The sequence below is a fragment of the Lepus europaeus genome, chromosome 15 (genome assembly GCF_033115175.1).
Source record: "Lepus europaeus isolate LE1 chromosome 15, mLepTim1.pri, whole genome shotgun sequence".
NCBI classification, from domain to species: domain Eukaryota; kingdom Metazoa; phylum Chordata; class Mammalia; order Lagomorpha; family Leporidae; genus Lepus; species Lepus europaeus.
The window spans coordinates 38,768,056-38,840,144 of record NC_084841.1 but is presented as its reverse complement, the minus strand read 5'-3'; the positions used below and the strand labels follow the sequence as shown (position 1 = coordinate 38,840,144).

The 72,089-nt window shown below is 40.9% G+C and overlaps 1 protein-coding gene across 1 annotated transcript; it reads right to left on the bottom strand.

Moving 5' to 3' along the window:
- Positions 1 to 24,709: 24,709 nt before the first annotated feature.
- ISL1 (ISL LIM homeobox 1) lies at positions 24,710 to 35,186 on the bottom strand. The gene is made up of 6 exons (XM_062212067.1): positions 35,064 to 35,186; positions 34,077 to 34,266; positions 31,174 to 31,433; positions 29,046 to 29,332; positions 27,595 to 27,762; positions 24,710 to 25,593 (listed from the first exon to the last, which is right to left on the bottom strand). Exons 1-6 carry the CDS (start codon positions 35,089 to 35,091, stop codon positions 25,477 to 25,479), a joined length of 1,050 nt encoding a protein of 349 aa, XP_062068051.1. The 5' UTR covers positions 35,092 to 35,186; the 3' UTR covers positions 24,710 to 25,476.
- Between the last annotated feature and the right edge of the window lie 36,903 nt (positions 35,187 to 72,089).

Below are 72,089 nucleotides of genomic sequence, written 5' to 3'. Positions count from 1 at the left end.
ACCTTAATGTGTAATCAATTGCTTTTATAATCAGACAGAGGAACTACTATCCAAAGCAACTTTTAAATAGAGCAAATTGATGTCAGCATTTAGTGTAGTGATGAAGACACTGCTTGGTACACCCAAATCCCGTATTGGAATGCCTGGGTTCAAGCCCTAGCTCCCTGCAAATGTGTACAATGGGAGTCAATAAATTGTAGGTCAAGTTACTGGCTTCCTGCCACCCACATGGGAGACCTGGATTGAGTTCTGGGCTCTTCATTTCAGCCCAGCCCAGTCCTGGCTGTTGTAAACATTTGGTAAGTAAACCAGAGTGCAGAAATTCTGTGTGTGTGTCTTCCTTTAAAAAAAAATAGAATAGAACAAATTGAAAATACATCGCTAGTGGTATATGCACTTAGAGCAAAAGGAATTTTAAAAATACATCTTAATAGTAACATTGTTAGAGGGGTTGCCATTGTGGTGCAGTGGGTTAAGTTGCAGCTCGTAACAGTGGCAGCCATATCAGAATGATTCATGTACTGGCTGCTCTGTTTCCAATCCAGCTTCCTGCTAATATGCCTTGGAAGGCAGCAAAAGCTGACCCAAGTATTTAGGCCCTGTCACCCATGTGGGAGACCAGAATGGACTTTCTGGCACCTGGCTTTGACCTGGCCCAAGCCTTGCTGTTTTGACCATTTGGGAAGTGAATCTATAGATAAAAGATCTCTTTCTCTTTTTTTCCTCTCCCTCTCTCTTTCTCTCCTCTATCTCTGTCTTTCAATGCTTCAATTTAGTAAGTAAATAAATCTTTTAAAAGGGGTGTCAAGGGCTGGCATTGTAGTATAGCAGGTTAAGCTGCATCTGGGACACTGACATCCCTATTCAAATCAGAACTGCTCCACTCCAATTCAGCTCCTTGCTATTCTGCCTGGGAAGGCAATAGAAGATGGCCCAAATACTTGGACCCCTGCCACCCATGTGGAAGACCTGGATGGAGTTCTAGGCTCTTGGTTTTAACATAGCCCAGCTCTAGTCATTTAGAGAGTGAACCTCCATATGGAAGTTCTCTCTCTCTCTCTCTATGGAAGTTCTCTCTCTCTCTCTATCTCTCTATTTCTCTCTCTCTCCCTCTCCTCTTCCCCAACCCCGTGCCTTTCAAATAAAGAAATAAAACCTTTTTAAAAAGAGCTGTGTACCAGTATTGCTAATATGAAACATCTGTACTACAATATGAAGCATATTGTACTACAAAAATAATGGTTCTTTATGATTATTCTCATTCTAACATTCCCAGTATTATTGAAAACTGAGATTTTGGGGGAAATTGGGAAATAGAACATACCAATATAAAATATATCTGCAGTCCTCAATTTGAATCAAGGATATCAGTGTAAATTCTTGCTCCCTCAAGAACAAGAATTTGCTGTGATGTTGTCTTAAAAAATAAGAAATTCTCTAACTTTTCCACAGAAAAGTCTCAGAAACATTGCCTAGTAGTACCAGAATCACTAGAAACCAGAATTTAGTCTTAAAAAAATGGTTCCTACAAAGAGATACCAGAGTTTTGATTGCAAGCTTGAGAGAGGAAGTATACACAATAATCCTGGAACATCCTGTCATAACAGAAAGTAACGTTTCTAACACTATTAGGGTTATGTCAAAAGAATTCAAGAACCAGATTGAAAAGGTTCTGAAAGCAAACAAGAACAATTTGAGCATCAATAACAGTGGCATTGCAATAAACAGTTATATTCCAAATATGCTTGCACTCATGAATTCAAATTAATACTAAATAAGTTAATTAACTGATATCATGATGCTAATGAGCAAATTCATAATTTCAAAAATTAGTCAGTAAGGGAATGAATCAAGCATGATGTCCTTCCTCTTTAAATTGTACCATCATTTAAGCAAGTAATGAATGAGAGGAAATATTTCTTACAGAATTATAGCAACAAATAAATGAAGAGAAGAGAATGTAGAATATCACCATGTGTCATTTCTATTAAATTGATGGATCTAAGCATGCTCACCTGTGGTTGCTAATATTTAAATAAGAAGACGACTAAGTATATGATCCTCCTAGTGCAAGAATACACCATGCAATCTAGTAAATGATCTTCCTCAAAATAAATAAATCAGGGGGCCGGCGCTGTGGCACAGCAGGTTAACACCCTGGCCTGAAGTGCCGGCATCCCATATGGGCACCGGTTCTAGTCCCAGCTGCTCCTCTTCCGATCCAGCTCTGTGCTATGGCCTCGGATAGCAGAAGAAGATGGCCCAAGTCCCTGGGTCCCTGCACCCCATGGGAGACCCGGAGGAAGCTCCTGGCTCCTGACTTCAGATCAGTGCAGCTCCAACTGATGTGGCCAGTTGGGGAGTGAACCATCGGATGGAAGACCTCTCTCTCTGTGTGTGTAATTCTGACTTTCAAATAAATAAATAAATCTTTAAAATAAATAAATAAATCAGAATGGAATTTAAATTTTATTAAACCTCTAGACCCAGTTATCTATAGATGATTAGAAAATATGTTGAGGGGCCAGTGCTGTGGCATAGTGGGCTAAGCCTCCACCTGCAATGCTCGCATCCCATTTGGGCACTGGTTCTATTCCTGGCTGCTTCTCTTCTGATCCAGCTCTCTGCTTTTGCCTGGGAAAGCAGTAGAAGATGGCCCAAATACTTGGGCCCCTGCACTTACTTGGGAGACCCAGAAGAGGCTCCTGTCTCCTGGCTTCCCAGGTTTGTTGTTGTGGCCATTTGAGGAGTGAACCAATGGATGGAAAACCTTTCTCTCTGTCTGTAACTCTACCTCTCAAATAAATAAAATCTTTTAAAAAAAAGAAAATACATTGAATGACACCATGGGGATACACAGCAGCAAAACACAAAGACAGGGAAACTGTAGGACAACTTGCTTTCTTGAACAAATCCTTAGAGGAGTGAGAGAAAACACACAGATTGAGAGAGTCAACCAACATAATGTGTATGTACCTTGTCAAATCCTGATTTAGTATGCAAAAATTGAACACACACATACTTATAAAACTGTAAAAAATCAGAACACTAGCAATTTGATGATACTAAGAAATCAGTTTTTTTTTTCTTTAGGGTGATGTAATGTTATTGTAGCACTTTTAAGCACTTACTTTCCATTATAAAAAGTCAAATACAATATAACAAATGCATCATTTAATGAGGTATATATGTAAATAAACAGAGAGAGAGAGAGAGAGAGATGCAGAAGCTCCACCTCAAAGATTCCATCGAGATTGACATGAGGCTCAGGTACTTAAGGAAGGGAGGGAGGGAGGAAGACAGAAAGCTCTCTGTGTGATCCTGAAGGGCAGCCTGGGCCAGGAACCATTTGTCCACCTTCCAGCCATCCCATGGCTTGAACTAACGAGGCTCCCTGTTACCAGGCTGATTTGTAGCCCACACCAGAGAAGGACTAAAACAGACTGCTGGAGATTTGGAGTGAGACCCGGGAACATGTACACGTAATTAGCTCTGTGGATGGATCCACTGTACACTTGCAGTGAAAAACACCCCTCTGTGCTCAGCAGAGCAGAATGTCTCTTGGTTCCTACGCAGAGCCCTGGCTCTATCAGTTCTGAACCTCTATTTGTTTGATGCCTTCCTTCTTCCACCTGAAACTCTTCCCTTTATTTTTATCCAATTACACCTGCTCTATAACCAGGTTCAGAAACCACCCACCCATAAAGCCTAATCCTTTCAGTTTCAGTGACTCTTTCCGCCTGTGAACTCTGTTTTTTCCCCTTGCACAGATTTTTATCTGTGTGTCTTATAACAGTTCAGTTCCTTTACTCAACAATAAGCTGCTTTAGGTCAAATGGCCTTTTTCACTTATCTTTCTAATTTAGAAATTGTTAAGACAGAGGCTAAATCAATGAATCAATGAAAACATAGCAGCTGGTGGTGACTAGAACACTTGCTCTCTCAGAGTTCTGTTCTTATGGGGTAGGTAACAACCCCATTCCACCCTCAATATGCAAAGAAGCAGCTCTCAAGGAGAGGTAGCATAGCAAGATGACTCGTGATGAAAGACTAAGTATTTCTCAAGAACCAGCTAAATCAACCTTAACTGCTTTCTGAATCAAAATGCCTTGCTTACCACTTTTACAAAATAAAGAAATTGTTTTAATGAAAAATATTCTGAAGTATCATTTTATGTAAAATAATTGTCAAAAAAATTTTGAGTATACTAAGAGGCCATGTTTTAAAAATTGTAAGTAAATATGTCTTTATGTATAAATGTGTTTCAATTTTGTAAGGTTCTAAAGAAAAGTGATGTGTTTTTATAAAATCTTCTACTTTAGATTTCTAGTGGGAAAAAAATTTAAAACTTATTGGGAAATTTATCACTACACATTAATGGACAGCACTCATTGAATGCTTACTGTATACCAGATGCTATGCTCAGCAGTTTATATGATTCTCTCATTTAGTCTTTCCAACAGCTCTGTATGAGTTAGGGTTGTCTATTTATAGAGAACAGTGAGCCTTGAAGAGGTGGGGTCATTGCCCAAGGTCACTCAACAGGCAGAACTGGGATTCAAGCTCTGGTAAACTTGATTCTTTCATTCTGCAGCCTCTTTCTTTCTTGGCTCTGTCATGTCTATTGTGAGTACAATCACAAATGACTAGGGAAGGAGGCGGAGAAAAGAAAGGAGATGGATTAGAGGATGGTAGATAAGATGAGTTGAGGAGTTGGCGGTCAGTGTAGGTTCTCATCTTACCACCTTCCCTGCATGCACCTCTCTGATCTACAGCTTCCTTCTCTATAACAATATGGACCATTTGGCGCTGTGGGAAGGACTTTGTAAGACAACTCATGTGAGGCTGGTAGTTTAACAAATGGAAGGTATTGGTAATAATAGCCAGTGTCATCAACTTTGTTATGGTCACGAACAGGATGTCCTTGCTGATTTCTTGTTACAGACCATCATCTGAGACAATGAAATACATCATCTGCTGAAATCACATTGATCCTCTCTCTTTGGAGAGTTTTCTAATCAGGTATTTTAAAACATTGAGTATAAAAGAGACTATGATATTAAAAATGCTGCAGGCTTTATTCAGTTATAAACTCATAAGCCAGGCAGCTTTCAGCAACACATAATTGGTGGTATAGGCAGAATGCTTCACCGTTTGCACAAATCTTGCCCAACGAGTCAGGTCCCAGGAAGGGTCAGTACAGAGCACCTGTCAGATTGGCCTCTCTAGCAGCCCTTCTGCAGCCTCCTCTGCTTCACCCAGGGATTATGATGATTATAACTTTTTTCCTAGACCAATTCTTCTTAAAGCCTCAGATCTGGCAGGAGGAAAGAGTTCTGATAGGGCCCTGGGACACAGCATGCATTCCTGCTTCAGCTCTCCTTCCTTAATTTGATTAGTTTTTCTGTTACGATTTTTGGGTATCTACCTACCTCTTTGGAGGTCCAAGTTAGCAGGAGGAAAATGCCTTTCTGAAATCTAATGATACCATCCATTGAGGGTGCACATGAGGTTTTATGGAAGGGTCTGAGTACATGGTTAAATTCTGCAGTACCTCAAGACTTGTTAAGCAGACTCCTGCTGTCAAGCTAGTATGGAGTTTGAGTAACTAAGTCAATACTCAATGGTATAAAGCATGAAACTGAGCATTTGTGATGAGTTATTATGTTTTTATTGACAAATAACTGCAACAGATACTATTCATGAAAAAATATTAACAAGATCTGCATTGTGGGGAACACAAATTCACCCATGTAAATAAGCTGCAATTTGTTATGTTTCTGTGTGTGCTCTTTAGTCTCAGAAGCAAAATATTTCCCTAGCACTTTCCTAGATATGAATTAAAGATGAAAAGAAATAAAATTAAGAACCTATTTTTAACTTAGAAATAACTTTACAAATATTTTGACAGAATAATTTAGATGCCCATACAAATGAACTTTATTTTTCTGGCAAACAGTGGTTCTCATATTTCCACAATGACTAAAAATCTCTCCCCTGCTAAAGGAATCTTTCACATATGAATTTATAGAGATACTTTTATTCTCTTTTTATTTTCAGAAATCTAGAATTGAAGACTCTACTCTTATCATGCAGTGCAAACATGTCTTAAAACTTAAGACTGTTTATATTTGCCTAAAATATTTGTTCATATGTTTACACTTTTAATAATACAGCTATTTGTACATAAACATAGAAAATACAGGACATAAATATAATAATAAATATATCATCTTGCTATGGAAACAGCAGTAAAAAAAGGATTTTTATTGTTAAAATCTTCTTGAGAGCACTCTGCATTTATGAGATTAAGCTGCTGTGAAGTCTGTTTTATCTATCCCTGAAATTATTTTGTCAGTCTCTTTAACTATCTAAGTATTTTTTACAGTCAGAATTAAAAATTCAAACCTATCATTAGTATATTTATAAATTCTTGCTAGAAAACCCATATATCAAAGAAAAGAACCAGAAAATTTCTTCTTAAGTAGATGTGTCCTACAATCAGAAACAATGAATAAACATTTTTTAATTTATATTTTCTCAATTAGAATGATATAGGGGCAAAATTATAATCAAATACACAAGGAAAGCTTGGTCATGCTTCCAGGACAAAGGCTTAAGCTTTCTTCTGTGCCTGTGTAACCTTCTACAATGGTTGCTGAGTAACATTAGCATAATCCTGAATTATTAAGAAAATTAGAGGTCAGATTTACTTTACAGGAGATTTCAACCTATCTGAATCAGGCCTGAGAGGGTCGTAGCATTCCAGATGTGAGCCTGGTGGTAAGTGTAAAGTGCACCACATGGAGAGAATGTGCACAGTAAGGAAAAAGACAAATTACCCAGAGCTATTACTGTCATTAGTTCCATCAGCCTGGGAAGCCCTCCCACGGCATTTTCAGTGCAGTGTGTGGAGCAGGCCTGGGGCTTATCACATCTCGCAGGGGGTCGTCTTCTGCCGGGCATAGTCACATAGCTTGACATTTCAGTGGGGGGAAAAAAAAGTCTGGGCCCTCATTCTCCATGCAGGCTTCTGTTTCCCAGTTCTACAACCAGTAGCTAAAATAAAGGGAGCCAGCCCACTGAAGGCTGCAATCATTTATCTGATGGCAGAATTGCTAGCTTTTCTAGAGGTGCACACTGTTCTCTCACATAATCAGTCTTAAGCCAGGGACAATGAGCCTCTGCTACCATATCGTAAGAGAAGCTCCTTTACAGATTGTTTCACTAACATTTGAATATTTCACTATAATTAAAAGGTTGGGAATCTGTGTCGTAAGAAGTGCAATGAAATAATAAAACATGCACAATGATGTTTGATGGAATATTGCAAATAGACTGTGTGATGTTAGTCAATAAAAATGGCTTAAGGGACAATTAATGTGACAAAGCCATCTTCCCAAGATGTGTTTGATTTTGGAAGTGCACAGAGGCAATATTTATTACAGGATACTATATATATATATATATATATATATATATATATATATATATATAGCTATATACATACATATATATTTGAGTTGTATGTGTTAATCTTAACTATGTAGGAATATGTTTGTAGCAAGTAATATGCAAAAAAAGAAATAGTTTTCTCTAGGGTATTGTGATTTTAAAAAATAGTCTTTCAATTTTTTATTAAAAGTCCTTTAATGTTATACATTCTCCTCAGTTAAAGGAAGCCACAAAAGTATATGTATAATAACATTCTCAGGAAGAAAATAGTAACACACAAAGGCAAAAATATAAAAATATAAAGCATGCCCACTCCTCCTAAAAACAAGAAGAAAACATAAACATTTAGCATCATTCTCAACAAGGATAATAGAGAAAAACACAAGGACAAAAAGTAAATTCAATCAAAGGATAAAACCTTTATCACACCCATCCTCATAATATCAATACCATATATACATCTATGGCCTATTAGGTACACATCAAATTAGTCCAACAAATTTTCTTATGCATATGTAAACTGTGATTCAGAGAAACTAAATAACATTACCAAAATCAACCAGTAAGTGTTCATATGCAAGACTGCCTGACTCCATGCCTTAACCACTAAATTACAGCTATCACTCCGTCTGTCTGTCTCTCTACCATTCATCATCTTTAACTCAGCCCAGTCATCATTCTGAAATAGCCCTCTTCTCTATTTCTTCTCTTGCCCTTAGCCCTTAAGAGGTCAATACAATTCTTACCTGACCTTTTGAAAGTTCTGATATACACTCATATTTTAATTCATACCTAGTAACTAAATATTGAGCACTTGGTATGCATCATGCTATGCTGGGTATACAAAAAAGAAAATCAATATTTCAGGTGCCTACAGACAAATGCATATACACAAAGTCAAATAGAAAAAAAATAGTCTGCTATGAGACCATATACCTGGGGCAGTTGAACTAGGATTCTGAGAAACTGAGGGATGAGTTAAGATTAAGCAGGTGAATGGTGCATAGTAGGACAAAATCTCAATAGAGAACAAAGACGAAAAGATAAAAAGAAGAAAACAATCAAAATGAAGCAGAACAAGCATGCTGCATTTGAGAAACTGAAAGAGGCCCTAGCTGAACTTGGAGTGTAATAAAAGCCAAGATAACTTTGTTGTAACAGGCATGGTCTCAATTTTGGATACCTATAGAATTTGCTCTTCCAGTAAAAAAGATTTAAGATCTCAAAAAGCAACACTTCTCAATTTTTTAGCTTTTTTCTGATTGCATATCAACAGTGAAATTTGCTTTGTGAATAAGCACATCAATATCAAGTGTTTTATGCAAATTTCAATTCAATTAATGCAAATTATTGATGCTGATAACCACTAACTCTATGAGACACTGGGGAAACTAGAGTTACTTTCCTCTACTGCGTAATAGGAAATATTTTTCTTACAGGATGTTTAGATAAGAATGAGAAATAATATAAAATTATCACCCAGTCTGGTGACTGGCACATAGATGGTAAGAATTAAATGGCAGCTATATTTGATATGTGGAAAACCAATTGCCTATAAGTCCCAATTTAGTGATGAGACAGCATCAGCCATTTTCTCATCTGTTTCAAAGTTGACCCCAAGTTTTGACTAGCTGTTTAAGTGGCTAATAATTTGACTAAGCACAAAATTCAACTTTGCTAATGATTCAGAAGCCCTCTTTTCTTCCCTCTACTCTGGACCTATTGATGTTTAAGACTACATGCTATGGATCAGCAGCTGTACATAAGAACAGAAGACTTGATCCATTCAAGGTCAGGTCTTCTAGAGAGATTTTGGCATAGAGGTTAAGATATTCCTTGGGACACCTGTTTCAGAATGCCTAGGTTTGAGTCACAGCTTTGCTACTGATTCCAGAGTCCTGATAATGTGCACCCATTACCACCCACTATCTCAGGGTATCAGTATAGAACACTCACTAGTGCTCAGCAAGAATACATAAATGGGGGGCTGCCACTGGGTTGCAGAGAGTTAAAGCCCTGGCCTACAACACTGGCATCCCAGATGGGCACCTGTTCGAGTCCTGTCTGCTCCACTTCCCACCCAGCTTCCTGCTAATGTGCCTGGAAAAGCAGCTGAGTATGTCCCAAGTTCTTGGTTGGACCCCTGCATGCATGTGAGAGACCCTGAAGGTAGCTCCCGGCTGCTCCCTTTGGATCAGCTCAGCTCTGGCTGTTACGGCCATTTGGGGAGTGAATCAGCAGTTAGAAGACCTCTCTCTCTCTGTCTCTACCTCTCTATAACTCTGTCTTTCAAATAAATAAAATAAAATCTTTAAAAAAAAAGAAAAGAATACATTAACGGGGCTGGTGCTGCGGCATAGTGGGTAAAGCCACTGCCTGCAGTTTCGGCATCCCATATGGGTGCCGGTCCAAATTCAAGCTGTTCCATTTCCAATCCAGCTCTTGGCCTGAGAAATCAGTAGAAGACCATCCAAGTCCTTGGCTCCTGCATCTGTGTGGGAGACCTGGAATAAGCTCCTGGCTCCTGGCTTCAGATCAGCCCAGCTCCAGCCATTGTAGTCATTTAGAGAGTGAACCAGCAGATGGAAAACCTCTCTCTCTCTGCCTCTGCCTCTCTGTAACTCTACCTTTCAAATAAACAAATAACTTTTTTAAAAAAAAAGAATACATAAACAACATATTCTATAAAGTTGTAGCGGCATCAAGTGATGGCTCAAATAGTTAGGTCCCTGTCACCCATTTAGGAGCTCTGGGTTGAGTTTCCCAGCTAATGGCTTTGGCCTGAATTGCCAGAATTCAGGGTGTGAACCCCTCCTCCTGTCTTTCTCTCTCACTCAATGCCTCTGTCTCTCAAATGAATCAATAAGAAGAAATGAGATTTTTAAATAAAAGCTTTTTAAAGAACATTGGGAAAGAAGGGAGGGAGGAGGGGAGAGAGCAAGGGAAGTAGGAGGGAGGGGAAAAGAGAGAGAGAAAGAGAGGGAGGAAAGGAAGAAAGAAGGGACTCTAGGGGCATTCCTGGCAGTAGCAGAAGATATCCAAAAAGTTCTCATTCACTACTTGTGTTTTCAAGACACTCATATATCTGACTTACAGATGGTTCACAATAGTATTAATTAATTCAATGCCAAGATATTTAAGGATTCCTATAGAGTACTTGACTGTCATGAACTTATCTGGACATGTTTCTTTCTGAGATGGTTAATTGCATTGTACCTTATGAAACCAAGATGCATATTCAACCCTGCAACTTTCCAGAATATGTTCTTTATGTGTTCTTGCTGAGCAATAGTGAGTGATTTGGACTGTTACCCAGAGATAGTGGATAGTAAAAAAGAAAATGATTCTCATTAACTATTAGAAATAAAAAATAGATTTTTCAGCATTCATTTTAATGAACAACTTTTTTTTCTTGCTTTAAGGCAGTTTTCTGAAAATAAAAATATTTTCTTTTTTGTAGTGTTTTTTGTCATATGAACAATCAAGACTGAGAAAGCATAACTAATATCAACTGATATAAAATTAATTGGTGACAAATTATATTTTCACCATTAATATACTTTGTACATGATGTTCACTTTAGAAAATACATAGGTTGAACACAAACGATGGTTAATTGAAAAAATATGTCAAAATTTAGATTAAAGGGGCTAGTATTGTGGCGCAGCAGGTTCAGTCACTCCCTGTGATATCTGCCTTCCATATGAGCACAGGTTCAGGTCCTGGCTGCTCTTCTTCCTATCCAGCTTCCTACTAATATGCCTGGGAAAGCAGCAGAAGATGGGCCAAATGTTTGGGCCCCTGCAACCTACATGGGAGACAAGGCTGAAGCTCCTGGCTCCTGGCTTTGGTCTAAACTAACCCTGGCCATTGTAGCCATTTGGGGAGTGAACCAGCAGATGGAATATCTTTCTAAATGTCTCTCTTCTCTCTCTCTATTGCTCTGCCTTTCAAAATGAATCATTTTTTAAAAATATATTGAAAACATGTTTATATCAACTGGATTCTACAAGAAATGTAATAACTAAAACATTTACAATTACGGAGATGCCTTCATTTGATTGCTTGTACTTTAATAGAGCCATAAAATTAGAGTTCAGAGGGAAAAAACATATACATCTCGAGACCATTCTAATGGAAAATAGCATTACATTAATCAAAAGTATGTTCAACTACACTCACTGAATTCTTTTGCTTTGTCTTGACACCCTTTCCTGTACCGTTCCTTACCTAACCATCAGATAAGCTTTTTATTTTCATATCCCTTACATTAACCCTCAAATCTTCAAATAAGTCTTTTCTTCTCCTATTTTTCCTACCTTTCCCAAACAGTTTGTGATCTGTCCTCTTGTGTATATGCCAATGTACTAGGTGTGGAATAATACTTTAAAACTGTGTTTGGCCACAAACAATAACCTGGTGTGTGTGTGTGTGTGTGTGTGTTTTAGTTATTAAATTTAATCTTTACTTCCCCCAATGGTTGCATTAGGTCATGCCTATAATTGTATACACCCTATCATTTTGTGCAAAACATAGTAGAACTAAGAGAAACCACAAATTCTTGGTAGGCATCCATTCCAGGAAAGGCAAATTGTGACAGGTAGCAATAGTAATTTTCTCTCACCATGGACAGTTCGGGTATGCAAAATGATATACCATCTCATTCCCCAGTGTTTTCAGATTGCAAAGAATTGATTGGATTATGTGTTACATTACAAAATGTATGCAGACATTGCTTCTAATCACCTGAATTTCTAAGGCCCAACTGATTTATTTTAACTTAATATGTCTTTCAAAACTGTTGCTTTGTTTTCAAAATCTCTTCAGCTGAATTTTTAGTAGTCTGGTGATAGACACTCCAAGGAATATTACTTTCTGATAAAACCACATATTTTAGCTGAACATCATAAAACTAAATAAATTCTAACCTCTCAGTTTTATAACATGCCAATGAGCTTTTTTTCCTCAGATTTTCGCTTAGACTCTTACAATTACTGGATTACTTCTTCAAACTCACTTTCTTTTGACAGCTTAGTTCCAGCCTAGGGAAGTTCAACATCTAATTGATTTGTCCATTTGGAAGAGTCTTCATGAATTCAGCAAAACCAGGCTTTCAAAAGGGTTTAAACTATTTTAGGTAGCTCTATCCTCTGGAGCTCATCTAAAAGGGTTAACTAGAAGTACCAGCCTCTGGTACTTCAGTCATTCATTCTTCAGAAGCCCGGTTGCTGGACTCAGTGAATGTTTTGGTTAGCAGAGTAGAGCACTATAGAATCACTGCACTCAATAAATGTCCAATAACAATGGTGAAGAGTTAGATGAACTATATTTAAAATATTTCCCCCCTAATTCCCCTACTAAATCTGGCTTCCATCTTTGCCTCTTTATGGTATCCAATGACCTCCATTCAGCCAAGTTCAAAGGCATTTTCTCTGCCCTTATCTTCCTTGATCTTTCTGATGTATGGGGCACAGCTTTTCATACCTGCCCCTTTGAAGACTTCTGGCTTCAGTTCCCAAGACATTTCTATTGTCTTTTATTTCTCCTATTCACCTCCCTGATCTCATCACTTATTTCTCACATTTATGTCCTTTTTTCCTTATACCTTTCTAGCCACTTTTCTTCCAACCAATCTTTGATGTATTACTATATTATATGTCTTCCTGCTTTATTCTATACTGATTCTTTTGTCTTCACTAAATTATATAAGTGAATAACTAACAGACATCTCCCTGATATTGATCACTTTCATTCTGCATAGACTTAGACCAATTCTCAATATATTATTTCAATATAGAATTTATGCATATGTACATAACTTGTCACTTTTTCAAGTGACCATCATTTGTTCAAAGGTCATAGCCCCAGAGAAGTCTTACTTAATCACTTTATCTCAATCTCCCTATTCCCTTTCTCTGATTGATTTTTCTTCTTAGTACCTATTATTACCTTCATTATTAATGTACTTTTTTATATGTACTTTAAATGTGCCACAAAAATGTAAGCTCAGCACCGCAGCTCAATAGGCTAATCCTCCACCTTGTGGTGCCGGCACACTGGGTTCTTATCCCGGTCGGGGCGCCAGATTCTGTCCCGGTTGCCCCTCTTCCAGCCAGCTCTCTGCTGTGGCCCGGGAGTGCAGTGGAGGATGGCCCAAGTGCTTGGGCCCTGCACCCCATGGGAGACCAGGAGAAGCACCTGGCTCCTACCTTCGGATCAGCGCGGTGCGCCGGCCATTGGAGGGTGAACCAATGGCAAAGGAAGACCTTTGTCTCTGTCTCTGTCTCTCATTGTCCACTCAGCCTGTCAAAAAAAAATTAAAAAAAAAAAATACAACCAGAACAAAGGGTAATACAAGACACACAATAAGCACTAGATGAATATTTACATGGATTAATGAGTAAAAAAATGAATAAATGCATGATTCATTTGGAATCTGTCATTCAGATTCAGAAACCTAGAATCATTCTTGACTTCTTACCTATCTAAATGCTCTGGTCTATATCCAGTTGTACAGTAAGGTTATACTAATGTAATAATTATATCCCACCATAAATCACTAATTAAAGAAAATAAGTTTATTTCTCCTTTACAGTTAGAGCTGAATGTTTCAAGCAAGTGGATAGTTGCATTCTTCGAAGTTATTTGATACATTGGCTATGTCTATCATGTTGTTCCACCATATCTGTAGGACACTGCCATCTTCTGCTTGGTTAAAACCGGACCTTTGCAGAAATCAGCCAGTTGGGTGAAAAAAGAGCGTAGGAAGGAGGCACAATCACTATCCCAATGCCTAAGCCTCAAATAGCAAACATTACTTCTGTTTAGATTCCATTTGCAAGGATGTATACATGTAACCCATCTTGGTGCAACAGTTTTGGATACATAGTCTACCTATGTGCTTAGAGATGAGGAAAAGTCATCCTAATACACAGCTGCCAGTCTCCTCCAACACCAGTTAGTTTCTTAGAATCTCAGAGCAATACCTTCCTTTCTCTGCATGCCTCCTATAAAAAGCTCCATTCTCTGTCTGAACCACTAGGATCCTTAACTTGTTATTTACATAGTCTTTGGTCTTTCATCTTACCAGCCTCTCTCATTCCCAAAAGCAAATGAATTTTTCAAATTATAGCTGTCACTTTAAAACTTTTGTCGTAAAATACCATGGCTTGGGGCCAGTGCTGTGGCACAGTGGGCTAAAGCCTTGGCCTGAAGCGCCGGCACAAAATCCCATATGGGTGCTGTTCTAGTCCCAGCAGCTCCTCTTCCGATCCAGCTCTCTGCTATCGCCTGGGATAGCAGTGAAAGATGGCCCAAGTCCTTGGGCTCCTGCACCCATGTGGGAGACCCAGAAGAAGCCCCTAGCTCCTAGCTTCGGATCGGTGCCAGGTTTTGGATTTCAGCCAATTGAGGAGTGAGCCAGTGGATAGAAGACCTCTCTTTCTCTCTCTCTTTCTCCCCCCACCTCTCCTCTCCATGTGTAACTCTTTCAAATAAATAAAATCTTTAAAAAAAAATACTATGGCTAGCAATTCCCCGCCTATGTCAAGTCCAAATTATTTGGTGTAGATTTCACAGTTAGCTCTGCCAGTGCTCATCATCCTTCACAGCTTCCCAAAGTTAGGTTCTCAGAGATGACGAAGTTCAACCTATTTTACATACACTCATGTGAGTTTCATTCCGAGATTCCGACAATGGAAGATTTAAATTTTCAGTTATACAACATCACGTTATTTTTTATCCTTTTAAAGTTCTTGCAAATAGGGGCTTTCAGACCAGTGTTTGATGATGGATGGAAGTGAAAAGGCCAAACAATAAATTGTGACCTGGATTTGACTTAAAAAAAAAAAACTATATCACTTGAACACCAATATAAGCTATTAAATTTCTTCAAGCAATAGTTTCTTTATAATTCTTTTGTAAAAGCCCATTTTAAGGTAGTGATTTTTTAAAAGTATCCTGCGGGGACATGAGGAAATAATCCTGAACACTTTTTAGGGGTTCTGTAAGGTCAAAATTCTTTTTGGGAAAATGTAAGACATTTGTCTTTTTACTTTCATTCTCTCTCAAGTGAACACTGAGCTCCAAAGGCTTCACAACATGTGACAGCGTCATGGACTGAATGAGGAAACAGATACAAGTATTCAGATGCTTTCTATTAAGCCAGACACCTAAAAGATTCACAAAAATAGAAAACTGGAGGGGGCTTTTGGCATAGCAGTTAAGAAAACGTTGTTTGGGATGCCCACATCTCATATCAGAGTGCTTGGATTCAAGTCCTGGCTCTGCTTCCAATTCCAGGTTCCTGTTAATGCGACCCTAGGAGGCAGTAGGTGATGGCTCAAGTGCTTGGATTTCTGCCACCCATGGTAGAGACTCAGAATGTGTTCTGGATTGTGGCTTCTACCTGGCTCAGGTCCAGCTATTGTAGGCATTTTTGGAGTGAACCAGTGGACAGGTTTCTCTCTCTCTCTCTCTCCTCCCACCTTCACATAATGCCACTCTTCCTGCTAAACTTTTTTTGCTTTATAAACTATACTTATTTTTAACTAAAACGCAATTTATGTTAACATATAGTGATATGGTGAGACCAGAATGAAACTCCTGGCTCCTGGTTTCCACCTGGTCCAACACTGGCTGTTGCAACCATCTGGGGAGTTTCTCTGTGTCTGTCTGTCTGTCTGTCTGTCTCTGTAACCCTGACTTTCAAAATAAATAAATAAACCTTTTTTAAAATAAAGAACATGTAGTGATATTGTGTGTTATTTTGAAAGTAAATTAATAAATTCTTTAAATTCTGTAAATAGCCATTGATATAACTAGTATAAATTTCTCCATAATGCCTAAGAGTGATAAGCAGCCTTGAAATCAAAATATTTGGGAGCCCTTACTTTGAAGAAATAAATTTCAGTTTTTCTTCAGTTCCTGGCACTCAGCCTCTTTTCTCATCAGCACCTTCCTTCACCCCTGTAAGGTAGGAGAGTAGAAATCACTGGAAATATCCATAAGATAATTCCATTCTCCAATCTAATGCAGTCCTTGCGAAAGTCACCGAAGACAAAATATGACTTTTTTGATCTTCCACTATTATCTGTATGAAGGATAGAGAAGGGACCTGAGAATTGTGCTGTGAAACAGGTACAAGGTCATTAGGCTTAGCAGCTCTCATGCATAACTAACAACTGTAAAGTTCTTCACAGATATAAAAGTGTAACGTTAAGGCAGGAACAACCACTCTGCACCTTTTGTTCTAGCAGAAATTGACTCTTTCTTAATATTCCCTATAAAGAAGAATTAGAATAGTTTTAGTCTATATAGTAATTCTAGAAAAATTCAACTTAATAACAAATGCAACATTCAAGTTGAACAACATTCATTATTTATACTCTTGGACCATCTCTGAATTCTGTTATGTACAGATTCTAATACTTGTCACTTAGCCTTTAGGTAGAAAAAACTCCATGCTAAGGTCAAAGGCTGCTACAATACATATTAAAATGCATATATTTATCCACAAGCCTAATTTCACATAGTCTATACCACCATCAGATGAAAACATGTAAACCAAGCACAATTGAAAATCCAGTAAACAATTCAATCAGAACAACTTTCTAAATGGTAAGTAAGCAGTATCTAGAACAAAGTTTGGTTCTAGGTCTCAGTGGTAGAGAAGATATACCATTTGCCTGGCAAAAATACTTCTAAAATATTATCTAATTAAGGGTGACTCCTAAAGTTCTAAAAGGTAGAGAAAATATTTTCGGGCCTTTTTTCTCCTTTCTCTAATGCATTTGTCTTTGAAGTCAACTCTAATCCTCCTATTTCATGTGCTTTTTTTTTTTCATTTGTGAGACTAACATTATCTAGGCCTAGATGTGATCAAAATTAATTCTTAGGTTGTTTTAGCCCTGGCATCCTTACCGTAAAGACTTTGCTGGCTGAAATATCTCCAAGCCCTTTTTTGCACATAACACACAAGGACATTTTCCATTAACATTAATGAGACTTATGAGCCCATCTTGATGGGATAATAAAACTAAAAGGTGAGTTTTTATTGGCAATATACCATCCTTCATCCAAGTGTTAAACTTCTGGTAAATAGGTAGAAATCCACCCTTGTATAAAGTGCAAGAGTGACTTGTGCCTTTGAAGTTGCAAAAACTTTAAGGATACATCATAGTCTTAAAAATATGAAATGTACTTTGATACCGAAATAGAATTCTAAGTAGCAATCTCCAAAATATCTCCATACATTCTAAGGAAAGTACAAGAATTATTTCAGGCTTTACTAAGAAGTTTCAATTCTCCAAAAAATGCTAATCCATATTTTCCACATCTAATCTTTTTAGACATCAATCCTTCAATGCTAGAGAATATAAAGTACTGTATTTTACAAAGTTGGATGTTTTATTTCATGACTTAAATATTAAATGTTATTTTGGTTGCCAGGCTATTTTTTTTTTTGCAAGTTTTACTTTGTGAGAACAGATCTCCCATAACAAAAATTCCTAAACTACTAAAGTCAAATTTTAAATAACTATCAATTACATCCTCAGAGTTTTAAATGAAATTTTTCACTGCTTGGATCCCTAAGTATTTTTTACCCTTAATATTTAAAACAAACCTTTTCAAAGTATACATGTTATTTTCACTAAATTCAGTAACACATTTTTCTATTTCTTCCTATTCCTCCAAAATATCATATATAAATTTTCTTTTGCTAAACTTATTTTTAAAGTTTCTACTTAAAATTTAAGAAAAAAAACAAACTCATGGTTGTTCTAACCAATAATTAATGAAAATTTTAAGACAAAACATGTTTTTACCCTGATGCTGGCATCATTTTTAATAAGGGAAAAGAAGCTGTATTTAAAATTAACTGAGAATATAAGTAATTTAGATGATGAAAATAGCTGCAAAATAGAAGCTGCCAAAGTAACATTTTACAGATCACATCCTCACTGTGCAATTCAAGTGCAAGTTTACCGCTTTAGATTATCATATTGTGAGAAAATAGATAAAAACATTTGAGAAAATAGATAAAAACATTTTGAATAAATATTAATCAAAAAGCTATTAAGAGAAAGTAAAAATCGCTCATAGCCCTTCAGAGCTAATTCTCACCATATTTTACTTTATCATATTCAGTGGCCTGTCGAATATTATCTCTATATACCTGCTAAGTTTACCAAATTTCAAACAACACATTGTCTCTGTGACAGGTCCAAATAAACAACAAACTTTACCAATGAGAAAAGGAAAAGGCAATGCCTGGGCTATAGTTAAGGATTATTTTCTGGAGAAAGAAGTATAAAAGAATATTTCTATAGATATCCTCTGATTTCATGAACGTTGAGTTTTGTTTTTTTCTTGTCTTTTTTTTTTTTTTTTCATGGTGATACATAGTTGGTTTATAGAGACCGAGCAGGGGAAAAGCTTGGAGGTGTGGGTTCCCTGTGCCAAACAGGGAGAGATTCGTGTTGCATTAACACAATGTTCAGGACCCAACCAACTTAGCCAAGTTACTCTCGATTTCATTTATGGTTAGTTTTCAAGCAGAGACAATACTATCTAACACAGAAAGAACTAGAACTTTCCAACATTTTTAAGCTTAGACACACACACACACACACAATCTCACAAGGTAGGACCGAAACGCCACCCACAAAAATCTCCAGTTATAAATCCCCAAGCTTGGCTATTTGTTCCTCCAAGGAGGTCACCGCAAGATCTGCCCCAATGGTTCCCGCGCTTCCAGGTGGATGGCGGGGGCAGCCTCTCTACGGTGGGAGCCAAGGGGCGAGGACGAAGGAGCCCAGGCTGTGCTCAGTGGGGTGGTCAAGAAAACTGGGGAATGTCACGCCACTGGTCTGTGTTTGCGATGGGGGAAGGGGCCTCGGCCGCGCAGGGACACCCAGTCCCAAGATGGTGACGCATCTTTCTCAGTAGACTTAGAAAAAAAAAAAATGGCTTATTACTGAACTAAATGTTTTTATTGATCACCCTGGAGTCACAGCCCACTGACCCTGCAAACCATAAATGGCTTTAACGCACACCAGTCGTTTCCAGGCAGCCGGAGGAGATGCTGGATATTAGTCCACGACGCCGCGCCCAAGCATTCCCCGCCCCCGGGTTCGGGAGCAGCAGAGGGCAGCGGGTGGGTCGCCAAGGGCCGCCTCTGGGGCCAGGAGCCGCGCGCACCCTCGAGCGCTGCGGCGGTGCCGGCCGCCAGGCGTTGCCCGGCGTGGGGACGCGAGCGGCCGGGCGCTGCCGCACAGCCCCGCCTCGCGTCGGTGGCCGCCAGGCTGCCGGGTCGCGGGGCCCGAGGAGACGGACGACTGTTTCGTAGCGTTCTCCATTAAACAATAAAGCGAGCAGTAAAGCCTCAGGTGCTGTGTTTGTTGTGCCGTCTGCGCGGTGCGGCGGCTCCGGGCCCGGCGAGCCGAGTGCACTGGGCCGGGAAGCGCCTCTTCGGCTGATCCCAGGGCCAGATAAGGAGCCGCCGAGCCACCAGCTCTGTCTAGACTCGCGACCTCACAAGTCAAGCGCCTTGTTTGGATTAGCCCTCCAGATCTGCCAACCTGATCAACTCCTGAAAGAGAAGGGCCCAGAAACACCCTTTTTTCCTTCCCCCTGGACCCCTACGATTGTCCCTTCTTAAAGGGATCAAGGGCTGATTTGCCCGCAGGAGTGGCGGGGCTGCTGGGACCACTGTCCAGGCCCAGCATTCCGGGCGCCCACCCCCGCCGCGGAGCGCACGCCTGCCGGACTGGGCGAGAACCAGCAGGGCGACCAGCACAAGGAAGTCGCCAACTTCGGCAAAGCCACAAATAGCATCACTCCAAAACGAACACGAACTTTTGATCCCTGGAGTGGAAAGAGGATCCCAGGGAGGAAAGGGCAGCTGTGGAGCTGAGTGGACTCTTCCCTAGCCTTCGTCAAGGGCGGGCTGACCTGCCTGCTGTCTCCACCTGGCGAAGAGCAATCTCACCCCACAGCTTTCTCCAAAATCTGGGCGCTCTCTTGGGGCCAGGGGGTTAAAATATATTATTTTCTTTTTAGAACGTTTCGCTTACCAGTGCGGAGAGCTTTTGCACGGAGATATTGACGCTAAAAGATGTGCAAAATAATTTAAAAAAAAATTCAAGGAGACTTAAGTGCAGTTCCAGGAAGAGACCAGCCTCCTCAAGGCTCAGAAACTGGCTTCCCGGAGCCAACAACTTAAGCGCCATAAAAATTAAAGGATGTGATAGTAGCAATGCTCACAGCAAACACTCAGCAGCCTGCCTTGCCTCCCCTCCCCCTCCGCTGCTCCCTGTGAACCAACTTCTCTGTCTACACTTCAGAAGTCTCCGGGAGGTGTGGAGAGATCCTCCATCACGGCTTGGGACATTGTAAGCTGTGAAGTTTATGTTTGTGGCGCCTGGGCTCAAACAGCCATTCAGTGGCTTGCTCGGTTATCAAGAAAACAACAATCAGAAAAGATCAGTAAACAGAATCGGCTGCCAGAGCCTTGAATTAACTACTTGCATTTCAGTTTTAAAAATACCAGCTCACACTGTACAAGTTACTTGTTTTTATTTCGAATAGTTAACGAGAATTCAAGATTTGGGGCGATTTTTTTAAAGCGTCACTTTTTAAATAAAAGCACAGTAGTCACCCCTTCCCTTTCTTCCAGCATTCTCAAAGAAAACTGAACTTGCCTTGTTGTGATGTAATCTTTAATTGTTGATTAGCAGAGAGGAGGTAAGTAGTCTTTAATCAATAGAATTCACGCCTAATTTGGATTATAAATCTCGTTTACCAAAACGGACTAAAACGAACTTTATAAATAAGAAAATAAGTACTCTCTGCTTAGATAGTTTACTTCTACAAGAGATGAGTTTAAAAAATCTAAAGTGGCTGCGTAGCATCCAAACTGCTTTTTTGGGGGTTAGAGCTGAGATTTTAAAATATTTTTACTTTTTTTTTTCTTTTTAAGAAAAAGGGAAAACCTAAGTAAAACCACATGGGATTTACAACAGTTATATTTCAGTGAGATCAATCCATCTTGTGGCTTAAAAATTCAAGGTGCTAGGGAAATACAAGGTACGGCTAAGGTAACTTAAAAGCACATTGTCTTTTTGGCTGGTAGTCAAAAGGATCAGACAGACCAGAAAAGAGGTCAACAAGAGGAGTTTAACAAGATGATCAGGATGAATAGCAACAGAGTATCACAAAGTCATCCGTTTAATCTTGAACTCCAAAAAAGTTGTCAATGGGCAAGCGGGTCCACCCACCCGAGGAGAATCACAGAAACTACAACTGTTACTTCCACGGAGAGAAGATCTACAAATATTATTCCAATTTAAAATGAACTTTTTAAATGGTAAGATAAACCAGGTCCACTTGATGAAAGAGGAAGAGGGACAAGGGACAGAAATAGAAGATATTATTGCTCTTAAACTGTGGGGGTGGGGGAGGGAGTCCCGTCTTGAAGACTACAGATATTGATGTAGATTCCCTGATTTAAAGGGGAGTACCCTGAACATTTTTGGTTCCATTAAATTTTAGCTTGCAGAAGCTAAAGGAAATGAGTCATAATGTCCAGGAGGAAGAATTCAGAGTAATAAGGGAGGGAGGATCAAAGATAATAACAAACAGGAGGAATTTCATTAGAACAGAGCTCAAACCTCGGTCTCCAGAGGTGTGTGGAGAAAAGGAGAGTACGTGTAAGAGATGATTTGCAAACAAGAAGACATTTCAGCTACACATTTTAGAGCACATGCTGAGGAGTCTAGAAGGGGAAGACACACCTTTCATATGAATAATACAAGAACTAGAATGTTATCGACCCATCAATCCATTCTCAGCCATCAGGCAATAAATATCTTGAATCTAGCAAGTGAAACCAAGTCATTCATCACCTCTCCCTAAATTACTTTTCTTAAATTCAAGCTGTGGGCTTCAGAATAGACTGACATCTATATATGTAAAACATCACCCCCACCTGCCACCTCCCCAGCCACACACATACTTAGAATCTTAGAAATCAACGCCAGGAGCAAAAAGGAGCACAAAGACGGGAGCCTCCTTGCAGTGCCTCCATTGCATTCCAAACCCTAAATAAAGTTGTTGTTGTTGATTATGTTTTTCCCATCTCCAAGTCCTAAAGTTCTTAAGAGTCCACCAGGATCCATGGTTGGGAAAGGGGTACTCAAGGTTTTCATAAAGGGCTTAGGCTTTGCCAAGCCAGCGAGGTCAACATTCAGCTTGGACCTGCCATTGTTGCATATGCTTATTAGTCAGCCACTCAAGCTATGATGGTGAGAAAAATAGGGAAATTGAAAAGGCTGACCAAGAGAAATAGGGAAGGGGATGTAAAAAGGGTCAAGTCCGGTGATAAGAAATGATAGGAGGGAGATGGGAGAGAACGGAGGTGGCAGGGAGCCTTTCCCGGGGAGAAGATCCGTGTGAGATAAGACATAACTCTTGTTTTTCTCAACAGACAACTACAAGCCATTATTACCGCCGGCCAAATTATTAGCCCCCTGTCAAGAATGAGACAGAACAGTCAAAGTAATCAACGGGCATGTCTAATGCACTGTAACATTGTCAATGCAAAGTTTGTTTTCTCTCTGCCCCCACGTTAGAGCCTGTAATTAACCCGTTATGCAGAAGGATGCCAAACAAAAGCTTAATTGAGGCTCTCTTTCTCCCACTGGCTGCAGGTTTGGAGAGGGTGACCGGGACTGGGAGCCTGGGGTGTCTCCAGCCCCGCCCGAGCCATGCACCCAGCCCTGGCTGGAGAGGGTAATTCGCCACACCACACACAATTAGAGTACGTTAGTTTTTGTATTTATTAAGACTCGTCAGATATTGAGAACGCCATTACACTCGAGCATACAGAGAAATCCAGTTTCCAAAGAATCAAAGCATCATCCTGGGCGGAGTGGGGGATCGGAGGAGGAAAGGAAGGAGAAGGAGATAGAGCCGAGCCCCGCAAACTCAGAACCCTGATTTCGGGCAGTGCCATTTTTTGCATCCCTGGGCTCTAGCTCTTGCACTTGAACTACGGTTAAATGGTCGGGCCACGCCGCCCACGGAGTGGCTCCGATCTCCGAAGGGGGTTTGCCAAGTAAATGACCCTGCCCCTAGCCCATGAAATGCCCTTCCCGGACAGAACAAAGGTCTGGTTTCTCGCCCTAGCCAGTCACCCTTCCCAAGGTTTTTGGAATTCGAGTTAGGAGAGAAGGGGTGATGGGGAGGAAATGCATACGCTAACTGATCTGGGAACCGCTGAGAAAACTCTCTCCTCTCTAGGTCTGTTCGTCCTGCTCAAATAAAGTGGCATTTCCCTGTGGGCTGACAGCCGCCGCTGATAAATAATGGTCGTGCCACACTGGCTAGGCAGAAAGTCTCTCTTTTAGCAAGAGCTTATATTTGAAATATGGGTCATTTCAACGATCCTAAGCAGGAGACTTTGGTATAAAGCACTTACTCTGAGAAAACAGTGACTCCAAACCAAAAGCCCTTTAAAGTTGGACTCTCTTCCTATTGGGGGTGGGGGGTGGGGGGTGGAGGGCTAGGGTAGGAGGAGAGAGACTGAGGAAGGAAAGGGAGGGAGCATGACAGAGGTCGGCATCTCGTTTTCCCAGAGCCAACTAGAGCATCACAGCTGAAAGCTAAGGGCTTCCAACCAACTTTGATCCAACTATCAAAATCCAAACTTGCAAAGTCCACTTTCATCACTTGCAGTACAATATCACGCCTACTGTATGCCAGCTTACCCCAATTCACATGCAGTCCTTAACTTCAGACATTTTAGCGGCTTACTTGTAAACATATAAAAGAGGGACCCTGGATCATTGTGTTTTATTTATTTATCTATGCCAAACGTTTATTAGTGAAATAGTCCTGAAGATATAATTCTACATATGGCGCTTTGATTTCACATAATATTTAAGAAAAAAGACAAAACACATAGAATTAGACATAAAATTCAAAGACCACGGTACAACCTTTATCTCTTTTTTTTTTACTTCAGCAAACAAAAAAATGTCAAATGACATGAAAAGTGGCAAGTCTTCTGACAATAAATAATAAATTACTTTATAATTTTTGCAATGCAAGAGCAAACAAAAAAAAGTTTCCTTTTTTTCCTCTTTATTTCCGGAGAGAGAAAAAAAAAACAGTCATTTTAACCAATAACTATACACATCTTTGGGGGAAAAGTTCTTGGACAGACACAAGTCAAACACAATCCCGAGACGCTTGTGGCAAAATAGAGGTAACCTTGTTGCAATGCTTTATAAGTTGGTTTTTAAATCTGAATTCAAAAACCTTTAAAGTCGATTCAGACTTCTTGATAGAGGATGGATCTCAAAAAAGGGGGAAAAAAGGAAAAAAGAAAAAGAAAAAAAGGGGGGGGGCAAAAGTAAAAGAGAAACCAGCTACCAGACACACTAAGAGACCCAGGATTTCAATTAACCCCTTGTTAAAGTCAACTAAAAACATCGCAAACCAACGCAGCTCCACCTTCCTGAAAGGACTCTTTCAGCCAAGAGGCCAGTCTCTTCCTGCTCTTTTTTGCTGGAGCTCCTGTTTGGCAAGGCAATGACCAATATAGAAACAGCACCATTCAGATTAGGATGGACTAGAAATTTTCCTATTTCTGCTTTTCTCCAGATGTGCAGTGAAATGAAAATGCCTTTTCTTTTTGAGATCCTTGAATTATAAATCCTCTACGTTTTAAAAACGTCTTTTATTTTTATTTTTCAGTACTCCTAAGGTCATTGAATAGCATATGTTGGGTTTAGGTTTTGTTTGTTGTTTTAATTCTAGTAAAATCCCATGATTGTCTTCACAGTGTTGCTACCATATCACCTTGTCATTAAAACAGACTTCGTGCATTTCATGGAGCATTCATTTCTTGATTCAGTTTTCATTGACTGGGTTGTTAAATACTTTTATTTTGGAGTTCGACAGTATAATTTCCCACTTTCTCCAACAGGGAAAAAAATACATCTGAATGAATGTTCCTCATGCCTCAATAGGACTGGCCACCATGCTGTTAGGTGTATCTGGGAGTTGAGAGGACATCGATGCTACTTCACTGCCAGTGGAATTAGAGCCTGGTCCTCCTTCTGAAAAATTGACCTGCATAGAAGGATGAGAAATGAATAAAGGAGGCAGTAATCGTATTCATAACATATTATAAACTCGCTATATGTGCATGCATCCGCAAATGTTTGTGTGGATACATAGGCAGATTAAGATATCCACACACGTAACTGCATCCTAATAAAACTATCAAAAGCCTAAGAGAATAACTTGAGAAAAAAAAAAATCCTCTCTCTTTCCTATCTTCCAAAAGATCTCTGTTTTAACTCAAATTGAATTCCCAACATTATGTTGCATTAAATTATTTAAGAACAAATGTGTTTCCCACTATAAAATGGCATAACAAATCCACCATGCATGCTCAAAATAAAACTATCCTGCTGGCTACATGTTGCCCTGGGAGCAGGCGGGTTCTCTGGGTCTCTAGGCATCCAGGCCTCTCTTCTTGAGTTGGAAAATTCATAACGCACGGTCAGATTCTGTGACGGAGGCGTCCCAGAACAATGATTAACTCCTCAGGGGGACCAGTGTGTGCATTCCTCCTGGTTGTTCAGCTGCCTCCAGGTTGGTCTCTCTTTCTCTCTCTCTCTCCCTCCCTCCCTCTCCCTCACTTCCTTCCTCTATCTCTATCTTCCAACCCCCCCCCCCCACCTTTTTAGCCCAAAAAACATTGCATAGCAGTTGTAGACCTCCTCCAAGTGTTCCTTCCCCAACCCTCTGCCTCAGCTTCCCCTCCATTGCTCCCCTCAGACACTAAAGTTTCCAAAGAATCAAACCCTTCCCCTGCTTTCTTCTATATCCAGGTTTCACTCAAAAATTCACCATATGAATGACTTTAAGTTTGTTTTCCCATTTCCAGACTTTACTTTCTTTCCTACTCTATTAAACTTTCAAATTATGAGGTCTAGAGATTTCATGAATTTGCCTAACCTCTAGACTGGCCCACTTAGAGACACAAGCCTGGGGCCAAGCACTTTCAACCACTTGCCTATGGCTAATTACTTAATTCTTGACAGGAGAAAGCAAATGCCCTCCACTTAAATGTTAGGGTACAGCTGAAGTTTTATTTCCAATGGAAGGAACACCTTTTTAGGACAGACCTTCATATATTATTAAGCAGGATTCTACAGTGCTGATTTCATTCTTTAAGAAAACACCATATGTATACATGTACCATATTACAAAGGAATTCAAGAGTTCTTCAAAGATTTCAGGGAAAATGGAATTAAAGGAATTTTATTTTTGTGCAAAACAATCTGAAATCCATGCAGTTTTTTTCATAATATGACTTTTCCATGAAAATATAGAAGGCTTCTTATATATTTAAGATTTTTTATCTTGATTTTTCATGAATTAATTTTCTCTCTGCATGTGTAAAACATATTAATGCTAAAACTGATTTTCACACATTAGCTAAACACTACCTCTGAATGGTAGAGCTCATGTTCTTTTTGTAATACATGCCACACAGCATGCCACTATATAACATGTGAACTCATACACCTAAAAATGTGAAAGAAATTCTGCATTTTAGATTAAGATAATTCCCTCATCTCTTCATTGATATATTGAAAAACTACACCCAGGCAGGTGCCTGATGCTGATGGGTAACTACATTGATTATGTATGATAACCACCCTGGTTTGGGTTCTTAACTTTTCCATTCTTTAGATGCTAAGAAGGGCGTGAATTTATCAATTGCTGACCAAAATGTCAAGGTGATCACTTAAGTCCCTGCCAAGTCTAAGAGGCACAATTCTGCAACTTATAGACTTCTCCACAAGTGCTATCTAGCTACACGCCTTGAAATTAATCGCTCAAAATAGGCTCTGACTGATAAGAAAATTCAATCTATGGTCAAAGGATGCAAAAGTTTCTCAAAAAAGAAGTCCCTTCTCTTCAGCACCATGAGACCTCCGTCTCTCCTCAAGCCTCAGCTAAGGCCCCTCTGCCCGGAGCCTTTCAGGGTGTGACAGCAAACCTGAAACCCCTTTCTGCTGGGAATTCAGCCTCCTGGGCCTGGGAGCTGACACTTACCAGTTGCTGAAAAGCAGGCTGATCTATGTCACTCTGCAAGGCGAAGTCGCTCAGTACTTTCCAAGGCGGCTGGTAACTTTGCACCTCCACTGGGTTAGCCTGTAAGCCACCGTCGTGTCTCTCTGGACTGGCAGCCACCATGGGAGTTCCTGTCATGCCCTGGATATTCTGTGAATAGCCACCCCCCCATCCCAACATGTTAATGAGCAAACTCCCTCCCTCCATTGTCCCCGCAGGCTAAGCAAATACATCCCGGTATTATCTTATCTCTATAGTGGCTTTTATTGACTCAGTTAATCTGCTGCACCTATGGATATTAGCTGGAGTTCAGCTTTGTTTTACTGCGTTTTGGTTTTGGGTTTTGCTTGGCTCTTTGGGATGGACTGTAAGACCTGCTTGGACCTTATTCAACCAAATTCTCCGACAACTTTCTTCTTCCCTCCTACCTTCACAGTCATGCCAGTTCCTCCCATCCTCCCTCACCGGCCAGAACCTCAGGAAGGAGAAAGCTGGGGCAGGCTGGGCCTCTGTTCAGGCCCTAGGCACCACAGTGGTTCTCCTGGGCAGTCTCAGTGAGTCGCACATTTTTCTCAAGCCCTCCTACTCGCAGAGCCAGCCCCACCCCCACACATTTGGGTCTGGCTGCTATTGTGCTATTATGTACTAACCAACTTAGAAAGTGCCCTGGCTCAGTCTTGGCCGGCCTGCCAAGTTTAATGACAGCAAGTTTTATGGCATTTAAAAATAGGGTTGAAGCAGTAAAAAGCAAAACGAAAAAAAAAAAAAAAGAAAAAGAAACTCTAGCTTAATCCGGAGGTTTGCAGGGTGGGCGCTGCCCTGGGCCTGTGATAATATGGGATAATAAGGAGGAGGCTGATGTCTCCGTGGAGGCCTGGGCTTGACCCGGATCCCTGTGTGTGCGGGTCAGTTAGGGGACCTCGCCGGACTGAGAGCGTTCCAGCAGGCCTTACCCAGAGTTGGGGTTCGTGCGCAGGGGAGTTCCTGTATGAAAATCCTGATGTGTGCAGGAACTCAAGGTAGTTAGTCCCTTCCTTCCTCTTCGGTTTAGTAGAACTGACAGCCTCAAAGGTGGCAACACCCGTGCCACTCTTTCTTGCCGCCTGCCCTGGGAGGGGGCGACAACGTCTTTCTGATTCCTGGGTGTCGGTGGGACTCAAGGTCACCAGCCTGCCCATGCAACTGGGGATGGGGGCGGCCACTCCCACCTAGCAAGGGGAGCTCCCCTAACCTGCCTGGCTCTCCTCGGGGACGCCCGGGTGGCCTCTCCCCAGGGGCCTGGGGGAAGGGCGCCCCGTCCGGGCTCCTGCTGGAGAGCAAGGTCGAACTACTCCGCGCAGCCAGCCGGGCTGGGTATCCAGGACACACCTCGCCAGCCCGCCCGCCACCTCTCTTTGCCGCTGGTACTTCCCAGCCGGCCCCAGGCCACTCACAGTTTTGTCATTGGGCTGCTGCTGCTGGAGTTGCTTCATCATGATGCTCCGCTTCTTGTCCTTGCACCGCTTGTTTTGAAACCAGACCCGGATCACGCGGGGGCTGAGGCCTGTCATCTCCACCAGTTGCTCCTTCATGAGCGCGTCGGGCCGAGGGTTGGCAGCGTAGCAGGTTCGCAAGGTGTGCAGCTGCTTCTCGTTGAGCACAGTCCGCACACGGGTGGTCTTCTCCGGCTGCTTGTGGACGTGGGGCCTCAGGGCTGGCTGTCGCGCGGAGATGGGCTCGGCTGCAGGGCAAGGGGCTCCGTGAGCGCTGGCAGGGCCGTAAGCTCGCCCGCCGCGCCGCGCCGCGCCGCTCCGGGACAATGGCAGGCGTTTTGCAGCCAACACACACAAAGCAGGGGGCGGCAGAGGTAGGGTGAGACGGGGCAAGAGGGAGAATAAAATCTCGCTCTAATCTGCAGAGGTCAATGCTGAGTATCTGGCCCGGAACACAGCTCCCGCCCCGGATTGTGGCAATAGAGCCTCAGCCCAGGAGAGCGCGTTTTAGGGTCTGTCCTGCTCGCATCAGGGGCGGCACTTTTCAGTATTCTTTCCCCTCTATTCACATTTCTCATACCCAGACTAGGCCCAGGGAACACCCCTTCTCCCACCAAGGACCCTCACCGCCAGGTTTGGCGTGTCCTCGCGGGCCAAAGCCACAAAGAGTTCCCGGGAAGGGAAGGCAGGACAGCCTGGGATGGCCGGAGACTGGGCTCCAGCCGACCTGGCTACAACGCAGGAAGGCTCAGGGCAATTCTGCAAGGCTGCCTTGAGCTTCTGTGCCAGAGAACAGTCTTGTCAAGGGGCCCAAGAAGGAATTCATTATCTCAGCAGACGTCTCTACCACCCTTGGAGGCTTTCTTTTCTTTAGTACCAAATCCACCAGGATGTTCCTGAGATGGACTGACCCCCGCGTGAAGAAGAACTGAACCTCTGTGGAGCTGACAAAGGACTGGGGTGGGCAGTGCTGTCCCCCACCTCTGTTCCAACATTGTGGCCTCCTCCTCGGCACACCCCAGCTTTGCCCCAAAGCAGCTTAAGCACCAATACCCCAGGACAGAATTCTTAGAGCTGTCAGAAAGCAGAGGTGGGGGTGGGGGTGGTTAGAGCCCTCCCCCTCCCCCCCTCCAGTGTTTAGTGAGCAGTGATACTTTAACACTGCACAGGGGTAGACCTGTTCAGGACCTGAGGCAGGCTTGGAAATACTGTCTCTCTCTTTTTACCCTTAGCCTTGGCTCTGGCCACTGCACTCAGTATCCACTCTTCTTCCTGGGAAGCAGCCTTCTGATCCCTGAGGTACACATCCTACACCTTCTACCTCTACCTCCCTCCTCTTCCACCTCCCCTCCCCACCACAGGGTCAGGCCAGCACCTATGGGGTCAATTTAAAGCTACAGAGACAGGCCCGAAGATGAAATTCTCACCAAATCACATAGCATGAGTGGTTTAAAGAGGCAGGCTCCCTTTAAAAGGCAATTACTGCAGATTAGCTTGTTGACAGTTTTCAATTACAGCTCTGTGCAGTGGCTTGCAGTTACTGAGACTGTATCTTTTCAGGCTGGTTCTCTCACAAAGGATAAAAATGAATTTTAAAAATGTTTTGGAGTGTGGAGCAATTCGCAGGGCACAAGGACTCGAAAGGCCAAACAACTTAAAGCCACCGGAGTTTACTCCACTGGGTTAAAAGAGGAAGCTTCAGGGACCCAGGACTCCACCCCTCTAATAAGGGCAGGGGCTGGGGGCTGGGGGCTGAAGCCCAATGACAGTAAAGCCAGTTTGGAGGGGAAGGCGAACTGGCAGCACCGTTTGGGCTTGTGCACACACCTGTGTACAAGTGATATATATACATTAGGGTTCACCCACAGGCAGACACACAGGCGTGTAGGTGTGCTTGGACAATCTGCGAGTGCTCTGAACGTTACTGTAAACTGCACACAACACCTCATTTAACGGGGAGGGGCGGGGGAGGCGCCGCCACCGCCAGCCTGGGGCTACCAGGCCCGCTGTGAGCGCCCGCACACTGGCAGGGGCGGCGCTGGCGAAGAAGGGCGCCTGCCTCCCGGACTCCCTCCCGGCGAAGGAGTACCTGCCATTTGCAGCGGCCGCGCCGGGTGCAGAGGGCTGAGAGGGTCGCCGGCGCCTAGGCTAGCCCTTTCCACGACGTCGTGGTCCGCGCGACAGAAAAGGCCATCCTCCCGCAGCGCGAACTCGTCCCCGGGGATGAGCTGGCGGCTGCAGGCCACGCAGCGGAAACACTCGATGTGGTACACCTTGGAGCGGGCGCGCATCACGAAGTCGTTCTTGCTGAAGCCGATGCTGCACTTGGCGCATTTGATCCCGTACAACCTGTGCGAGGACCGGGCCCGGGGAGAGGACGTGAGTCATGTGGGCACAGTCCTACCCCAGGACCGCCGGCGACCCCAGCCGCACACCGTAAGAAATCGACAGTACCCAACCGAAGCTGGTCGCGGGACAGAAATGAAAGCTCTCTCTCTCCCTCCTCCTCCTCTCCCTTCCTTTTACTCCCCTTTCGTTTCTAATGAACCTCTGCATCTCCGTCCGTACCTCTTAGGTCAGAACTCCCAGCCCACACTACGGAAAGTTTACTGATAGATTGGGAAGCTGGGCGACCGCTCTGGCGAACAGTCCGCGGGTTGCCCTTGCAGATTCCAGCGGGAAGGGGGTCCCACAGTTTCCCCTCCGTATCCCCCCACCCCGCCCAGTTTCTGCTGGGAGACTTGTCTCTGAGCGGGCAACACAAAGAGCTTGGGGAGCAGATCGTCGAAGTACTTGATTTGCAAACACACACAGGCATAAGCAGTAACAAAATGAAACCTCTGCGGATTTCTAGATCATCTCCTGGCAAGTACATTCCAATCCTGCTCCAACTAAAGATTTTCCTCCGGCAAGAATGTTACTGCTGATGGGGTTTCCTTTCCTTTCTCCCTTTGCTTATTATTTTTAAAAAATCTACTGGATCTTTTTCAAGTTGCTGAAACATCTACCTCATTTTCAGCATGCTTGAGAGCGAGGACCAGCCTGAAAAAAAATGAAAAGCCCCCCAACTTCTCAGCTTTTCCTAACTGCTGGTCTCTGCTTACCAAGGAACAATCCTTATAGTTTCTCCCGGGCACCTCTCTTTCTATCTGTAATAACAGAAGCTGGCCCACTCCTACAAAGAGAATGGAAGAAAAAGTGTGCGTGTGTGTTGGGGGGGGGGGGAGTGCGGATTCTGCTACCCCAAAGGGAAATGAAAATCTAAAAGGTCATTCTGCTCTGCTTGTACAACTACAGGGTTTCAAAGGGCACACACATATACACACAGTTGAGCAAGAGTGGGGAAACGGTAAAAGCGATTGGGTTCTACAAATGTGTGTTATGCACACTGAGGCACATGCACGTTTGTGTGCAATGGAGCAAAACGCTATCTCCATAGGAGTAAAGATACTCCTGGAGGTGCCAAGTGATCCTCCTCCCAGAATCTTGAGTTCACATAGCAATCCAGTAAACAATGAAAACAGCTCATTTGTCAGACTTTAGAAGGTAGACTCAAAAGTTTTTCCTCCCTCCGCCTACTGCATGTGAGATCTTCTATTTCATAGGATGAAGACTTGACTTTGCCTGTGACCAAACAATTTAGAAAATCCCTCCCCCTTCCTTTACCCCACTTCCCTACTTCCTTCCACTCTTCCCCAAAGTAACCCCCACAACATTGTTCAATTTTACCTATCAAGATTATACTCTCCATTTCATGAGAAGAGGAGGAGGAGGAAGAAGGAGAAAAGATGGAGACAAAGTGAGCAGGAGAACATTGTGACTGCTTGTTTATTAGCTAAATTTCAACAGGAGTTCTCAAACTGCAGAAACCCTAGGACTTACAAAAACTGATTACTTGTTAACAGCCACTGGAGAGTTTCTTAATATAATATTTTGCTATTATTCAACATAGTAGTGAAGACAATTCTCGTCCAATTGTTATTAAAACTAATAACATTTTCTTTAGAAATTCTGTTTTCCTAAGACAGAAAATAAAGTTCTTGCTGTGTGTGTGTGTGTGTGTGTGTCTGCGTCAGAGAAAACTCGAAATTAGTCAAGCATGAAGCAAAGTCTGACCCAGAGTAAACTGAAAAAAACAAACACAAACTCAAAAAGTTCCTACGCGTTTGAGTCTTGTTAATACGGGCAATTGGCTCATTTTATCAGTTACTAGATTTTAATGTGGGAAAGGAAGCTGTTCAATTATCTAAATATACCAATTGTTCGTAGACAGATGATGGGCAATTTGATCTGCTCTGTCTAATTCATCAGTTCAGATAAGATAAGAAAGAAAAGACAGGCAGATGTCACCAAAGGGTTAATATTTAAAAAGATTAAATTTCCGGTCTTTTTGCAAGGAATATTTCAGTTGGTTTTGAAATCTTCCAGGAAGGAGCTTTTACACTAAAAGTAAAATGGCCAACACTTCTGTGCGCTTTTTCAATAGTGAATCTCTAAACATGCTTAGGTCAAACTTTTATTTAGCTTATTTAACTGACACTTCCAAAGAATTTGTAAGTTACTAATAAAGTGCTGAACTAAAACATATAAATAATAAGACCATATACTGCACAATACAAACTGACCTTTTGAAGTTCAGAAACCTAAGCTTATGCATCTTTAATTTTTTTTCTTGTCTGTTTTGGAAGGGGGAGCCTGAGATAGGAAAATAATTTGATCATCACAAATTCCAAGAGAAATTAAGCAAGCCTTAATACTACAAAGTTTATGAAAACCACTGGGCAGGGTTTTTTGTTTTTGCCTAACAAGTGAAATGGACAGCATAGTTTAATTTTTATAACACACTTTCAGGGTAACTTCTGCACGCTGGTCCCCACTAAGGCAAACTTCACAAAAAGACAAAGCCACACCAAATTAAAAAAATAAATAAATAAAGAGCGAAGAGAGACAAGGAAATCTCACAAAATTAAGGAAGAAGTATAAATGGCGTACCTGATATAATCTCTTTTACAGTAGGTTTTCCCATCCCTAACAAAGCACGTACAGCTCTCGTCCAAATACTGATTACACTCCGCACATTTCAAACATGCCGCATGCCATTCCAAATCCGGAGAAACCCTCAGAATATACTGATCGTGAATTTGATTGCCGCAACCAACACATAGGGAAATCAGACGTTTTTCTGAAATGAAAATAAATACATGATTGACTAACCGTTTACTTCCTACAGAGATAAACACACTTTTAGTGTCGTTCTCTTAGAGGGTGTACTCTGGGAGGGTTTTTTTTTTTTTTTTAAGAGTATTGCACTTTGGAATGGTAATTGAAGTGTGCCATCAAAACCTTGACTCATTTTAAAAAGGAGGTGGAATATATGTAAAATGCAGATTTGAATAGTCTACATTTGTAAGCCTAGCATGCAATCAAAGCCGCTCATTTTGTATTTCTTCCCCCCCCCCTCCCTCTTTGCCATAATCATTGGGAAAGATTATGGATAAGTCAAGTCAAAGAAAAGGTTTTGACTAGAAGCGTTAAGTGAACGCAGGGATGTCTCTATTTTCCATGAAGCACGCTCTTCAATAGCACACAGGACTGGATATTGTTAGCAAGAGCAGACATCAATACAGTTGTCACTCGTTCTCTTTTGCAAGTCTAATGCTAATTCCTATCTCCGGGTATTGTATGTGCAGGCAGAGCTTTGCAACAAAATAACCGGATTCCGGAGGAGGAAATCACCGCTTAGCATCTGAAGGCTAGGGTTTTGGAGGGCGCACAGAATCCAAACATAAGGTACGATCCGTTTCCCGAAGATCAGAACCGACAGCAAGCATGCAGCCTTGGCGGCAACCAGAAAGAGCCACCTTTTCTCTTTCTCCAGGCAACGACTCCAACTCCGAAGAACCCTAGGAACCCATGCCTGAGAGAGACCCCCGCACAAGACCAGCACACCGAGCCCCGCAAGGTAAAATAGCCTCTTACTTTTTGGTGGATCTCCCATGTCTCCCATATCTGTGAGAGGGAGTAATGTCCACAGTGAAATGGTGGTTGTACAGTTGGTGACCAGCCCACAGAGAGGATGCTGGAGCTGTGGCTAAGTGGGAAACAGTGGCCCCGGGGGTTGCCAAGGCTCAGAGAGCCGCTGCCCGGCTGCGCCGCGCCCTCGCGGATCGGGGAGTCCAATTAAAGCCGGCGGAGTTGGCGGAGCGGAGGCGCTGCGACGGCGGCGGACTCGGCTCGGCTCGGGCACCTCTCTTCCTTATCTCTTACTCAAACTTCTCTGCTCCAACTCAGCTCCATCGCCATTGGTCTGACGCAGCGCGCGGGGACGTCAGGCGAGCGCCGCGCCCATTGGCTGCGGGGCGCGCGGCGCAGCTGTTCTGATTATCATATTTCAGCCTCGCCGCCGCCGCGCGCCACTGACCGCTCGGCGAGCCCGCTGGAGAGGATTAGGGCTCCCGAGGCAACTTGCTCCGGGCTCAGGCCGTTCTCCCCTGATGCTCGGGCTGCCGGACTGCTCTGGCTTTTGGCCTCCTTCTCTTCTCCTCCTCCTGCCCCCTCCCTCGCTCCTCCCCGGCCGCGCCGCCTGCGCCCTCGCCTCCTGTCGCGCTGCTCCTCCGCCCTGAGCTCCTGGGGTCGCCGCAGTCCGGCTGGCCGCGTTGCGCGCGTGGCTCCCTTTTCTGCCGCCAGTGGCGAGTGGCTGGTGGGTAGGTCTTCCTATTGACCAGGTCCCTCCCGGGCTGTAGGGAAAGGGGCACCTTGCAGCAGGCTACCTAACTCGGTTTGATCCCACTCTGTGACGCACAGTCCCGGGCCTGGCCCGGCTTGGCTGCCGGGGAGGGTGAGTGCCTTTCCGAGTTGGCTGTGCATTGCGCGCTCGGGGAAGAAGAACTGGGAATGGGATGATTAGCCCCAGAGGACTTGTTCGCTGACTGCTCCTCCGTTACCCCGTTACCCACGACCTCAGATCTCCAAAAACGTGGGGTGGGAGGAGAGGGGGCGCTTCCTGGCGTAGCGGACAATCAGGTCGGAAACGCACAGGTAAAATGAAGTTGACTCAGCGGACTTGCCTCTCTCTCCTTCCGACCCGTGAGGTCTGCTTTTCAGTTTAACACTAGCATTAAAGCGTGTACTAACCCGAAGCCAGAGTGGAATGCGCTTTCAGTAGCCTCAAGTTTGGGAAGCGACATATCCTGGCCAGTTCCTCTCTCTGCTGATGATCTGCCTTTTGTTTCTAAGCTAACTTGTGCACTCAGCTAGTGGTGTTTTCCTTTTTTTAAGGACACGTCCCCATGTCTCTAGGAAATTTAAAAGCTGCGTTAGTCCAAGGGCATGAGGAGTGAAGGGTCGTTTCACTTCCTCGGGCGTGGATCTCTTGAGAGTTTCTCTCGGGGAGGGGGTGGTCTACCTGCAGAGAGAAGAATGTTGGCTGCAGGTCGCCGGTAACCTTTTTCAATCATTTCTTACTTGTCCCAGTCATCTCTTTACCAAAGACAAAGTCACAGGAAAGCCACCAAGAATCCCTACACTTCCCCCACAAAGCTTCTAAATAGCTATTCCTTATCTAATGGGACTGCTAGTTTTATCTAAAAAGGCCTACAAACACAAACCCTAGAAGGCTTAATTTTGGTGTCTTGTTGCCGTGAGAAGACTTGGTGTGTTAGGAAACTCCTTTCTTTGTGTCTCTCACCAGATCGAAACCTTGATAAGAGCTGGGAGCCCTCAGCCGGACTCCGTGGCTCAGTTTGAGCTGATAGACCTCTCCAAAGCCCACAGAGAAGTTAAGATGCGTGAGTTTCCTTCTGAACTGGCGGGAGCTTTACCAAGAACACGTGTTTTGTTTTCTTGCTTTGTTTCCTTCCAAGGAATGTTTCAAATCGGATCTTTTCTTTTCCACTTTCATTATGTGCTGTTTCAGAGTGTGTGTGTGAAATCGAAAGTGGGATAGACACAGGTTGCTAAGTTTACTGGTTTTGTTTTGTTGTGCTTTATGTTTCTAGTCTCTGGTGTGATATGTGCATGGAACCTTTTGTCAAGCTTCTTTTTCCAGAGCTGATGCTGATAATAGAAACAAGAAGCAAGTCTTCCCAGTGCAAAGGCATATTTCCCAGATAGATAACCAAGTTGACTCTAGTTTAAAAAAAAAAATACCACTGTAAGGCCAGAAAGTAAATAAAGGATTTGAACCAATTGTATGCCATCATGCCACCTTTATAGCACTGAATTAAACACCAGAAGCTGTGAGGAGCCTGATAACTTATATTTGAGACCCACAAAGCATCATCACTATCCATCCTCCTTCAAACCGGCCACACACACACACCTACACACACCCAACAGGCGCACCCATGTACACAGTGTGCTATTTGTGACTCCCTAAACCAATATGTTCTTACAAAGAAGTATTGCTGATGATAGCAATTCTAAGTAGAGAATCTGGTAAGTGGGTTAAGGGAGAACCTTTTTAAAAAGCATTTTCACCATAGTGGTAAAGACAGCATGTTTTCTTTTTCCAGCTCACCATGCTAGTGTAAACAAATGTTTTCTTAATAAATGTGAAAACTGAAAGCAGACATCCATGCAGAAGATATTCCTGTCAAAGGGAGACATTTGAAGGAACCCAGTATCTGTGAGCCATGATGGACATTCTTTGGAGTTCTGGCTGGCTATCAATAATACATTTTGCATTAAAATCAAAGAATAGCAGGCATTATTATTTTGCCTTACCTTCAAGTTCCAGTGTGATTACAATTACTGCTGTTGCCTTAGTGGATTTCTGTATGTGGATTCCATTCATCAAATATATCTATAAAATTGTAAATGTTTTTATAGAATACATAAAACTGTGATTACATAAAACCATGATTAGCAATATTTTCCCAAGTACTCGATCACAGGAGCGACCTCTTGTGTTCAAAGCGGAGATTTGACCCTGTGCTGTCAAAAATGGACTGACTGATTTTGACCTTTGTGTTTTTATTAGGTCAAAAATATATCCTTCAAAACAGCAATAGTGTGAATCTCTGGCCCTCTATTGATGAGAAGAAAAGAAAGATAGGAGTAGTTATTAAGTGTGGTACTGTCGGCTCCAGGCCACTTCACTATACTTTACAGTGGGTGAGTGAATACCATAGGTAGTGCTAAGATGTCATAAGTTCCTTGAGCATGCAACATCTGCCCATGTGCACTTGTCCACATCTTCCAAAATGCAGCTGTTTCACCCTGGCTCTCTTGTGGACTCTTATACCTGTGTTTTTGTTTGTTGTTGCTTGCTTGCTTTCTCTGCTTAATTACAATTGAAACATTCCATGTCAGACTTAATGCCATATGATATAGGTTTCTGAGCAAACATGATGTTCTCAAGCTACTTTCCAAAAATCTAAATAGATTTTAATTACAATTGAGAAGTAATGTGGCACTCTGAATTTATTTATGCCGTAAAAACCTCTGGCAGATAGAAATGAAATTTAAGTTGGTTCTTTTGCAAATTACATACAGTGAGAAAGCCTTTTCCTTCCCATCTAAGCCATATTGGGAAGGGAATGATGGGCTTTGATCAGCTTTCCTTGATTTATGAATTTGTTTGGGAATTAATTCCCAGGGAGATGATGTCCTATGTTTAACCCACCTCAGACTCAGATTTGAGAGTAGAAAAACAATTGGGCTGCCAATGTCAATGAGTAAGGCACTCAGGTGGAAAAATACAGGATTTATATATTCGGATACCCACAAATGTAATGGGAAGGGGACAAAATGAAACATCACATATTTTATTCACCTCTGAAAATGTCAGCTGTATGTGTATGCATCCTATTTCTCCTCATTTTCGCTTGTTCTATGTATTCTAATCAGGTGGAGTAAGGCTGTACCAACCATCAGTTTAATCACATCCAGGGGTCAGATAAAATCATATGTGTTTAAAAGGGAGTCATGGTGTGGGTGTTTAGAGCTAATTTCCCTCTCTTCCAGATGTTGGTGGTGGCTTACTGAGGATGAATGAAGAGAATCCACGCCCTTCATTTCAGAGAAAAAGTGAAGACATTTTTCTCCATGTGCCATTGGGTATGAACTGATTATCTCCTCTCTCTCTCCTTTTTTTTTTTTTTTCTCTTTTCCCCCCACCGCGAACTAATACTAAGCAATGATAATAAAGGCAGTTGTTAACAGCAAACCTTTCGCTGTGACTCTTTTTATTGCCTAGGACTCCTGCTGCGAATGTGGTTTTGTGGCGTGTCAATTGCTTTATTAACCAGTTAAAACAATCGGGGTGAATTAGCAAGAATTTCCTTCTGCTTCTCCGTGAGTGCAGGTAGTAGTTTCTTGTGTTCTTTGCCGGCAGACGACAGCCGGGAGGGCAGCGTTCGTGTGCGGTCGGGCTGCTCGCTTCTCAGCCGAGGTAGAATTGCAGGCTCCCGGCAGGGGCGAAGACACAGACCTCAGGCCGGTCCCGAGCGCGGGCCTCCGCGGCTGATTGCCGGACGCGTCCGGCCGAGCGGAGACAGAAATTTACATTCTTGTCTTTCAAACTGTGCTTCTGAATGTATGTGCTGCGATCCCCCAGATGGCTGGCAGTGGTCAGTGAAACCCCTTTCCTCCTTTCCCCCACTCCCATTTCTTTGAACCCGTAAATGACCAGGAGCAAGGCGCTATTTAACTGAGTTCCGCCTGGAGTCCAAGTTGGAGCCAGTGCGTGCGATCTGCTGACCAAGACGTTTGGCCCAAGGACTCACTGAACCCTACGTCTGGCCAAGACTTCGTTACGTGTATGTATCGGATTTTCGTGGTGGGTAATCCGAGCGTAGAGATCGGCGAAGACGCTTTCTCTCCCAAATCCCTGGCGCTTTCTTCGGCTGAAATCTACCAGCTCAGCCCTGAATATTGCAAAAACGCCCACGGGTCCGGCGGAGCTCTTGGGAAACTCAGAACGAGTGAACCCAGTCCAGTTGACCAAATTTATCAAATCTAATCTGAGAGACGCGACACCTTTAGCCCCCAGCCGCAATCCGGTGCAACTCGCGACTCTGAATTTAGCACCAAGGGGTTGCTTTCCCTGGACCGCCGCCGGAGGTTTGCGGGAGATGAACGGGGGGAGGGGAGGCGAAGTTACCTCGGAGGAGGTCAGGAGAGGGGGAGGAAGAGGAGGAGGAGCCGCAAGAAAATTACCAGCCGCGCGGGGGAGGGAGCTGGAAGTCCGGAAATCTACCGGGATGCGTCTTATAACCTTCTCTATAGTCTCAGAATTCAGCCACCTAATAAAATGTCTCGGGCCGGAGCCCTCGGGTGGGCCGAGGAGGTGATGTCATGAATCAGAGCTATTTTCTATGAATTTGGCTCGGGGCGGGCTCGGGCCTGGTGGAAAAGTGGACAAGGGCCGTGGGCTGTGGCATCCACCAGGAGATCCTCAGGGTAGGAGTAGCTTCGGGGCTGGAGAAAAACCTTCGGCTCCTGGGGATCGTCTTGCCCCCTCGGGAGAGAAGATGCCAGGGACACTGTGGAATGAAGGTCACGGTCAACCGGGACCCCGCGCAACTCGAATGAGGGGTCGGACTGGAGGCGCGTGTGCCTGTGGAACGAGCCTCACCTCCGGATTCACGCTGCAGAAATGCATCACTTCTCGGCAAATTCACGTCGAGAGAATTCGCCCCTCTGCCTGCTGAAGACCGGCGGCGAGGAAAAAAAAAAAAAACCGCCCCGGAGACGACCCTGTTCGGAAGGACCGTCTGGGGACCTAGACGAACCTGTTGTTAATTCGCTCGCCCAAACGCTCTGCAACGCCGGCCCATCCCAGCAGCTCCTCCCCAGGCAGCTTCAGGTCCCGGGCTCAGGGCCCTTTGTTGGCCCGGAAGCCTTTCCATCCGATCTGCCCAAGAACCTCACCCTTCCGCGCTGCAGCACGCGCGCCGCCAAGGCTTTGAGCCCAGCCCGGGTCCAGGGTGCGAGAAGCGCCTAACACAGAGGCTGCCACCTCGGTCCCCTCGACCACTACTTCCCAGTTTCCAATTTGCCCACCTTCTAGCTAAACATCCCCACCCACCCACCCAACTCCCCGCCGTGTTCTGGGCACAAGGGAGTTTTTCTATTCCATGTTCCTGTTGACAGAAGTGGATAAATCGAACTGAGTCCACAGCCTCATGTCCTAACTCCTGATAGAGGAAAAGAGAAGCATCCATGTCCCGCGACCCTCTCTCAGCCCCGGGATGAGGGGGCGCACGGGGAAGAGTCGGCGCTTGGTTCCTCGCGGTGAATCCGCTAAGCGGTAGTTAACCACGGTCGGGCCCAGGGCTACGGGTGGCCTCGGCCGCGCCCTCGTGGCCCCGGGCAAGGGACGGGAAGGCGATCTCCCGCGATGGCCAATCGAGCCGATCCCTAAAGCAGGGCAGGGTTGTCCCTGCCTCACCTGGGGGCTGACGGCTGGAGACCCTCCAGCCTCCTGGACGCCGAAAGTGAAGGGAGGAAAGCGCAGCCCCCGGGAGCCTGGCTCGCACAGGCTGCCCTCCCGGAGGCTTCCACTTCAAGTCTTAGGGGCCCCTTTCTGTGTCTGTGTCTGTGTCTGGGCCCTCACCCCGCCCCCCACCGGACTCTCCCCCAGAATGAAAGCACTGGTAGAAATGAAAGCATCAAGATACAGTTTTGATCGTTCCCAACTCCGCGTCGTCTCTTCCCTTGTGCCATCTGCCAGAGGCTCAACTTTCGCTGAGTGCCTGAGCTCTGGAGAACTGTCAGGACCACGTTTCCTCTGCTTCTGCCTGGGTGGCAGTGTCCGGCAAGGGCAGCCTTTGCTGGAACAGAGCGTTTTCGTGAATGGCTTAATTCTAAATGCCACCTCCAAAGCAGAGACACCCCGAAATATGAATCGACCGTGGTCTCCGTCGATTTTATCCACCTTGTGTGGCAAACGCTAGAATTATAAAACCAGAGGGGACCCCTGCCGCGTCCCCTGCCCTGGTGTGCTCCGCAGCCGGGCTCGGGACCTTCGCTGGCTGCTGAGCCCAAGGGGCCGCTCCTTTGTTGATTTTAGAGTTTCGCGGGCAAGTTGTAACAATTATAGCGCCGTCTTTTCTCACCTGTCTATTGTTGACTTATATGCAGTGCGCCTCCGTTGAACAAAACTGGATCCAAAAATGAAAAACAAATCATTTGAGTTACGAAGATAATAATGGTAATAGAAGTCAACTTTGATTGTAAGCGGCTTTGTTTGGAGGTCCTATGTACCTCACAGTCAAATGCATGAAAAGTGTCAAGAGTGCATGGCGTATCATTTGCAGATAAATTATGCTATATGCTAATGATAGCACCACTTACTATTGCAAGATAACCTCATGAAGGAAAACTTGAAGTGGTACGTCTAATATTTATATGTCATCCTTCCATGAAAATGACTGGCAGCCCTAAAAAATGACGTTCAAGGGAACTTTAAGAGAGCAAAGTGGGAAACTTCATGAACCCAAATCTTAGCAAACACAATGGCCCCTAGAAAGTTGCTACCGGTTAACACTGTCAGAAAATGCCTTCTGGTTCCTACACCCTTCTTTATGTGCACAAGCTGTACATTTACATGTGCATTTTATCACTTGAAGTTCTGAACTCTTAATCACACCATATCAGGAAGAATTAAAATCTGAATTAGTCCTAATGATACTTAAGGAATAACTGTAATTTACCTTTTGTGGTTTGACAACATTGTGATCTTTATTTAAATGTATTTATTAATAATTAAAAATTAATATAACTAGATGCATCAACTCATGACATTTAGAAATAAAAGTCAAAGTGAGTGTAATGAACTACTTTACTTCCTATGTCTAGGGAAGGGTTTATTATCAAAACAGTATTCAAATGCATAGCAAATACGTAGCTATCAAGATTGTTCATTCTAGTTATGAGAACTCTGAACTATATTATGAGGTATGCTCTCATTTTAATGTAGCTGGATTGATGTTTTGCCATATTTTAAGAAATTCCTGCCTCTCCCCTATAAATGTAATAGCCCAGGAAGATCACTGTACTTTGAACTGTAATGCCTTCAGAAATTACATTATTACCCAAACTAACATCCTGCTGAATTTTACTTAAAATATTAGGACCTAAATTATTTTATGTCTCAATTAAGAATACAGTAGATTTGTGCTATTTCATCTTCTTGGCTTACCTTAGGATTTTTTTTATACATTCTCCTTTTTATGAGCTACACAAACCATTGGTGGTAATAATGAGAACCATTGTATATAGTTTCACTGACTTTGGATTCTCATATGGTATTAAAATGTGTAATTCATATCTTTTTGTGTTGTTGGTGTGTTTCTTTCAATCCTGAAGTGTTGTGGTAGCTGACTTAAGTGCCACGTGTTGTGTTTCTGTATGGTCCTCTCCACAGCCCATGGCAGATCTGCAGATGTGAGTTTGGAAATGCTGTGCCAGGGCAAGTGCGTTCTTTGGGTTTTGCCAGTGGGGAGAAGAAACATGCGTGCTGCCCACAAAGTGGAGGGAAATGTAAGTGGCTACAAAAACCACACTTTTAAATACGGTCATGGAGAAAGAGCTAAGTAAGGACGTTATCAGCCAGCAGAAGAGAGGATTAAAGGGGCAGTTGGCTAAGATGAGAAGAGTATTCTGGGGCCTTCACTGTGGCGTTAACGCCCTGGCCTGAAGCACCGGCTTCCCATATGGGCACCGGTTAGAGACCTGGCTGCTCCACTTCTGATCCAGCCTCTGCTATGGCCTGGTTAAGCTGTAGAAGATGGCCCAAGTCCTTGGGCCCCTGCACCCACAAGGAAGACCCAGAAGACACTCCTGGCTCCTGGCTTCGGATGAGCTCAGCTCTGGCTGTTGCAGCCAACTGGGGAGTGAACCATCAGATGGAAGAACTCCCTCTCTCTCTCTGCCTCTCCTCTCTCTGTGTAACTCTGACATTCAAATAAATAAATAAATCTTTTAAAAAAGAAGGAGAGTATTCAATTCTGAGAAGAGAAAAAGAAAATTTATTAAGGAAAAGAAAACACTGGGTAAACGTCAAGAGGAACAGAAAAAAGGAATGGGGCTTGATGACCAAATTTGTCCTGATAGAACATGCTTTTTAATGGCAAAATGCAGATTTGGAAAGGTAGTGTATGTAAACTATGAAATGCTAGAGTTGATAATTATTTAAATCTAGCATTGAAAACTTTAAGAATCTGGTTTAAAAGTTTCCTGGTATGGGGCCGACACTGTGGCATAGCAGGTAAAGCCATTGTCTGCAGTGCTGGCATCCCATATGGGTGCCGGTTAGAGACCCAGCTGCTTTACTTCTGATCCAGCTCTCTGCTTAGCCTGGGAAAGCAATAAAAGATGGCCTAAGTCCTTGGACCCCTGCACCAGCGTAGGAGACCTGAAAGAAGCTCTTGGCTCCTGGCTTCATATAGGCCCAGCTCCTGCCATGTAGCCATATGGGGAGTGAACCAGCAGATAGAAGACCTCTCTCTCTCTCTCTCTCTCTCTCTCACTCTCTCTCTCGCCTCTGCCTCTCTGTAACTCCACATTTTCAAATAAATAAATAAATGTTTTTTAAAGAGTTTTTTAGTAGAAAAATACACTATTGGGCAATAATTTCAAGAATTTTTACTGCATCTTAAAAAATATTATACTAGAATATTCATCAAGTGTAAACTATTTCAACTTTCAACATACAAGGCATTCATCAAAGGTAAATTCACTCTTGGTAAACTGTATCAACTAGAACATACAAGTTGAAGTACTAGAAATACTATAATGTAGATTCCTTTTTTTTTTTTTTAAGATTTATTTATTTATTTAAAAGGCAGAGTTACGAGAGACAGGGAGAGGGAGAGATACAGAGAGAGAGAGGTCTTCCATCTGCTGGTCCAATCTCTAAATGGCTACAACAGCCACAGCTGGGATGATCCAAAGCCAGAAGTCAGGAACTTCTTCCAGGTCTCCCACATAAGTGTAGGGACCTAAGCACCTGGGCCATCTTCCTCTGCTTTCCCAGGCACATTAGCAAGGAGTTGGACCAGAAGTGGAGTAGCTGGGACTCAAAGAGGCTTCCATATGGGATGCCAGCATAGCAGGCAGTGGCTTTACCTGCTACCCCACAGCACCAGCCCTAATTTTTTTAGAAATGTAACTGAGTTTTATTTAACAAAAGAATTCAGGACTTAGAAAGGAGAAAAGAGCAGATCTGAGAAGGAATTTTTTAAAATATCTTTAAAGTTTTCCAGAGTTTTTGTTTAATCATTGCCCTTTTTGCAGATTGGATTATATCAGAAAGTGTAATTCAAATATTTGGCACTGCTCACTTAAACCACAATAAAAAAGGAAAGGTGTTGTGAAAACACTGCCTCATGCTAGAATTTATGCAAAGCAACTTGAAGGGCTGCCAGCAGCATTGTTGTTATGTGAGCAGTTCTGACCTGGCTTCACATTCTCCCAGACAAGTTCTGAAGTGAGAATGTAAGCCAAAACCACAAGGGAGCATTCTTTGCACCCATGAACTTGGAGAGAGTCTAAGTGTCCAAAATGTTGGAAAGGTCAGATGCAGTTGTACTCATAGACTCTGTTCTGGAGGTCATGGGGTCAGAATTCTGCACATATGCACAAACCAACAGGCCCATAAAAGCCTGATAGGAGACAGCAGTGCCCCATAAAAGGTCACACCCAGCCAGAATCCAACATTTGAATGACGTCTGTTATGGAGAAGAAATATGAGACTGACAGCATCGCTGCCACAGCAGCAGCAGCAGCCACAGAACAAGATGAATTGGGGATTAATCATGGTAAAATACCAAGCAAAAGAGACAGCAAATTCTGCCAAGCATGAATCCCTTTCTACTCACAGGTTTCATAAAGTACACTCTTTGAAGTACAAGCTGATTGGTCAAGGTCAGGTTGATCTTTGCTAGACTAAAAAAAGCAGCTGCTGAATGTATTCCATGGCACATGAATAATATCTAAGGGTTTTTTAATGTAAAAAAAAGGGAAAATAATTCATGGTTCAACAGTAGAAATACTGCTGACAACTCATAATAATCAAAATTGCATTCTCCCTCAGCGCTCATGACATTCATTTTGGGGTAATACCGATTTATAAATATTATTGGTTGCTATTAGCCTGTGACTCTCCAGGACTTTACTTTTAATGTGTTTGCCATGTGTTTCTGGATTTAGCATTTTGTTTCACTTCATAATGTCTCCTCATTGAGATAATTTGCATAAGCAAAACATATTACATGGCAGTCTTAGAGGACTGAGTAGGCAGCCAGTTTGTCACCACACTGGCTCTCGGGAAGGCCACCCAGACTGAAAGAGCACTCCCTCTAGTATCTACTAAGCAATTTCAAATAACTCTACTAAAGCTTTGCTACATAAAAACTTTTTTATTATTTTATATTATTTTCTATGTATTTGAAAGGCAAGCAGACAGAAACCAAGGCATAGTGAGAGAGAGAACAAGATTTTCTGTCTGCTAGTACACTCCCAAAATGCCAGCCACAAGTAGGGCTAGGCTAGGCCAAAGCCAGGTGCCTAGAACTTAATATGGGTCTCCCATGCAAATGGTAGGGATGCAAGTACTTGGGACATCTCCCACTACTTTCCAAGGTGAGCATTTTTGGAATTGGAAGTGGATCTGGTGCCCAAACTCAGGTACTCAGCTATGGGATGTGAGTGTCTCAAGCAGTATTTTAACCACTATGCCAAACACCTGCCCCAGATTTATTGTTTTCATAGTCATAAAGATTCTTTAGTTACCAGACATTTTTGTTTAGTTTTGTATGTTGGTTTTTAATTCAAATTTCAAAATTTTCTCCAGGTTATTTTTTTCTGTTTCTTTATCCATTTCTACCCTTATGAATTTTTTTTGCAATAAAATGTAATTAATAAGAACAAAGAAGAAGGAACAAAAGAAACCTACAGGGAAGCAAAGATGATAGACCTAAACATAAGTGATATGTTGTGAAATACTACTCAGCAACGAAAAAGAAGGACTTATTGATACTTGTTATAACATGGATGAATCTCCAAATAACACGCTGAGTGAAAGACATGGGACCAAAATATGATCACTATAACTCTCTGTGATAGATAAACTAACCTGTAACAAACTGATAGTGACAGAACTCCGATCAGTGGTGGCTTTGGGATTGGGGAAGTGACAGGGAGAAGAGGGAGATAGAGATTACAAAGGGAGTGAAGGAAATTTTTGGAGGCGATATGTTCCTTATCTTTATTGTGACAGTAGTTTCATGGGTATATACATGTGTCAAATCTTATCATATGATAAACTTTAAATATTTACTGTTTGTTCCATGTCAATTATACTTCAATAAAGCTATTAGCAATAGGCCTCAATAAATGGTGAGCCTTGGGTTGCCCTATTTTTATTATTATTTCTATTATGTGGGTAAGCTGCTTGAGGGTGGAAAGAAGGAATTCATCTCAACCTAATAGGTATTTTGTTAGTAGTTGCTTAGGAACATCAACCTGCATTTTCTATTGTCTCCTCCTCTAACTCTATGTGTTCTCCCTTCTCTATCACTATTAGAGTTCCTAAGATATGATTTCAAAAAGGCTTCTCCAATATCTTGATTTCCCCAAAGTCAAATAATTTTATAATTCCTAGCACTCAGTGGATAATTTTTTATGACACACCACTTTATATTTCCAAACTAAAAAATAAGTTTTTGAGGAAAGCATGGACACCTGGTGCATTGTTATAAACTAATAACGTTGTATATATCTTTGGTAAATTACCGATGATCTCCCAGCCAGATTGTTGGAGTCTTGCTGCCTTTGGCTGAACTTCCACAGACATCAGCCACTGGTTCATCCAGATACCCACTTGAAAAAAAGTGCACCACTTCCTGGATACCTTTTTTTCTTATCCTAGTGTATCTTGAAGTCAGCCTGATTCAAACTTGAGTTTCTCAGACCCTTTGGGCACACCCTACAAAAACTGGCTGCACCCTAAGGCTTTCTTTTTTAAAACAGATTTTATTTATTTGAAAGCCAGAATGAGAGAGGAAAAGAAAGAGAGAGAGACAGAGAGAGAGAGAGAGAGAGAGAGAGAGAGAGAGAAAATGTTCCATTCACTGATTCACTTTCCAAATGATTACAGCAACCAGGTTTAGAACGGGTCAAAACCAGGAGCCAGTAATTCCATCTGGGTCTTTCATGTAGGTGAGGGGCCCTACTTGGGCCACCACCCATTGCTTTACTAGGGAGCTGCTCGAAGGGGAGCAACTGGGACTCAAACCAGCACTCTAATACACGTTGCCAGCATCCCAAGTGGCGGCTTAAATCCTGCACCACAACCTCCACCCCTGATTGGTTTCTTTATGGCTCATGTTCTTGAGTCTTTCTATAGGAAAGACTGTACCCAGTGCAGAAGCACATAGCTTTGTTAAAGTCAGGGATGGGTCTGTTATGAGGCCTTTGAGGGCAGACGAGATGGAGCAAGGTGAAGAGCAGTGCTGTTGATTAGAATACTTTCTTCATTCTCTGATCAGAAGCCCACACAGCTGCTTGTGTTTTCTTTCTTTCTTTTTTTTTTTTTTGACAGGCAGAGTTAGTGAGAGAGACAGAGAGAGAGGTCTTCCTTTTCCATTGGTTTCATCGGCCCAAAAGGCCGCTATGGCCGGCGTGCTGCACCAATCCGAAGCCAGGAGGCAGGTGCTTCCTCCTGGTCTCCCACGCGGGTGCAGGGCCCAAACACCTGGGCCATCCTCCACTGCACTCCTGGGCCACAGCAGAGAGCTGGACTGGAAGAGGAGCAACCGGGACAGAATCCAGCGCCCTGACCGGGACTAGAACCCGGGGTGCCAGTGCCGCAGTCGGAGGACTAGCCTAGTGAGCTGGCCAGCTGCTTGTCTTTTAACATACATATGTGTCTGTTATAAGCATTCTACTTGGAAAAGTTTCTCTTTCCAGAAAACTATTCAAACAAGGAAAAGGTCATGCGAAAACTAATGAAAGGAAAGTTTTTTCCTTTCTGTGGAAGGAGTTTAGATTGTCCACCAGAACTCCCTGTTTCCCAACTTTCCTTCTCCCTGATAGAAACCTGCTTGTTTGTTTACTTATTGGCAATGTTCCCAAATAATATTTTTTGGTCTGTCTTGCAGTTCAGAGTGGTCAATAAGGTATAAATGGTGGTTGCTGTGTGACTGTCCTTGGGAAAACCATTTACAAGGGAGGCAGTCAACTGCCACATAGATCAATTTTTCTTTTTTTATCTTCTTCTTTACTAGGACCTGATCATTGTGGCTGGAGTTTCATCAATCATCTTGTCACTTTAGGAAGACATTAGGGATGGGTTGCCTGGATTACTGGTTGTCTCCATAGACATCATATCATCTCTGGACTGTTGTGTTATCTATTACCGCATAACAAATAATCACAACCTAAAACAACAGCCATTTATTATCTCAGTTTCTTTGGGACAGATCTGTGGACACAGCCTAGGCTTCCTGGGTTCTCTGTTCCAGGTCTTCTCAAGCGTTGGTTTAACCTCTTATATCATAACACCAGTCCACATTTGTCTTTTAATCTCATTTCCAATGAGTACTTTATTTGAGAGGCAGAGAGACTAAATGACAGAAAGAGAGATAGGAAGAGATAGGGGACAAGTAAATAAAGAGAACGCCCATAGGTTCACTCTCCAAATGCCCTTAATGACTGGAGTTGGGCCAGGTTGAAGCTGGGAGCCAGGAACTTAATTGAGATCTCCCATGTGTGTAATAGGAACCCAGCTACTTGAATCATCACCTGCCGTCTCCCAGGAGTGCAATATTAAGAAGATGGAATCCATGGTGGAGCCAAGACTTAAAACCAGACACTCCAATATGTGATGCAAGTGTCTGAACAAGTCTCTTAACTGCTAGATCAAATGCCATGCCTCACCCCTCCAAACTTTCTAAAGTATCCTTGTATGTATACTATAGATTGAATCATAAAATAGATAATATTGTGGCAAAGTTTTTTCATGTTAGTAACTTTTAGTCAAAGAGAAGAGAGAATTCACCTGTAGTTGAACAAGTTGGGCTTTTTGTTTATTGAAGCAAAGAAGACTGCATACCATGAAGAACTGTGAACTAACTATCTTAGGAAGAGGGAATAAAATGGAGAGCATTTGTGCTGTGTTTGAGTGATTTGGAGAAGAGTTCAAGGAAATGAAGCGTATCTCTCTGGATGGAATACAATCAGAAAGTGGAGATAATTCTGTGATAATCTTAATAAATCTTTTTCTAGAATGAGGAAAGGCTATAAGGAAAATAAACTGGTAGTTTGTAAAGAAATCACTTAAGTTAACCAGGAGAGGGAGATGTTTGGTATTTTTATGGTTTGTACAGGGACTTTGTTTTTGTCTGGTGCTTTGACACAACTATGAAAGGGTCTTGTCTTTTGTATCACATCTTCACAGTCACAGAGTGACCTTTGTCTCATATTGAGGTTTTGTTAGAAGATTTTGGTCTAATGGGAGAATGCCTAACCCTGACTATGAGGCAGACTAGCTCTTGCCATTACTGAGGTCCTGCAGTCAATGTCAGACCAGTTCCCCTATGTCAGGCTACTTTTCTCTTTCTGCCAGAGAATCTCTCTGATGAAGAACAAGAAAGGCACAAATTAGGTGATGTATTGATTGCATTGTAGGATAGAAGAACTGTAACCTATTACACACTCAATTCACACATATAATTTATAATTACAGAATTTGTGACACATTTAATTTTAAAAACATGTCCTAGGTCAGAGATGAATATGTATTTTTTAATTTATATTTGCAAATATAAATCCAACCTACATAGAATATGTGTGTATTGTACATGAACATGTGTACATATATACATTACATAGATATGAAATATATTTTATTCATATATATTCTTTTAAGAGAAAGGATTACTCTAAAGACATCTATAGATGTGTATGAAAGATATATAATGTATAAACTTTTTAAAGGGAAAATAACTATCACATCTTGAATCAGTATGAAGTTAGAACTTGTAGGATTTGTCTTCATTGGCCTTTGTTTCAAAATTGTGTAAAATAAACAGTTTGCTGCTGCTGCTAATATCAACATTTTCTAAAAATATGTTAAGTATGTTGTATCCTTCTAAATATTTATCTTTTAAAAATAATCTCAATAAGCTATATTTTGGAAATCTTTTTGGGTGGGCAAATAAATGCTTTCAACTGAAACAAAATGAAGAACAGTTCAACACTCCTCTAGCTTTTACAGAGATTCTCTCTTATCTAGTAATCTAAATGTTCTCAGTTTCAAATAGGTCTAGTCTATTATGATTTTCCTGTAACATCGGAAGAAGAGAGAGTCTAGCTAAGCAGCCAGCTGTTCTTCTCATTTATTGGAGAAAGTCTTTTTAAACCTATTCTGAGGTTCCTACTGTAAAATATGCAATTCTCACATTGCTAGATCCTTTAACTAAGTGTTGTGAATCTTGTCTACAAGGTAAATACTGAGTTACCTGAAAGGCAATGTGGTTGCTTATCTAAATTAGTTAGGATAAGTTGTAAGTTCTTTGGTAGAAAACTCTGAAAATGAAAGTTATCCTTGTTTGTGTTGAATTTCTATACTCAAGGGATGAAATCTTTCACACATTTCCACTTAATGTGGTTCAAAAGGTGTGATGTAAACATGTGATTGCACCTTCTTTCCTCTCTGTGACTCCTGGAAGGATGCCATACAACATGCACTGCACGTCCTGTCCTTGCATGAGGTGAGTAAGCAATTACCATTGATCAGCTTGGCAGCCAAACTGGGACCACATTCATTATTCAGTTCCCTGGTCCTTTTTATTGCCAGACGCTCTTCTATCCACTTGCCTCCTAATCTGTACACTGAAATGCTGACTCATCTCTAGGTCACTTGGGGAATCAAAAGGAAAACAGAGTGCACATCGCTGACTCTTGAGAAGGCAGACTGATGAAGCATGCTGATTTTTACTACTCTCTACTTCCTATAGTGTCTACTTTTGCTGTCAGGTACTGTGGCCAGGATACCTGAGGCTCCCTAATGAACTCTGTACTCTATGAAGAGTACAGTATGGATGCCAGTGCTGGTCCTAACAGAGCTCAGGAACCCAACTTGGATAATGGAGCAAGTTCTTCCAGTCCTAGTTAATTCATTCCAGGTTTGGTACAGAATCCTATATAGCCAATGAAGTGTATTCATTGCTCTAAGGGATGATAGGTTGAGGCAACCCCATATCAGCTAATACTTCATTGGTTTTCCAGCACCATACTAGAAAAAAAAAAAAACATTATGCAAGTCTGCTGCAGAAGTTTCTTCCTTGGGAAGGTAAAGTATATCTTGCAAGATATAGGAGAGACATAAATAAACCTAATTTTTCATTCCTACTATTGTCTTACATTCCTCTGTAATGAACTAATGTATTTTAATATAAAATTGATGTACATGCTCAATCGGACTTGCCCCAAATGGTGGAGTTAGAAACGTGCCAGGGGATTCCAATACAATCCCATCAAGGTGGCATGTACCAATGCCATCTCACTAGTCCAAGTGATCAACTTCAGTTCACAACTGATCACACTGATAGGTCTAAGAGTCAAAGGGATCACACAAACAAGACTAGTGTCTGCTAATACTAACTGATAGAATCAAAAAGAGAGAGAATGATCCAACATAGGAAGCGGGAAACACAGCAGACTCATAAAATGGCAAATGTCCTAAATAGCACTCTGGCCTCAGAATCAGCCCTTAAGGCATTCAGATCTGGCTGAAGAGCCCATGAGAGTATTTTAGGCATGGAAAGCCAAGACACTCTGGAAAAAAATAGAGGACCTAAATGAAAGATCTCTGTGAGTGAGATCCCAGTGGAAAGAATGGGGCCATCAAAGAAGGAAGTGCCTTTCTCTGAAGGGAGGAGAGAACTTCCACTATGACTATGACCCTGTCGGAATAAAATCGAAGTCAGCGAACCCTAAAGGCTTCCATAGCCCTGACAACTCATGACTAGAGCCTAGGGAGATTACTGATGCCATAAACAAGAGTGACAAATTGTTAAGTCAGCAACAAGAGTCACTGTGTACTTATGTCTCATGTGGGATCTGTCCTTAATGGTTTGTCCAATGTGAAGTAATGCTGTAACTAGTACTGAAACAGTATTTTTACACTTTGTGTTTCTGTGTGGGTGCAAACTGATGAAATCTTTACTTAGTATATACTGAATCGATCTTCTGTATATAAAGATAATTGAAAATGAAAAAAAAAACTTGGTTTTAAATTGGAAATTGCATAGAAAATTAATCAATTTTTAAAACATATCATGTAGGATCTCTGTCCTTAATGTGTTGTACATTGTGATTTAATGCTATAACTAGTACTCCAATAGTATTTTTCACTTTATGTTGCTATGTGGGTGCAAACTGTTGAAATCTTTACTTAATATATACTCAATTGATCTTCTGTATATAAAGAGAATTGCAAATGAATCTTGATGTGAATGGAAGGGGAGAGGGAGTGGGAAAGGGGAGGGTTGCAGGTGGAAGGGAAGTTATGGGGGGGAAGCCATTGTAATCCATAAGCTGTACTTTGGAAATTTATATTCATTAAATAAAAGTTTAAAAAAATAAAGTTCAGAAAATCTAACCAAAAATATAAAATTAATAAATATTTTTAATTTAAAATATATGTAATTGATGTAAAATAGTATAATTAATGTACAAACAATTTAAAAATACTCTATAAACTAGATTGATTCCATAGGCAATATAGTTACAATGGTAGTGATAATAATCATTATCATCATTGTTATTATTAGTATTATTGATTGTAGTGATACTGGTACGTCAGGAAGTATAAAGTAGATAAGTTCCTATTCAAATAGCAAAAGATTTAAGAATGTGTAACACACTAAGGATTTAACTGCTTGTTAGTCAATTGCTAATGATTTATTCCAGCTCAGTAAAATATATAGATCTATTATTTACCTATAAATGCTATAGAAATATATAAATATAATATACATATGTCATACAAATAAAATTAACATGTACACATATTAATTAATTTGCATGTGTTTTATAACTATTACCCATACTGTAAAATATATTATAATACTACATTATAATGTAAAAACATTATAATACATAGTACATGTGAAGTTAAAAAGGCTAACCTCATATCAAAGTCAAACCAATTATTACATTTTAATCAGGGACTCATCTTTAGTTTTTTTCTAAGTGCAAGTTGTGTATTATAATATTGTGTAAAAAATGTTAGATTGACCTTGGAAATGCAAGCATTCACACATACCTGTGCATTTCAAGCACATTATGTTTTACTAACAAGTACCAGTAGGTCTAATGAAGGCAGTTCAGGGTAGTTGAAACAAATGATTAGTGCAGACAATATGAACATAAATCTTTTTTGTTCTTAATATGCCTGTAGAACTAGAAATCTACTTTATAGCTAAATGTAAGTGCTAAAATTATCATGCTAATGTGCTTATATAATTGGTTTTATATTTTTACAATCTTTTGATTTGAGGCATTTTAGAGTATGCATTATCTAGAGTGAAGTCTGTTCTTATATCTTTGTTTCAGTAGGAATGTAGAACTGACACTATTGTGTCCATATATAAGGCTCTTTGTGTCATTGCCAGGAGCAGTAATGTGTGTTGAATCATCCCACAGTCCTCTGTTCTCCTTTGTGATATTCATCCATGAATAAGGTGGAAAGAGGGAGTGCAGGTAACACTGTGAAATGGAGACCATAGCAACATGGCCCTATAAAGCAGTTATAGTTCATGTGAGAAATCTCAAACCACTTGGTGGAGAACTTTGACTTTATTTTCCAGAATTTTTCATTATATGCCTGCAGAGCCTAAATTAAATTGGTCTGTAGGACTTGATATTTATAAGATGGAAATAGAATTTTATGATTTGTATGAAATACAGTTATTTAGTCAATTTAAACGGGTGGATATATATAAGAATTATGATATATTATTACTTTGCCTAATTTATCTAATTCAATGAAGTATGAATGTTTGTGATTTAAGTACATAACAGAAGAAATTTCCTTCTATTGGCAACTTGGGCCCAGCTCTTTCTTGGGTATAATTAAGTCAGTCTGTCTATATACAGTTTCAAAAGAGTCAGTCTTTCAAAATGACAGTCATTTTGCTTTCTTATTATAGCAAAGTTATAGAAGATGGACTAGTTGGGGTCAATCAGATGTCTGGACTTGCACTGATATTGTTTCTAAAAGCAGGCATTGCAATAGTTTTGAGGGATTATAAACAAAATGAATGGGTGCATTCCTTTAAAAATAAGCTCTATTTACCACTCATTTGTTCCTGTAATGATCTGTTTTATCTGATTGACCTTCATACCGCAGTGAATTGTGTAACTTCATGAAAAGTATTGCTATTATTCTTTCTGCCTTTGCAAATTAGTTTAAAAAGTGACTAAAACATTTTGTTTGCTCTTTGAAGATACTACTACATTTTTTTGTAAAATTCTTTTTTGTTTGTAAATATGAACAACTACCAGAAATGCTTTTTTTTTTTAAATGAGGAGAATTCAATTTTCCTAAAGTGAGGGAAACTATGTTATGACTCAGTTTGAAAAATGAAGAAATTGGGGCCGGCACCCTGGCTCACATGGCTAATCCTCCGCCTGCAGCGCTGGCATCCCATATGGGCACCGGGTTCTAGTCCTGGTTCCTCCTCTTCCAGTCCAGCTCTCTGCTGTGGCCCGGGAAGGCAGTAAAGGATGGCCCAAATGCTTGGGCCCTGCACTCGCATGGGAGACCAGGAGGCACCTGGTTCCTGGCTTTGGATCAGCACAGCGCTGGCCATGGCAGCCATTCGGAGACTGAACCAACGGAAGGAAGATTTTTCTCTCTGTCTCTCTCTCTCTCACTGTCTGTAACTTTACCTGACAAATGAAAAAAAAAAAGAAAAAAAAAAAGAAAAATGAAGAAATTAAAAGCTGGATACATGACAGATCATTGCATATACTTAAGTTTTGTGATAGTTTGCATTCCTTCAGAGGATCTTAAGGGAATTTTAAGATTCAAATGAATAGTTATGAACAAGATATTCTGCATTGAGTAAGACAGTATACTGGCAGTGAACAGTTGGCATACTCAAAAGGTTTAACTGGAAAATTATTAATAAAGAGACTATTTACAGAGTGTGGACAGGGTTAAAGAAACCAACAGGGAAAGTGAAGCACCTGAGACTAGGAACAGTGAGGAGTTGTTACCAACCCCAGGTGTAGGATCATGGAAACTGTGGAAGGGAAGATGCTGTTGAGCGTTAGCTATAGAGAACCCATTGTCGCTGCCAAAGCTATGGGGAACTGAGGGTCACCAAGGAAGAAATACTCTAATTTCTCTCTTCCAGCCTCCCCAGTGTCTGCCAGTGTCTCCTATCCATTGGTCTCAGCCAGAAGCCAGGGGTCAGCCTACTGCATCACAGGCCAAACCACAGAATGCTGGAAAATGAATCTGGGGAAAGAGTGTTAGCAGATCCCATATTAGTTTCTTATTTCTGCTATAACCAGTTACCACAAACTCAGTGACTACAAACAATACCAATTTATTACCCTATAGTTCTGGAGGTCAGAAGTACTAAATTCAAGATGTCAGCAGGATTGCCTCCCTTCTCCAAGGTCCAAGGGAGAATTCCATTTCTTGCCTTTTCAAGCTGTTTGAGGCTACACATGTTCCTTGACTTTTGACCTCTTCCTCAAATCACGTAAACCTCTGCTTCCATCACCACATCTCCTTCTTTTATCCTGACCTCTCTGCCTCCTTCTCATAAGGGCCATTGTGATCTCACAGGGTCCACGTAGAGAATCCAGATTAAGCTCTACTCTTTAAGATCCTTGAATTAATCCCATACTTTACAATGTGTTATGGTACAACAGGTCTTGTCTCCCCCCCAAATTTATGCAGATGTTTACACTCTGATGTCTTAATGGTTGTTGGATTAGGGGTGGAGATTTGATCTAATTGTGGCAACTAGGAGGTGGGGTGAGTGGGAGACCTTTAGGTCATTTAGAGCATGTCCTCAGAGGGTGGTTCTCTTGAGAGGTTGATTACTTGTGTTCAAGTTCAGCCTAGCTGTTCTCTTTCTCTCCTTCCTGGATCACCACATAACTCCTGGACTGTGGTGTCATCTGATCCTGAATTATAATCTCCAAACTGTAAGATAAAATAAATGTCTTCTTTCCCAAGAAGCTCCTTTATGGTATATTTGTTATAGTAATGAAATTCGTACTATGCGCAAAGTATGGTAATATGCTTATAGGTTTTGGAGATAAGCAGATAGACATCTTTGGGGAGCTACTTTTCTGCTTTCAGATCACAGATTCCAACTAGGTATGGCTGTGAAAGAATATGACATTTTTCCTGCAAGGAAATTAAACCTGTAGACTATGTCTACACCTTGTACAGCCAAGAAGTAATTGTTTTTTGCAATTTGAAAAGTATTTTCTATTTTGAAAAAGTGAAAAAATTATTAAACTAGTTGACATTTCATTTAACATTGTATATAATTAGAACTTTATGTTTATGTTTATGTTATTTATTTATTTAAAAGGCAAAATAGGTGGACTGAGAGGAGCTGGCAGTTCCAGCATGGTACTGCTGGAGAGCAAACAGTTCCTGAAACTGACCAGGCTCTTCCAGAAGTGCCAGTGGTCAGGCACTGTGTTCTTCACCTTGAATAAGTGATGCATTTTTCATGAAGATGACTGTTGAAGGAAATCCATTCCAAGGAAGGATCTGTGGAGGGTTTTGAACCATCAGACAAATGTCTGTTTAGAGCTACTGATGAGAAAGAAGATCAGCACCGTGGTGAGCTCCAAAAATTGAGCAAGTTTCAAATGCTGTATTTAAACATCTTGAGAGCAAACATGAATGGAGTCAAGAAGAGGGACAAAAAGAGCAAGCATAAAAGAGCAAAGCTGCACAGTGAAAAGCACTGAATTTACTGCTTTCACCAGCTAACCACTGAATTGCTATTCTCCCTTTGGTTTTTCCTTTTGACCACAAAGCTAGGTTTCTGGCTCCCCATATCTATCTTTCATGCACAATAAGAGCCATCTTGGAAAGGGGCTGAGTGTTTACAGGGTAGTTTTGGTAACAAGTCAGTTTATTTTTAGTTCTGTTTTATTGGTCCATGCTGCATGGTTGTGTTTTCCTGAATTATAGTTTAAAAGTCTCTGTAGTCATCTCTGTGAAGTACATTAAACCTGCCTGTCTACCAGCAAAAAAAAATAAATAAAAGGAAAAATGATAGATAGATAGATAGATAGATAGATAGATAGATAGGTAGATAGATAGATAATGCAATCCTTCATCTGCTTGCTCACTCCCAAAATGACCACAGCAGCCAGGGTCTGGACGAGGCTGAAGCCAGTGGCCAGGAACTCAATTCTGGACTCTCATTTAGGTGGCAGGAGTTAAAGTACTTGGTGTGTCATCCACTGTCTTTCTGGTTGCATTAAGAGGAAACTGGATCAGAAGCAGAGTAGACAGGACTTGAAGTGGTGCTCCAATATGATATGCTGATATTGCAAGAAGTGCTTAACCCACCTTCAGATTCAGACTTTTATATTTTAAATACGTTCTTAAAATTCAATTTTTGAGGTCACTATTTCTACATATGCAAGATTACCTTGACATTTTCATAAATAAACTGACTGGAAGCATAATAATAGATAAGATTTACAGTTACTATTTTCTAGTAACTTTTGTATATTATTTACATAACATAAGGGAGCTGCTATTATTTTTTCATTTTTTAAAATTTACATAAGGTGAACAAATTTCTTGTATTTCATATATACAGATTTAGGAGCATAGTGACACTTCCCACCCCACCCTCCTTCCTGCCTAGTCTCCCACCCTCCCTCTTCCATTCTTTCTTAGTCTTTATTTTAATTTTTACAATGACATATTTTCAGTTTATTTTATAATCATAAGATTAACCCTCCACTAAGTAAAGAATTCAACAAATAGTGAGAAAGAAAAATACTGTTCCTCAACAGTAGAGACAAGTGCTGTAAACAATAGTCAAATCTCAGAATGTCAATTTTGCTCATATATATATTATTTTTTGTTTTCTATTAATTATTGCAGAGCAAGGAAAACATTTTGTATCTACTTTTTGGAACTGGCTTATTTCACTAAGAATAATGGTTTCCAGTTGCATTCATTTTGTTGTGAAAGCAGGATTTCATTTTTTATGGCTGAGTAGTACTCCATTGCGTGTGTGTGTGTGTGTGTGTGTGTGTGGTTTTCTTTCTTCAGTCCTCAGTTGATGGGCATTTTGGTTGAATCCATTGAGTTGCAATAAACACAGGGGTACAGATACCTCTTTATTATGCTGATTTCATTTCCCTTGGATAAATTCCCAGGAGTGGGATGGCTGGTTCATATGGTAGATCTATTTTCAGATTTCTGAGGAATCTCCATCTTGTCTTCCACAATGGCCATGTTTGTTTGCAGTCCTAAAACAGTGGATTAGGGTACCTTTTTTCCTACATCCTTGCTAGCATTTATTGTTTGCAGATATCCGTACTAGAGACATTCTAATGGGTGAGCTGAAACCTCACTTTTATTTGCATTTCCCTTATGGAAATGAGCATTTTTTTCATTTTCTGTTGGACTCTCTTGAAAAATGCCTGTTCCAGTCCTTTGCTCATTTCTTCACTGGATTGTTAGTTTTGTTGTTAAGTTTCTTAAGCTCTTTATAGATTCTGGATATTAATTCTTCATCATCTGGAAACTAAATTATTAATTGCATTTTAAGGATGATGAAATGGAAGCATAAGTTAAGTAATTTGCCTCGGTTAGTATAACTAGTAAGTTCATATGTGGGTTCTCAGCTTAAATTTACTTCTCTAAATCAACTTTATTCTCTTTTTTGCCATGCTCTGGAAGGCTGAACTATTCAAAATGCATCATCCAGGTTCTCTTTATCCATGGCTTCTGACTGACTTCAATAATTGGGCCATATCAGCAGGAATCTTATGGATGGAAAAAGAAAGAAGAAGTGGAGTTGTTTTTCCCTACCTTACTGCTCCCTTCCTGTCTTGCTCTAGAGAGTCTGCTTTGCAACATAGCTATAGCTCCTGCTTGGTGCTCATTCTACTCGCACCATGTTTTGATAATACTGTTTCTGAGTTTGAAGGATGGTAATGGATTTACATTTTTGATAATCACTGGGTTTTTTGCAAACTCTTATTTTCCCCAACTTTCCTATATATTTGCAAATCATCACTTCAGTAAATTATTTCCATCTTTTTATCTCCCTTTGGAAATTAACTGCAAGTTGAGTTAAGTGCTTGTCTTTAGAAATTGAGTCTTTAAATCATTTCAATATATTCAGTTTAATAACAACAGCAAATTAGTTTACAACATGAAATCATTTAGTCTCATTTAATCATTTGTTTCTATGTGTGTTTTTAGTGACTTGTTTTTTTCTATAGAAGACAAAAATTTATGTACTTCAAATGATGAAACAAATGAGAAATTCATCCTGAAAATATAGTTTGATATATAAATATTGAAACAGATTTTCCCTTTAAACATGTTCTACTGATTCCCCTACTGCATCTCATTTACCTTTCAGTGGTTTTGAATCATTTTGCTCATTTTCATGTTGTGAATTGGCAGACACCTTCTCCAAATCTGTATACTACAAGGCAAAAATAACAGACTTCTCAGAAGAACTACATCTTCTATGTCAGAAGAGTGCACGGAAATTTTGTGGAATTGGCACAATTTAGGTTGAGTAGGCAGATAACTCATTAAAGGTGAATGAACAAATACAGCCTCATATAATTAGATATTCAGACATGGAAGGTAAGTGGCTGCTGTTCAACATCAGTGAGTTCAACAAGGTGTTCTGGATTTGGAGGTGTTTCTGCATCTAGAAGGACTTCTGTTAATGATGCCATTGAGCAATGTAGAGGCTATCTTTATTTTTAAAAAGATTAATTTATTTATTAGAAAGGCAGAGAGAGAGAGAGAGAGAGGTCTTCCATCCACTGGTTCACTCCACAGTTGGCCACAGTGGCCAGAGCTGGGCTGATCCGTAGTCAGGAGCTAGGAACCTCCTTTGGGTCTCTTTCATGAGTGTAGAGGCCGAAGGACTTGGGTCATCTTCCACTGCTTTCCCAGGCCATAGCAGAGAAGTGGATTGGAAGTGGAGCAGCTAGACTCGAACTGGCAACCTTATGAGATGCCTGCACTGCAAGTGGTGACCTTACCTGCTATGCCACAGCACTGGCCCCAGAGGGTATCTTCTTCAAGGCCTGTGATACTTCAGATGCCAGATCGTTTTATTTTCAACTGTGTTCCCAAAAGTGGGTTGACTTGGGCTAGAATTGGAATCAGCTACACTGAATAGGTCACCTATGTAGTGATAATAACTCTTGCTTAGGATCCTTAGGGATGAACCAGGGCACAAAGAGGCTGACAAAGCCCCAGAGTATACTCATCACAATGAGAGGCACGTGTGAGGTCAGAGCTCTAGTTACTGATTTTTTAATGACTAAATCACTGAATTGAGCCAGTTTTATAATTTTCAAATATGAACATAGCATATAATATATTACATATATTGGGTATGATATATGTTATATCTATCAATAAACATAAATATTGTTTACTTTAGTTATTATTTTGTCATCAGCAAGCATGCTTATAGCGTCTTATCTACCATGCTGTGATTTCACGGTTTGAGTGAGTTTAGGTTTGATTCATTAACATTGGAAACTAATCAAGTTGACTCTTAGAGAAAGGAACTCTTGTACACTGCAATGTACAATATACTTATGTTCTTTTACAGGTCTCTTTTCACCACTTCCTAAGTGATACTGCTGTCTGTTTCCTTGACAACAGGGTAGGATGAGCACTGAAATGATACAGAGTGCATGTCAGGTGTATCCACAAAATGAGTTGTGGTTGTTCAAAGGAAATATATCAGAACAGAGTTATCTTCTTTTGTGAACAAAGATGCTAATGAAGAAACTTCACTGTTGGTGTTATCCATGGAGCTAAGGGGATTGGTACACATAACATTCAATACTGGGTTTTATATGTTAGCATTTATTTACTACTTCTGTTCACTCTCCCTTCCTGTTAATTCTTAAGTTACACTTACTGACCAATTAATTTTTAATTCGAAGGCTAAGAAAACATTTTTAGTTTTGAGATAAGATTAAGGCATAGAATGATGATCTCTAGTGATTTTTGATAATACCTAGAACATACAATTCAAAATGTATTATGACAATGTGATAATTATATCTGCAATAGATGATTGCCCACATGTCTCCCCTAACAGTTTTTTATGCAAGTCTAAATCACAATGTCTATATTGATAAACCAGTGATATAATGTAATATTGACTTATATGTGACTTATAAATCATAAAAATCTATTATATTACTTTCATTGTCACCTGAATAGTGAATGCATATTGATGTGTTTTAATTATTTCAAGTTATAATTCAAATATAGTTAATATGGAATATCTATTGATAATATGATTAACCAACACATTATTTTCTTGTTTGTGGTGATGGCAGTGTTAATGTATTGAGTAATGATCTTCCTGAAACTGAAACTGGAAGTCTATGGGATTTTTGCTTTAAATTCATATTATATATAACACACACACATATATACATATATATGATGTAATCTTTGGCTACAATTATGGCATATACATAGCTTTATAACTTGAACTGCCTTCAATATTAAGGTATTTTCAAAATGTTTAAAGATGTTTACTTTTTAAAAAGATTTATTTGTTGATTTGAAAATCAGAGTTACTGATAAAGAGAGAGAGATAAAGAGATCTTCCAACCACGGGTTCATTCCCTAGATGACTGCAACAGCCAGTGCTCATGAAGTCAGGAGCTAGGAGCTTCATCTAAGTCTTCCATGTGGGTGACAGGGGCCCAAACATTTGGGCCATTCTCCACTGCTTTCCCTAGGTCATTAGCATGGAGCTGGATTGGAAGTGGAACAACTAAAACTCAAACAGGTGTTCCTATGGGATGTTGGAGTCCCAGATGGTGGCTCTATCTGCTGCACTAAAATACTGGCTCATTAAGGACATTTTCAAATGCATACTACTTGAAAAAGTGATAATCACTTAGAGGATGCACATTTTTCTATCAAAGTAACACATTGAGTATATGACTAAGTATATGTAACATATTGAGTTTTTCTTTCCCAGATCATGAAGATTGTGCCTGTCTTAGCACTAACAAAAGCTTATATCATCCACAAAGAGAACTAGTTCACTCATTGTTGGTAGATGTGACAGATTGAGGTCCCTACGAGGCAGACATTAGCATTCAAGATTATTATGCCAAGATTTTATTAGATTGTCTTTTTGAAAGCAGTATTGGGTAGAGGGAGAATATGGGCTGTGATAGAAATGTAACAAAAGTCTAAGCCAGGGCCAGCACTGTGGCATAGCAGGTAAAGCCTTCAGCTACTTGCCTCCACTGGATTTACATACTTGGCTGACTAGATTCTTCATTATGGATTTTTGTGAGCATGTGTTCCTCAGGGAAACAGTTAAGAGAAAATTCAGTGGGGAATCCACAGCCTCTGCTACTGCAGCTGGTCTCAAGGATGTTACTGATACTCAACATCTCCATACTCTATTATGTATTCTAGATTTACTTCATCTTCAGTTAGCAACTGTTAATATAGCTGGTTTAGCTAGTAGGATGATAACAAACTCTCATCCATGAGGGATCCAAACTCCCAGGTATACTATTTTGAGGATCTGCACTTCTTGTTTTCCATTCATACTGGGCAAAGGAATGCCAAGAAACAGTGCCAACTGACCAGTTGGATGCTAACCATTGGATAACAACAGCCTTACCTCCTCTTGATAATCTTTAACTACTCTTGCCAGGGTGGAAATTTCTTTCTTCTTTTTTTTTTTTTTTTTTTTTTTGGCCTGCTGGTAACTTGGCACAAGAAGTACGGAGTTACCAGGTAAGAACTATAGCTTAATGTTCATCAAGACTCATCCTATGTCCCCTGTTGACAGAATTGTAGAGTTGAGAATTACAAATTCTTTGAGTAGGTCACTGAGAATAATGCTAAGCATGGCCACTCTTGCTTCTATCGGGCATGATATGTGACAGGACAAGTGGATTTCATGTGCCCACTAACATAATACCTTCACCATAAAGTGGGTCCAGAGGTTGAATGCAAGGTTATAGGGAATGATGTGGCAGTATATCAAACATTGGGTAAACCCCTAAAAACTGGTGCTAAGTGAGCTCTGTGGATAAGGAAATAACACCCTTACTTGGAATAAACATTAATTATCACCAAAATATATAACTGTCCCTTTCCACAGTAGTCAGCAAGTGTCTAATTGGTTTCCACAAGGAAGAATGCCATACTAGGTACTCAACATTCATCTCTGTTGCTAGCAGATGTAATTCTGTAGCAGCAATATTGTTCTCAGCCGTGGCAAATGAGAATTCATGTTAGTCCATGTGTAGCTACTATTTTTGCCACTCATGGGCTACTCCATCATGTGCCAATTTTATCAGCAGTGTAGTGGTTGATAAGACAGATATTGTACTCATGTCAACTGACTGAATTGTACTGTTTATCTAGCTGTCTGCTGTCTTTTCCATGGTGGACATCATAAGAATAAACACTTATGAGGAGAAAACAACAAAGTAGGATTGAACTAAATGAGAAGCTGTGCTGTGGTACAATCATAGCAAGGTCTCAGCTGACCTCAAGGGAGCTATAGTGGCCCTACAGAATGTCTTAGAGTTTGGAAAAGAGAGCTGGGTCTTTATAACACAGATTCAAATCATTGAATTTGAGCTGCTTTGGGAAGGGAGCCATGGCCCATTTCTCCAAGGTGGTTTTATCTTGGTGGAAAAAAAAAAAAACTTGATCAGTATGAACTTGAGACTTGGAGTATTTGATTTCATCAAAGTAACCTTCTAAACTAAGCTCTAAATCAACCTGGGTTATATATTCCAATAATTTTTAGATGGATAAAAATGAGATCTCCTGTACTAGGGGCTGGGATCTGACTAACCAGGCCTGAGGCCTATACTGTCAACAGATTACCTTTGAGAATCAAGTCTATTTAAAAGGCTCCTAACAGCAGAGTAAGTGAAACTTTAGTTTCCTGAGTGTAGGGAGTAAGAGGCACATGGAGCTCTCCCTGGTGCTGCTTAAAAACATTATCAAAGACTTCTCTGATCTTCCTTTGAAAATCTGTTTTCTGAGCTGTCTCTAGTGTATGTTGCTTAAAAGGCAGTCTTGGGGCCAACTCTGTGGCGCAAGGGGTTAAAGCTCTAGCCTGTAGAGCCAGCATCCCATATGGGCAACAGTTCAAGTCCCAGCTGCTCCACCCTCAATCCAGCTCTCTGCTAATGCACTTGGGAAAGCAGTGGAGCATAGCTCAAGTCCTTGGGACCCTGCACCCATGTGAAAGACCCGTAAGAATCTCCTGGCTTCTAGCTTCAGATCAGCTCAGCTCCAGCCATTGCAGCCATTTGGGGAGTGAACCAGTGGATGGAAGACCTCTTTTTTATCTCTACCTCTCTCTCTAACTCTTTTAAATAAATAAATAAGATTAAAAAAAAGTAGTCAGTCTTAATTCCACCCAATCCCAACAAATTTCTTGGAGTAAAATCTTGTCACCATTGTAATCCAATCTGATTCGAAACAGTTTCTCTGTCCAACTATAGTCATTACTCAGAACAACTACCCCATGTCAACTCACCATTTGCTATCTTGTCCAATACACAAAAGCTACATGCATTAATGTTTTTAAAAATTAAATATTCATTTGATTAAAATGCAAGTTTAGCCAGTAAAGGGATTTGAGTTATAAAACAAAACTGAAAAATCAAGATTTCTGCTAAACTTTAAGCTAAATTTTTCAGAATTTTACACAGTGGAAGCAGAAGAAAATCTCTGAAGTAAGATATGTTAGGAGATATTTTCTGCTTCAGATGTCATGTCCTCCTTTCAGTTTTTAAAAATAGATAAATAGAAATCTTGTGGGGAAGAGGAGGTTTTGTGAGTGGTCACCTTTTCTTACACCTTAGATTTTGTTGAGAGTTAACCTAAGTAGGGATACAGAGCTGTTTTGTTAGTATCAGTAAAGAAGACAACTCATAGCTTATGTATCATAGTAGTTAACATAAAAGAAAGGTATATTCTATACAATGTTTCTATAACACAGATAATTATACACTATTTTAAAAAAACAATGTATTTATTTGAAAGGCAGGATTACAGAGAGGCAGAGGCAGAAAGAGAGAGAGAGAGAGAGAGAGGTCTTCCATCTGCTGGTTCACTCCCCAAATGACCACAATAGCCAGAGTTGAGCTGATCCGAAGCCAGGAACCAGGAGCTTCTTTTGAGTCTCCCACGCGGGTATGGGGGCCTAAGGAGTTGGGTCATCTTCCACTGCTTTCCCAGGCCACAGCAGAGAGCTAGATCAGAAGTGGAACAGCTGGGACTTGAACCAGCACCCATATGGGATGCCAGCACTTCAGGTGGTAGCTTTACCTGCTATGCTACAGTGCTGGCTCTGATAAGTATATACTTATATACTCATGAAAGATTTACTATAGGAGTGAAGAGAAAGGATCTATCTCATCTGCTTGAATATGAAAAGCACATCTTCACCAAGACACTTAATCTAGTACTTGGAAGATAACTCTGATTTCTATATGTAAAATCATCTGACTGTAACACTTTAAAAAATGCCATTGAGTATCAATATGAATTTAGTTATCTATGTTGTTAAGACAATGCCCATTACTCCATGTGTCCTCCTTTTAAGCACAAGATTGCAATATCTTTTCAAATTGTACAAAACTATTTTTTTTTCTTTTTGTCAAAGAGCTTACTTGCTTCACCATCATCCAGTCCCAGTTAGGGAGGGTGAGCTTGGGAGCACAGGTAAGAAAGCAACAGAGCATATTTGGAAATACCACATAGAGTATGATTGGAGAATCAAAACTGAGCACATTGGTGTGAAAAACCAAGAAGTATGTAGACAGTGACAAGAAGGCCATACAACTTAAAATAATTGTAAACCAAGTAAACTAATTAGCTAACACAATGGAGAGATGTAGTGTTAGCAGTGACAATGGGGGAAGAGGAGATGCAAAAAATATAAGTACTGGTTGTCAGACCATTACAATGGCATTGATATGCAGCTATGAAGGCATTATCTAGCATCCTGCCAGTAGATAGAGAAAGGATAAGTTAAGTGAGAAAGACTTTTAGGGATTTGAACTAAAATAAACTAGTGATAAATATTAAGATGGGATGGATTTTTGTGGGAAAATAAGTCAAAGAAGGTTATCATTTTAGCCTAGGAGATTAAATACTAAACAAATGTCCATGGAACTATAAGGGAGAGTTTGGTTTGGAAGCTACAAAATTTTAAGTGGTAACAACACATCAGGTGGGAAAATAAAGGAAGCAGTTGGAAATGTAGGACTAGAGAGGAGAGTCTGGGTTCAGATATTAATATTTGATTGTGAATCCTATAGAAATAAAACTAAACTTCATGAAAAATGAATTAGGTTAATCTATTAGGGTATTGTTCAATGCATCTGGATCTTGGGATCGTGTATCTGTAGTTTGAAGGAATTTCCATGAGGTGAGGATGCATTCTTATTAGGTAGCATAGACTTCAAGTTTCAAAATAAATATTAACACAAAACCAAAGACAACTAGTTTTTGGCTTCCACTTGGTATCCTTTTGAAGTCACTATTTGATCTCTCTAAGCTATGTAGAAATGTAAAGTTTACTTAAGGGTAACAATTAAATCCACCATGAAAGTCTAAGATCACCAAAGTCTGTCCCAATTTTTGAGCATAATTAAGTACATAAAATCTCTTCTGTTTTCTGTTTCCTTCTACAACAGTACTCTTATTTGATTTTCTATTAGTTCAGATCAATTTTTTAAAAGATTTATATATTTATTTGAGAGACAAGAGTTACATACAGAGATAAGGTGAGACAGAGAGATATCTTTCATCTGCTGGTTCACTCTCCAAATGGTCCAATGGCCAGAGCTGGGACAATCTGAAGCCAGGAGCTAGAAGATTCCTCCAGGTTTCCCACAAATGTAGGGGCCCAAGCACCTGGGTCATCTTCCACTGCTTTTCCAGGACCTTAACAGGGAGCTGGATTGGAAATAGAGCAGTTGGGACTCCTTCCAGTGCCCATATGGGATGCCAGAGCTACAGGCAGAGGCATAATCTACAACACAGGTCCCGGATCAATTTTTTTTTAAAAATATTTATTTATTTGAAAGGTACAATGAAAGAGAGAGAGAGAGAGAGAGAGAGAGAGACAGTCAGACAGACAGAGACTGACTTCCATCTTCTCTTTCAAGCCCCAAATGTCTGCAACAGACATCTTGATCTCCTATGTAGATAGTAAAGACTCAAGTACTTAAGCCATCATCTGCTGCCTGGGAGGCAGCGTAGGGAGTTGAACCAGCTTAATCTGCCATACCACAACACCCATCACTCAGTTTTTCTTTTTTCCTCTGATTTCATGTTTTTAAACTTAAATAGTCTTTCCTTCTGGTTTTCAAAATACTATTCCACCCACTCTAGAACTTGAATCTTTTTGACAGCCATTCACACTAGCTTAAAGGTCCAAATAAAAACATGTGAATGAGTCATCAATGAATCACATTGCAAAATCTACATGTATCTCTCATTCTGTGAAACCTTAACCACATATTCCCTATGACTACTTGCAAAATTTCCCCCATATTCATTACCTATCATGAAAATAGTACAAAAATGTTGAAGTTTCTTAAGAATCTCAGAAGGCATAGGTTCTTTTTCAGTCAGATCTTAGCTCTTCTTACAGGATCACCACATAAAACATTACACATTATCTATCTTTACATTCTTAAGTGAATTTTTTTAAGTAATTAGGTTTCCTCAAAAGTCTAGGGAAAAAAAATCCCATTCTTTGGAAGAAAAGTTGTAAGCACAATTGACTCTCCATATCCATGTGTTCCACATCTGTAGACTTAACCAATTGTGGACTGAAAAAAAAATATTCTTGAAAGTTCATTGATACTGAACGTGTACAGACTGTTTATTCTTGTCATTACTCCCTAAGCACTATGGTATAGCAACAACTTATATAGTATTATATTAGGTATTGTTAATAATCTAGAGATAATTTCAACTGTATGGAAGGGTATGTGATATGTGATATATTATATGTAAATACTATGCCATTTTACATAAAGGACCAGGACATCTGCAAGTGCTAGCTTCTACTGGGGTCCTGGAATTAATTTCCCATAAGCACAAAGGAACAACTCCATCAATTTGAACTGAGAGAGAAATAAGACCTAAAAGAGTAGAAGAAAAAGATGGAAGAGAGCAATCATTCACTAGAAGATCTCAGTTTGAGCAGGCTGGATGCTGTGAAATATTTAAAAACCATGTAAGACCACAGAACTTGAATGTAAGAGATGAATCAATGATTATTGAGACTGAGACTATAGTGGTCCTGCTCACTGTACTGCTTGAAAACTGATAAATGTGATTATTAGTCAAAGCAAAATCAAGATATCAGTGAAATCGTGTATCTTAATGGCTTTATATAGATTTATTTAACTAGAAAAAACCTAAATCATTCAACAATAGGGTAACATTGTTTTTAAGTAGAAATTCTTAGAAACTCTTAAGCTAAATTTAAATAGAGCACTCCTCAAACTGCAAAACTGGTAAGGTAGCAGTGAAAAGTGCTTTGTGAAGCAAGAGATTAGTGATTAAAGGAGGTATTGTCTTTGTGATAATGCATAATGGAATACATGGAGAAGAAAATTGTTACACATAGACTTCTCTCTATAATAATGTTTCAAGACATTCTTCTACTGTCATTGACTAGGAGGATCTTATCTGAGTAGTTACCTCCAATATTATTGATTCAAAAGATCTTATCTAGGTTATATTTTTAATCTCTCAAATAGTGTATTCCGTATTTCGTGTTGCTATGACATTGCTCCATTAAAGGATTTATAGAATAGTTTGACATCAAGAAAGTACTTAAATCTTGTTAATAAGTTTTTGTGAAAAAAATGTGTCACAATAAGTAAATAGCCAGGTATGGAATATAGTCACTTGTTCCACAATTTGTTGTTATTTTTTAAAGTTTAAAGAGATAGTTGATGTGAAACCAAAATCTTGGAACTCATGAAGAAGGTTAGATTCATTGAAGTAAATAAAGAAAATGTTAAAGAATTTTTAGCTTCATGTAGTAAAGTATTTATTATCAGACTTCATTTAACTTGATAATATGGGGCAAAAGAGAAGACTCATAATACTCTGCATCAGTTTTTAAAATAATTTTAATATCATATAGACAAAATTATTACTGGTGTGGGTCGTCTTGACATGGAGAATTGTATGATAAGCCCAGATCTTCCATTCAGTAAGCTTGAACTAACATCTTTTCCAGTTATTTCTATGAATTGATGTGTCTTGAAAATCTGGACCTGAGAGTAAAATTATTTTCAAGGCCTGGGAGCTTTCAGAAATAAAGATTTGGGTCAAACCACCAGGTTAAGCATTGTGATGGTTAGTTAACTTTATGTGTCAACTTGACTGAATCACAGAGTGTTCATATATTTGATCCAACATTATTCTGGTACGTCTGTAAGGGTGTTTTTAAATAAGATCAACATTCGAGTTGGTAGAGTGAATAAAAAAATTGCCTTCTCTAATGTGGGTCTCTTATCCAATCAGTTGGAGCCCAGAAAATAACGAAAAGGCTGACCCACTCTAACGTAGGAAAGAAAGTTTCTTGAATGACTGCTAAAACTGGGACATTGATGTTCTCCAGCCATTTGATTCAGATTGAAACATTGGCTCTTTGGATCTCTAGCTTGGTAGACTGTAGAATGGAATTGCACATTGGCTTTCCTGGTTCTCTAGCTTCCAACTGCAGGTCTCTGGACTTATCAGCCTTCCTAATCATGTGAGCCAATTCCTATAAGTCTGTGTCTCTGTCTCTGACTCCCCTTCCTTCTCCCCACTTACATGCATAGTTGTCATCCAGATTTGCAGAGATAAAATATATGAATGGAGGAGGGAGACAATAAATACCATTTGCGGTTCTGACAGCAGCTATATTGATGATGACTACTGTTTGTCCAAGTAATCCTTATCTTCCAAAGAGGGATCTATGCAAAGTTTCTCAAGAGAACCCTTATTTTAAAGGTTATTCAAAGAAAGATGTATTTACCAAAAACTTGGGAGAAAACCAATGAATTCTAGCACCACCCAAGCCAATAGAAGAGGATACTTTAAGAAGGAAGTCCCCTTCGGAGGTGAAGTCATGGGAAGTATGACGGAGCTGCTTCCTAAAGAGGCATGGAGCAATGTGCATTGAAAATTGTTGACAGTGGCAGCCATGAAGAATATATTCAATGTAAAGCAAAGATAAATGATAGCCTCCAGCTGCTATACCATCAAACCTCTTGAGGTGTCCATGCCAAGGCCACTCTCCCTCAAGGCTTCTCATGACCTGTGACAGCATGGCAAGGAAACAAGTGACAGGTCATCTTTTTGCCCAGCATGGGCCTTCTCCATAGGGAACTTCTGCTTAAGCACATTTTTCATCAGCCTGGTCAAGACACTTTCAAAAATGTAATGTAGTCTGAAGCTCTTAATCCTCCTTTCTTCTTCCTGTGTTTTGAAAGTGTCATATACCTACACCACAGTCTGAAATCCCTGCCTTCTTCCTTATGCTGGCATCTCCTTTATCCTTTTCTGGCATTTTACATAACAAATCTTTTGCTCTTACTTTTCAGGACTCTCAAACTGACATTCTCACTGATCTAAACTTTACTAGTGATAACGCATGTCACTTTACTTGTCCTCAGTTGGGGTTTCTCTCACTCACATTTTTGTATTTGAAACTGGCTCTTGGTTAAGACCTTGATAAC

Excerpts from the sequence above, each read along its gene's own strand:
- ISL1 (XM_062212067.1), bottom strand. The coding sequence starts at position 35,091 with ATGGGAGACATGGGAGATCCACCAAAAA. Across the intron at positions 31,434-34,076 it reads TGTAAAAGAGATTATATCAG|GTTGTACGGGATCAAATGCG; the intron begins GTACGCCATTTA and ends GTCCTCGCACAG. Across the intron at positions 29,333-31,173 it reads GCGGCCGCTGCAAATGGCAG|CCGAGCCCATCTCCGCGCGA; the intron begins GTACTCCTTCGC and ends CTTGCCCTGCAG.